This window comes from Aethalodelphis obliquidens, unplaced genomic scaffold, assembly GCF_003676395.1.
Source record: "Aethalodelphis obliquidens isolate GAN/ISIS:26980383/991018 unplaced genomic scaffold, ASM367639v1 scaffold7, whole genome shotgun sequence".
Classification (NCBI taxonomy): domain Eukaryota; kingdom Metazoa; phylum Chordata; class Mammalia; order Artiodactyla; family Delphinidae; genus Aethalodelphis; species Aethalodelphis obliquidens.
The window spans coordinates 24,231,436-24,303,524 of NW_020837951.1; the positions used below are offsets into that span (position 1 = coordinate 24,231,436).

At 40.9% G+C, this 72,089-nt stretch overlaps 1 long non-coding RNA gene and 1 pseudogene across 1 annotated transcript; one reads left to right on the top strand and one right to left on the bottom strand.

Moving 5' to 3' along the window:
• The first annotated feature begins 27,544 nt into the window (after positions 1-27,544).
• LOC113620224 (uncharacterized) lies at positions 27,545-43,440 on the top strand. Its single transcript, XR_003432695.1, has 3 exons — positions 27,545-27,653; positions 41,077-41,084; positions 43,431-43,440. It is a non-coding gene; the product is annotated as an uncharacterized LOC113620224 (long non-coding RNA).
• LOC113620223 (60S ribosomal protein L36a-like) lies at positions 37,051-37,790 on the bottom strand (annotated as a pseudogene).
• Positions 43,441-72,089: the final 28,649 nt, after the last annotated feature.

Below are 72,089 nucleotides of genomic sequence, written 5' to 3' on the forward strand. Positions count from 1 at the left end.
AAAAATTTCATGTTAAATTTTTCTTGCCCTGCCTCAAAAATAATTTTGCTTCCTCATGAAGACGCAGCTCTGTAAGGTCAGAACGCCTTTTACCACCTGTCCAAGCTCCACTCACCTCCAAGGCCCCTCCCAATGCCCCTTCCCACCACTGTGGCACACCAGCCTTGGCTTTATCACCTGCCCAACTCAGCAAAAAGGACAGACTGTGTCTTTTCCATCTCTGTGTCATGGCTCAGGGTAGGTGCCCTGGGGAAAGTATGCTCTATGTATTGCTCAGAGGCTCCTTAATTTGTATTTGCTTGTCCTGGACTTTTTGCTGTTTCCTCCCAGAACTCTGCAGAATTTCTAGCGTTCTCAGCCTTCAACCTGGCTGTCTGTCAGAATCATCTGGGGAGCTTTTAAGAAAGACCCATGCCCAACTTCAGTCCCAGTTAAATCAGAATGTGTGGGGTGGAGTGGAAGCACCAGTGTGATCTCACAGGCCGCCAGTGATTCTGATGTGGGAACCACTGCTCTAGGGAAGCCTCAGACCCCACCTAGTCTTTCATTTTCACAGGCAGAAATGCCAAACCTTTCAGGCAGCACTCGATCTAGAAAAATGTTCTTTTCCTGAGATGGAACCTGAGAATCTGCCAATTTTCTGAGCCTTTAACATTCCAGAGACCGCTGCATGGCTTCTGAAAGGAGTTTCACCCCTCCTGGCTTCTGCATTTGCATAAATATGTAGAATAATAATTAGGATCTAAATAAGTCATAGAAGAAGCAATAGGACTATGCTTAGTGAGTTCTGGGAAAGCCAGGCCAGAAAGCAGTGCTTTACGGATGACCCTTGAGCAATTGCAGAGAGCCACTTCCATGGTTTCAGGCAGGAAGCGTCCGGCAGAGAAAACCGTGAGGATGGGAACTGGATCAGCAAGACCTAGCATGAATGTAACCCCTCAACCACAACCTTGAGAAGCACCCCTCCCTCATTTTTATGGCCAAATAAATGGATATGGGGTTGAATTCTGCCAGGATCCCTTTCTCCCCCATCGCTAAAACAAAGGTAGCTTGGTACATTTCCATAGCTCTAAGCACTTTCTTCATCTTCTTGTGGCTTGAGAGGACCAGGCCTTTTCTCTACTTCTCACCCTGGTGTGTGCATGCATACCTGCATATACACAAACCAGTATGCGTACATGTACATGCATGTACACAGAGCCTGCAGTCTCCTTAGAGGAATTTATTTCTTTGCGAAGGGGGGCATTAAAATGGAGGGCAAAGTTCTCGTCTTGGTCTTGTGGTTCTCAAATTTTGTTGCTTATTAGAGTCACTTGAGGAGCTTTCAAAATTCCTGATGCCAAGGACTTCCGGCTCATGGAGTCACCTTATTCTCTCAGGTCCTCCCTCTTACAACTAAAGGTCCCTGGACAGTGAGAGAGATTCTCTCCTTGACCAAACTCTAGCCAGGGTCCCCTGAGCCCTTTCTTAACTAAGCCTCAAGCTTGGCCTATAAAGACTGGAAAAAACACTAAATAGTTTCTAACAGCTCAAGGCTGCATCCGCAGGATGACCCTATGCCTCCTTAGAATGTCTGAGAAAATTCGAGGATGCCCAAAGAACTTACTGTCTGTTCAAGCCAACCCCCGAAAGGAAGATAGACTCCCTGTCTCCCAGCCTCTGCAGGAGGGTAGGAGCCTAATTTCAGTAAGTGCCAGTTGGTTAACCCAGATGGGTTTCACAGAGACCAACCCTTGCTTCCTGCTTTATTGTATTTTTTCACTTCTCTGACTCTCTTAAGCCCCTGCTTGACTCCCTCCCTATGCCTTCATTCTCCCTTTAAAATGCAGTCATCTTGTGACTTCCCTGGTGGCGCAGTGGTTAAGAATCCGTCTCCCAATGCAGGTCTCCCAATGCAGGGGACGTGGGTTCGAGCCCTGGTCTGGGAAGATCCCACACGCCGCAGAGCAACTAAACCCGTGTACCACAACAACTGAGCCTGGGCTCTAGAGCCCTCGAGCCGAGCCACAACTACTGAGCCCACGTGCTGCAACTACTGAAGCCCGCATTCCTAGAGCCCATGCTCTGCAACAAGAGAAGCCACTGCAATGACAAGCCCGCGCACCGCAACGAAGAGTAGCCCCCGCTCGTTGCAACCAGAGAAAGCCAGCGCACAGTAACAAAACCCAATACAGCCAAATATAAATAAATAAATAAATTTATATATTAAAAAAAAGAGCAATAGGAGCATCTTTTTTTAAAAAAAAAATGCAGTCACCTCTGTATAAATCAAAGTGGAACTCTTTTCTCTCCTGTAACAGTATTTTACTGTTTAAAATCTGTTCTTACCACTTAAACTAATGTCTGGCTTTGTTTAACTTTGATAATATAACACACCAAATAAACATAGGAAGACTCCAAAAAGTGAAAGAAGTACTTGTAGGCAAGTTGTGATTATCTTTAGAAATTACTTATATTAACTATATTTTCTTATTTTTCATAAGACCCCCCAAATGCCAGAGCATCACAAATTTAAAAAATAAGAAAATACATTTAATATAATTGGCCCAGTGATGAATGGATACCAAATAGACAAACACAGAATCTAAGAAAGCACAGTTAGGACCTCCCTGGTGGTCCAGTGGTTAAGACTCCCTGCTCCAAGTGCAGGGGGCAAGGGTTCTACCCCTGGTCAAGGAACTCAGATCTTGTATGGCACATGGTGCAGCCAGAAACAAAAAAACCAACAACTCTCTTTGGGACTTCCCTGGCTGTCCAGTGGCTGAGACGTTGTGCTTCCACTGTAGGGGGTGTGGGTTCGATCCCTGGTCAGGGAACTAAGATCCCACATGCCAAGCAGTGTGGCCAAAAAATAGAAGAAAAGAAAAGAAAACACAGAGTGGGTTTCAGTGGGGCTGAATGGGGACTTGATCTCCCACTCCATCCTCCTGCGGCATGGAACGGGGTAACATGCAGTGGGGTATTGTCAGTGGGTCCAGCATTGCTGTACCTCCATCCTCATGCAGCAGCAATGAGGTGGAAAAAGGTGATGAGAGGTGGGGCTAGTTGGCACTTACCTCTCTCCTCTTCATTCTCTGGTGATGAGGGGGCCCAGTGGGGAGCTGATTTTACACGCCCACTTGGAGGCAAGTAATTTGTGGATATCGAGAAACTGATTGTAAAGTTATATGGAAAGGAAAACTGATTGTTAAGTTATATGGAAAGGAAAAAGACCCAGAATAGCCAATACCACACTGAGGAAGAAGAAAAAAGTTGGAAGACTGACACTATCTGACTTAAAAACTTACTTAAGTTACAATAATTAAGACAGTGTGGGATTGGTGAAAGAATAGACAAGTAGATCAATGAACAGTATAGAGAGTTCCAAGATAGACCCACACAAATATAATCAATTGATTGCTGACAATGGAGTAAAGACAATTCAATAGAGAAAAGATAATTTTTTAAATAGAGTTAGAACAATTGGAAATCCTTTTGCAAAAAAATAAACCTAGACACAAATTTTACACCCTTCACAAAAATTAACTCAAAATGGATCATAGACCTAAGCACAAACCTATAAAACTTCAAGAAGACAGCATAGAAAATCTAGATGACCTTGGGATTGGTGATGAAATTTCAGATGCAACACCAAAAGCACAATCCATGAATGAAAAAATTGAACTAATAAGTTGGACTCTATTAACAGGAAAAACTTCTGCTCTGTGAAAGACATTGTTCAGAGAATGAAAAAACAAGCCACAGAATGGTAGAAAATATTTGCAAAACAAATCATCTGATAAATGATATGTATCCAAAGAACTCTTAAAATGCAACAATAAGAAAATGAACAATCCAATTAAAAAATGGGCAAAAGATCTGAACAGACACTTCAACAAAGAAGATATACATATGCCAAATACACATATGAAAATATGCTTATCCTTTATAAAAGATGCAAAATCGTACATCCACTCTAAAAGGCAATTTTTTAAAAACCAAGCTAAATGTATTCTTACCATATGATCTAACAATCACACTCCTAGATATTTACTCAATTGAACTGAAAACTTATGTCCACATAAAAACCTACACATGAATGTTTGTATTATCTCTACTCTAGTTGCCAAAAACTGGAAGCAACGAAGATATCCTTAAATAGGTTAATGGATAAATGGTGGTACATCTGTACAATGAAACATTATTCAGGAATAAAAACTATGGACTTTGGTTAATAATATGTCAGTATTAGTTCATTGATTATTACAAATGTGCCACAGTACTGCAAGTGAAAATGTGTATGGGTGGGTGGGGGTGGTACATGGAAACTTTCTACGTTATCTGCTCAATTTTTCTCTAAATTTAAAACTGTTTAAAAATAAAATCTTTTAAACAAGCAAACAAAAGGCAATCTATAGCTTGGGAGAAAATATTTGCAAACCATGTATCCAACAAAGGACTAGTATTTAGAATATGTAAAGAATTCTCAAAACTTAACAGTTAAAAACAATCTAATTAAAAAATGGATGTAAGACGTAAACAGACATTTCACTAAAAAGAATATATATGTCTTCTTTGGAGAAATGTCTATTTAGATCTTCCACCCATTTTTTGATTGGGTTGTTTGTTTTTTTGATATTAATTTGCATGAGCTGTTTTTAAATTTTGGAGATTAATCCATTGTCAGTTACTTCATTTGCAAATATTTTCTCCCATTTTGAGGGTTGTCTTTTTGTTTTGTATATGGTTTCCTTTGTTATGCAAAAGCTTTTAAGTTTAATTAGGTTCCATTTGTTTATTTTTGTTTTTATTTTCATTAGGAGGTGGATTGAAAAAGATTTTGCCTCTATTTACGTCAAAGAGTGTTCTGCTTATGCTTTCCTCTAAGAGTTTTATAGTATCCGGCCTTATATCTAGGTCTTTAATCCATTTTGAGTTTATTTTTGTGTAGGGTGTTAGGGAGTGTTCCAATTTCCTTCATTTACATGCAGTTGTCCAGTTTTCCCAGCACCACATATTGAAGAGACTGTCTTTTCTCCATTGTATATTCTTGCCTCCTTTGTCATAGATTAGGTGACCACAGGCGCATGGGTTTATCTCTGGGTTTTCTATCCTGTTCCTTTGATCTATATTTCTTTTTTTGTGCCAGTACCACACTGTTTTGATTACTGTAGCTTTGTAGTATAGTCTGAAGCCAGGGAGCCTGGGTCCTCCAGCTCTGTTTTTCCTTCTCAAGATTGCTTTGGCTATTCGTGGTCTTTTGTGTTTCCATACAAACTGTAAAATTTTTTGTTTTAATTCTGTGAAAAAATGCCATTGATAATTTGATAGGGATGACATTGAATCATATAGATGCCTGAAAAGCACATAAAAAGATGCTCAGCATCACTAATTATTAGAGAAATGCAAATTAAAACTACAATGTGTTATCACCTCACACTGGTCAGAGTGGCCATCATCAAAACAATCTATAAACAATTAATGCTAAAGAGATGTGGAGAAAAGGAACCCTCCTACACTGTTGGTGGGAATGTAAATTGGTACAGCCACTATGGAGAACAGTACAGAGGTTCCTTAAAAAACTAAAAATAGAGCTACCATATGATCCAACAATCCCACTCCTGGGCATATATCCAGAGAAAACCATAATTCGAAAAGATACATGTACCCCAATGTTCAAAGAAGCACTATTTACAATAGCCAAGACATGGAAACAACTTAAATGTCCATCAACAGAGGATTGGATAAAGAAGATGTGGTACATACATACAATGGAATATTATTCAGCCATAAAAAGAACAAAATAATGCCATTTGCAGCAACATGAATGGACATAGAGATTGTCATACTGAGTGAAGTAAGTCAGACAAAGATAAATATCATATGATATCACTTATATGTGGAATCTACAAAAGGGGTACGAATGAACTTACCTACAAAACAGAAATAGAGTCACAGATGTAGAAAACAAAATTATGGTTACCGAGGGGTAAGGAGGGGGGGAAGGGATAAATTGGGAGATTGGGACTGACATATACACACTACTATATATAAAATAGATAACTAATAAGGACCTACTGTATAGCACAGGGAACTCAATACTCTGTAATGGTCTATATGGGAAAAGAATCTAAAAAAGAGTGGATATATGTATATATATAACTGATTCACTTTGCTGTACAACTGAAACTAACACAGTATTGTAAATCAACTACACTCCAATAAAAATTTTTAAAAAAGGATATATAGTTGGCAGATAAGCACATGAAGAAATATTCAACATCACTAGCCATTAGAGAAATAAATGCAGATTAAAACCATAATGAGAACTATCACACATCAGAATGGCTTTTAAGAAAAAATGATGACAACACCATAGCTGGTGAGGATGAGAAAGTAGATCACTCACACATTGCTCATGGGAAAATGATACAGTCACTCTAGAAATCAGTTTGGTAGTTTCTTACAAAACTAAACATGTAACTACCGTATCACCCAGCAAATGCACTCAGACATTTATCCCAGAGAAACTAAAAGTTCTTTTCACACAAAAACCTGTACACAAATATTCATAACAGCTTTATTCATAATAACCAGAAACTGGAGACAACTCAGATGTCCTTCAATGGTTAAGTCAGCTGGTACATCCATACCAGGAAATACTACCCAGCCATGAAAAGGAAGGAACTAATGAAACACCCAACAACTTGGATGAATCTCCAGGGAATTATGCTGAGTAAAAAAAGCCAATCCCAAAAGGTCACAGACTGCATGATTCCATTTATATAACATTCTTGAAATGACAAAAAATATAGAGATGGGACTTCCCTGGTGGCACAGTGGTTAAGAATCCACCTGCCAATGCAGGGGACATGGATTTGATCCCTGGTCCGGGGAGATTCCCACATACTGTGGAGCAACTAAGCCCGTGTGCCACAACTACTGAACCTGAGCCCTAGAGCCTGCGAGCTGCAACTACTGAAGCCCGCATGCCTAGAGCCTGTGCTCCGCAACAAGAGAAGCCACCGCAATGAGAAGCCCGCGCACCGCAACGAAGAGTAGCTCCTACTCGCCCCAACTAGAGAAAGCCCGCACACAGCAACAAAGACCCAATGCAGCCAAAAAAAAAAAAAAATATATATATATATATATATATATAAATGGAATACAGATTAATGGTTACCAGGGTTAGGGAAGGGGTATGTAGGGAGAGCTGGGTGTAGTTATAAAAGGAAAATTCAAGAGATCTTTGTGATGGTGAAACTGTTCTGCATCTTGATTGTATAAGTGTCAGTATCATGGTTATGAAATTATACTATAGCTTTGCAAGGTGTTACTTTTGGGGGAAAATGGGATCTTTGTATATTACTTCTTACAACCGCCCCATGAATCTACCATTATCTCACAATAAAAGTTTAAATGAAAATGAAGAGATAGACTGAGAAAAGAATCCTAATGCCCAGGCCACACTATAGAGTGGTTAAATTGAAATCTCTGGGGGTGGGACCAGGTATTAGTATTTATCTTTAAGTTTTCCATGTAGTTTCAGTGTGAAACCAAATTAAAGAACCACTTTTTTAGACACCTGTGTGGAGCATGTGGCATCAGTGTAGAGGTGGTGGAGAGCTTCAGGGGTTGTACAGATAAACTTACACCAGCCGTGTGGTCTTGGGAAAGCCATTTAATTTCATTTAACCTCAGCCTCTTCATTTGTAAAAATGGTGACGAACTGTCCTTACAGTTCCCAGCGCTTTTCTGAAGATCAAAGAGAGAATGTAGGTGAGTGGTTTATAAATTGTAAAGTGCAATATAAATGTTCTGGTCAATGTACAATGTGTGTTGTATATATGTGCAAGTGTGTTTTTAAATATGTACAGAATACCTACTGCATGCAGAAATCTTCATATTTATCTCGTTTAATTTCATCAACAACCTGGCAATTAGGAATTGTGATCCTGATTTTACAGAGAGGAGGAGCAAGAGGCTCATAGAGATAAATAGTTAACACCCCTGGTGTTAGGAGTATAAATAGATTATATTCCAGCAAAACTCCACTCACTGGCCATGGGTTTGCCTAACAGCAGTGGATATCAAGTCATTTACGTTTAAAGGTAAGCCCCTACTTTCACTTCTAAGACACACAAACAAATAAAATTCCTGTAAGGGCAATTTTTGTTGAATCATCTGAGTAATAGTCTGAATTCTTCACTTCATTTGCCAATATAGATGAAGCTAGGTGTAAGAGAGGAAAACAGAAAAACAATTGAGAATAAGAAAGCACCTGGTTTCCAAATGATTTATTCCCAGCATGAAGCCAGAAGAGAGGCCACCTGGGGTAAGAAGGGCTAGTGGTGTCCCATTAGCAAGTGTTAAATCCCTCTTAATGCCCTTGTTTGATTACAAAGGTATTTAAAAATGCATTAAGTATGGAAAAGGTGATTCTGGCTGGCATCAGACTTCCACAAAATAAGTGCCAATGTAGAGGAGAGAAAGAAGCTCTCACCTTTTCATGTGCTTCTGTCATAAATTAAATTAATTACTGGAACATTTGTAAAAATAGAGTCTCAGAGGGATCAGTTCCAAATCAGAGAACTGAGACAATTATATGTTAAAAAGTCCACATATGTAACTGAAAATATCTTGGTCACTGGTATGCTTTTTGGATTAAGAGAATTACTTTATTGACCGGCCATGTGTGTGCAAATAGAGACCAAGTAATTCAACGTCTTCTACCGCCCAGATGGAGTTGGAACAAGGGATCAGCCTCAATGCTGGCCACCTGGCAACGTTTTTCTAATGATCTTCCAAGAATTTGGAGCTTTGCACGAACTAGCCACCATCTTTCCACCTCTGAATGATGTTTTTCCATTCACTGTGATCTCTGTTTATGTGTGTAGATTCCCAAGTAAATTAGATGCTTAAAGTTTTAACTCAGTGAATTGGCAGCAACTCACGGGATGAATTTTAAAAGATGGGGGAAGAGAAAGGTAAAGACATGAGGAGTCATTTTGCAGCTTGTTCCTTTTCCTTTTTTCCTTTTGAAACCAAGAAGCAACCTTCCTACTGACCCAGGTCTTGGGGGAAGTGGCCGGATTCAGTCCTAACTTGAGGACATCTAAGACTTGAAGAAGTTGGACATGGAATTTTACCATTCTTGGTCTTATTTTCCTAAACTGGTGAAATGGTAATAAGAAACATGGTATGGGAAAACCATTTGGTAGTCTCGGGTGATCTTCTTGGCATTGGCCTGGGTCACTGGGCATTGGGGTCTCTGGTGGGGCACCTATCAGGACAGTATGTGCTTCTGTCTCCAATGGGTACTTCCCCTCTGCTCTTCTTTTTGCCCTCTTCCTAGCTATCAGGGAACACCTGGATTTTCTCACTGTCTCAATTCCTTTGCCATGCTGTTTCTTAGCAAGCAATTAGTAGCTTTCAATATTTAAAACTATTGAAAAATCAGATTAGATGTAGGCTGTATAGTTCCCTATTATTAAGTTAGAAATGCTAATATTGGTCATCGGAGTCATCTTTCACAAACTGCAGCTTTTCTCAGTTTCAAAGCACCATTGCACCTCCCCTGTGGCATTTGATCCTTATAAGCAGCCTAGAAGAAAGTGGGGGGGAGTGGGTGTTGAACAGTATTCTCATTTTATAGATGAGAAAAGTGAGGCTCCAAGATGCATTGAATTTAATTATTGCACACATAGCACTGTGTCTGCTGCACTGGGGGGACATAAGGGACGTATCATTCCGCATGCAAAGCATAGTAAAAGCTAACATGGCAGACAATCGCCGTTCGCTGAGCACCCAACTTTAATTCAATACGGTAAACTGAACTGAGCACCCACCTGGTCCGGGCTCTGTTCTAGCCCCTTAGGGTGGGTGGGTGGGACACGAGGATGGAGTAGCCTTGCTGTCAAGTTATTTATGGTTTTGTTGGGGTAGGGTTGTCAGATTTAGTAAATAATGATAAGGATACTCTGTTAAATTGGAATTTCAATAAATAAGAAGTAATTTTCAGTATAAACATGTCCCATCCAATTTTATCTGGCAGTATTTTACATGGAGGAAAGTAGACTAAAAGTCTGAAACTATTGTGACAATAGTGGGTACTCTGGGAGGATTTCCTGGAATAAGTAACAGTTGAGTTGGGTCTTGAAGGCAGTAGAGGCCATAGAAAATCTAGTCAAAGGAGGCACAATAGAGTCTAGGGAGCTTAGGGAATGGGGTTATTTATCATTTTGTTCTCAGTTTCCTCATCTGTAAAATGGGGATAATAATAGCATATCTGTTGTAGGATTGTTGTGAGGATAAAATGACTTTATATGTGTGAGGCACTTAGGACACTGCCTGGCACAGAGTAAGCGCTATTTATGTATCTGCTCCAGTGAGAGGTGACAATGAAATTAACTAAGGCAGGGAAAAGCTGAGGAAGAGGAAGGGATTTGCCAGAGGGTCACATTACTGGACTCAACTGACCGGAGGAGCAGAGCAGTGAGGCAGAAGGTGGAGGGGAAGAGAAGTGACATACATTCCTAACAGGGGTGAGTGGGAAAAGCTGGAGCCTAGCAAGAGGTGAAGAGGAGCTGGTTTGGGGGAAAGTGACCAATTCCATTGGCACCTGAGTTTGGGGTGCCCACTCCAGGTGGAGAAATGTGGCTGGAATCAGGAAAGAAAGCAGGGCCAGGGGTAGAGGCCTGGGAGACTTCAGATTGGAGGTGAGGAAAGCCAGGGCATGAATGAAATCACCCAAGGACTGAATGAGAAGCGAATAAGAATGCTAAAGTTGTACCTTGCCAATGTTCTACTTGAAACTCATAGCTATTCTTAGTATTTAATGTAGTTTACACTCACTAAGGCAGTTTCATAAAAACCAAGGCAACCATGGAGGTCCCCCAAAGTTACAGACTTGCATTTATGGATGTGTGGACATGGGCTATCTCTGAAAGGCAGGCTCTGATGAGAACTGAGAGACCTGGAAATGGTGGGAGGAAAACTTACTTTTTAATTTATATCCTTTTATGCCTTTTGATTTTTCCTCCAAGTAAAAGTGCTATTTGAATGAAATTTATTTATTTATTTATTTTGCGGTATGTGAGCCTCTACACTGTTGTGGCCTCTCCCGTTGCGGAGCACAGGCTCCGGACGCGCAGGCTCAGCGGCCATGGCTCACGGGCCCAGCCGCTCCACGGCATGTGGGATCTTCCCGGACCGGGGCACGAACCTGTGTCCCCTGCATCGGCAGGCGGACTCTCAACCACTGTGCCACCAGGGAAGCCCTGAATGAAATTTATTTTTAAGAATAGGAGAAAACACTAGAAATTTTGGTAACATAGTGTAAGAGCCTGAAAAATTGCTCTCATTTACATTTCATTCTTTCTTTAGTCATCCTGGAGTGGCTTTTGTGGAGATCTATGGTTTTGGTCATTTTCACCCTTAGGAACAAAGATTTATGCCTCAGGATGTGTCATGCCTTGCATGTGTCCATAGAGTCTTAGCTTAAGGAGAATATATTGTTCTAACCATTGCACACATTCTTTATTTCTTTCAGTGCCTGCTGTCTACATCAGTCTCTCTGTAGACTTGGATTGTGGGGACCAATAGTGAACACTGTATTAAAATTCATTTGACACCTGTTTGAGACCGGCCCAAAGTACCAGCCCAAGGTCCTGGTCCCCAGGAGGTGCACAGGGGTGAGTCACTTTGGGGACCTTGGATTTTCCCACATCTGGTAATGGACATAGGAGAAACAGATGAGGAAGAAAAATTTGTCTTTCTCCTGTAGTTACTACTGAAGTGTTCCAAACAAGAAATAGATAAGAAAAGGTCATGGACAACTGGGGAACTGAAACAGAAATGATCTGGTCAGATTCTTTTTAGATGAAAAAACAGGCTCTGGGTTGGGAAGCAGCTTGCCCAAGGACACATAAGTGGCGAATGGAGGAGCTGGGACCATTGTGAGATTCCCCAGGATCTGGTCCTGCACTCTCTCTACAGCGTTGGAGATTCTGGTGCAGCTACATGCAGCTTGGCACATCCAAAGCCTTTGCACTGCTTTTTAATCCTTTAAGAATCACTTAAGGAAGAACAGACTTGTCTGCAAGTGCAAGTGACCTGGCAGGAGTGCACTCTTTGCAGGAACAATGTGATTGTGCTCCCTCTGCGGAGAGGAATGAGTCACCTCCAGTAACAGCCAAACCAGTTTCTCTCATAATACTGGGGGAAAAGACTCCACACATCAAAACCATATCTTCAGAAGACAGTGGGGTGGTGCTCTGGCCTGAGTTCCCAGGCACCCTCTTTGGGCCCCAGCTTTTCCATCAGTGTTAAGGAGCTCACATGGCCAATTGTATCTCACCAGGAGGTGCGATGGCATTAAAGACACTTCCCACAAATGGCAAAGGCTCACAGCTAGATCAAGAACAAGCCAAGCCTTATTGGTGAAGATGGGTACAGCAGGAAGAAGGTCATGGCAGAGAATAATAGGTTGCATTTACCAGCCTGCTTTGCAGCTAAGTGTGGTGTGGCCATGGGACTAAATTCAGGCCAATGAGGTGTGAATGGAAATGCTGTGTGCAACTTCTGGGTCATCGTCAGTTTAAAAGAAGATGTTCTGGAATAGCTTTCCCTTTCCTCTTTCCTTGAGCTGGAACATGAATGTGCTGTGACCTAGCTTTGACCATGCAGACAAGAATAATGCCCTTGATGATGGCAGAGCAATAGGATGGAAGGAACCATTGGGTTCCTCAATGGTTCCATGGAGGAAAACCACTCACTAATCTAGACCTCAGGGCCATTAGTGACAGAAAAACAAATCTCCATCTCCTTTCAACTACAATATTTTGGGTGTCTTTTGTATATAGAAGCTTATCCTTTACGTTGACTTCAATGGACAGAGCACAATAGGAAGTGAGTGATATTTTGAGCAAAACTCCTTTTGGAAAATTACTGGATTGGGCACAGAGTTTCTCTGTAGAACTATTCCCCATCCCTTTTCCTTTCTGACAGTTTCCTAATTGAGCAAATCAGCTTTCTCATATGACCCTTATAATAATCCTGTGAACAGCGTTTTCTTTCATTTTATAGTTGAGAAAATGGAGACTCAGAATGGGGAGGTAATTTCCCCAAGATCACACAGTTAATAAATGATAGGACTACGATATAAACTCAGGTCTTTGTGATTCCAGAGTCCAGGCTCTCTGCTCTGTGGGATGCTGCCCCTCCCAATAAGCCAGAATCTGTTTCTGAATATAGTTGCACACTATGTCTTGGTGGTTTTAAAGCCTTAAGATCATAAGTAGAAAGGGCTTGGTTGTTTCATAAAGGTAGAGGCTGGCAGGAAGCTGTAATTTCGGAAAGTACCCAAATTGTAAATTACCAGTGCTCTGACAGTTTATTTACATTCCTGTTGTATGGAAACCAGACCATGTTTTTCCATAGAATCAATGTGATTCATGGTGACACACACCCAGGCTAGCTCCCAGATACCTGTATCACTCATAGCCTAGGTCTAGGTCTAGGGAGCAAGGAAAGAGAGTCATGGTAGAGATTATGATTCTCCAATGACCAGATGCCTCAGGCCCATTGTGCCCTACGCTTCTGGCCTGCTTTGCCTCCACCTGCCACTTCCCCTACATTTCAACTGAACCTCCCAACTCCTTAGTCTGGCTCATTTCATGTAGGAATAAATAAGAAAGCAATGTGGTTGATCAAATTTACACTAAAGTGATTGTTATCTAGGAAAATCTATGTCATTCAGTATGGTAGACTTAGAAAAATTTGCTTTCTATTTAGTGTATTTAATTACAGCGTTATTGTGGTCTACAAACATACCTGGACCAGGCCAGGGAATTATGTTATTTTATTGAACACGTTTAATTCTTGCAAACAGACTAAGCTTCATATGGAAGGTTATAGGTAGTATCTTAAAGCAGAGTGAGGTGGGGAATCAATTTCAGAGGGCAATCAGATATATAGCTACCTGGTACAATTGCCAGAAGACTGGATGGCATTTATAGAGTTTGGAAAGCAAATGAATTATCTGGGAACACAAGAGCTCTGTGGTAAGTCTGCTTTGTTCTATATCAGTCAGAATTTAGTTCAGGAGACAGAGTTCATCCTGAATATACTTTTTTAGCAGGAAGAGATTTTAATGCATAAAATCTTACCAACTTTTGCTTACCAAAATGGTGATGAGTGTTGGGGCAGCTGGCTCTGGTTCTGGGCCTCTGGGTATGCAGAACATTACAGAAATGACCCACTAGGAAACACCCACCGCTTAGGCCACCTGAGACTATTGAGTTCAAGAACCCATCACTGTAGCTTTGACCTTGGATAAGGAAGTGGGAATCATGAAGCTGCGGCCACTGTAGCAAGGCCAGTGCCAGTGCCACACCTACCTTTGACACACAGGAAGCTGAGCAGATGCTGGTGTCTGCTGCAGAAAAGTCTGCCATCCTCATGGTCATGCTTATCTTATTTTTACCTCACCAAACTCAGACAAGCATATCTAATGGCATCCAAATAAAATTTGCATCCAGAACCTGCAGAGGAGTGCGGGAGGTGTAGTTTTAGCTTTCTAACCTCTGCCATACAGCAAGGCCCTCTAGATGTACCCTATACAATAGAACTCTCTGTGATGAGGGAAATGTTCTCTCTGCATGGCCCAGTACAGTAGTCTCTACCCAGATATGGCAACTGAATACTTGAAATGTGGCTAGTACAACTGAGGGACTAACTTTTTAAATTTTATTGGAATTTTATTAATGATTTAATTTTGAATCGTCACATATGGCTAGTAGCTAGGGTATTGATTAGTGTAGCTCCAAAAGGAGGGCGGAAGGGAGGCTGAATGAGCCAACCCACAGTATCCATAACACTGATTATAATCCTTGCAAATCACTGTGGAGGATAACCCTCATGGTCTCTATTTCTGCACCTGTAAGATGAGGATAACTACTTCCGAGGGTAATGTTACAATAAAGTAGCTGGGAAACAGCTTATGATTAGCAATACATTCAGGACCATGAACACCAGAGGGCTGGGATTAGGATGTAGTAGGAAAGATGATCCCAGAGGATAATTCACTTTACCCCAGATAAATTCACTTGAACCTAGGGTCTGGCACAGTTCCCTTAACAACTCAAGGGCTTTACAAAGTGTACTTTTCCAGAAGGATGCTGATATGTGCTTGGCTGAACTTGGCTTCTCCAGTCCAGACCTCTCTCCTGAACTCCATATCCACGTATCTATTTACTGAATGGCTTCACGTGGATGCCCAACAGTCACCACAAATGAAACACATTTATCCATCCACCCATCTGTTTGTCCATTTGTCTGTCCATTCATCCATATATCCATCCATTCATCCAAACATTCATCTAAACACACAAACATGTATTATATGCTATCATATGCCAGGTAATGAGCTAGTCACTTGGGGTGTAGTATTGAACAAAACATAATACTTCCTCTCTTCAAGCTTACAGCTTAACAGGAAATATAGAGAAGTAACAGAGAGTGGGGTAAGTAGAAGTACAGGGTGCAATGGGAGGACCTTGGAGGAGCATCAGCCCTATACCTGCAGGGCCCAGGCTGGGTCAGAGAAGGCTTCCTGGAGGATCAGAAGAGTTGTAGTTAGTCAAAATAGACAGAGGGGAACAACAAAAGCAGAGGCTCAGAGGCAAGAGAGAATGCAATACTTGCTAAGAACCAAAGATGTTCAGTATGAGTGGAGTATGTGAGGGAGTGGTGTAAGATGGGGTAGGAGAGGTAGATAGAGACAGATGATGCAGGATCTTGCAAGTCAAACTAATTGGACTTTATTTTAAAAGAACAGGGGAACCATAGAAAGATTTTAAGCAAGATATTTGCTTTGGGAAAAAGCTGTGCTGTAGACTAAATTATGTCCCTCCCTCAAATTCACATATTAAAGCCCTAACCCCCAGTTTGGAGATGGGTCCTTTGTGAGGTAGATAGGTTTAGATGAGGTAATGAGAATGGGCCTTCATGATAGGATTAGTACCCTTACAAGAAGAGACACCAGAGAGCTTGTTCTTACACTATCTCCCTGTCATGTGGGAACACAGCAAGAAGGTGGCCTTCTATAAGCCAGGAAGAGATGCCTCACCAGAGACTGACCTTGCTGGCCCCTCAAACTTCTACTTCCTTTTTCGACAACTCTGAGAAATTTCTGTTGTTTCAGCCACCCAGTCTATGATATTTTGTTATAGCAGCCTGAGCTAAGTAATACAAACCCTCTGGTTGTAATGTGAATGAATTCTAGGAAAAGAAGTCTGGTGACAGGGAGATCATTGGAAGCAGGAGGCTGTCAAAGTAATTCTTTTAAGAGATGACTACCTGCATGAGGGTAGTAGCAGTGGGAGAGGAGAAAAGAGTGCAGGATATGGGGATACATAGAGATTTCTGATCTGGGCAATGGCTGTTTATTGGTGCTAAGGTAAGGAACACTAAAAGAAAAGTTGGTTTTGAGATGGGGAGCTGTGTTCAATTTTGGGTGTGATAATACATTCAATCTGTTGATCCCTTATTCTACTATGTCTAATAACTTCACTTGATCAACAAGTTTTTGTAGTGGTCTTTTAGGGAGATGAGTCAGTGATTGAAAAGATTAATAATAGTAGTCTTTTTGAAGGTTTTGGGAGACAGAATAATGTTGCACCAAAGATGTACACACCCTGACTCCAGGAATCTGTGAATGTTATCTTACATGGCAAAAAAGGGATTTATATATGTGACTAGACATGGGGAGATTATCCTGGACTATCTGTGTGGGCCCTATCTAATCACAGAGTCATTAAAATGGAGAACATTTCCCTGTTGGGTCAGAGAGATAGGATGGAGGAAGAAAGAAAAGAGAGGGCTCCAGGACCACATGGCTTCACAGGTGAATTCTATCAAACATTTAGAGAAGAGCTAACATCTATCCTTCTCAAACTCTTCCAAAATATAGCAGAGGGAGGAACACTTCCAAACTCATTCTACAAGGCCACCATCACCCTGATACCAAAACCAGACAAAGATGGCACAAAAAAAGAAAACTAGAGGCCAATATTGCTGATAAACATAGATGCAAAAATCCTCAACAAAATACTAGCAAACAGAATCCAAGAGCACATTAAAAGGATCATACACCATGATCAAATGGGGTTTATCCCAGGAATTCAAGGATTCTTCAACATATGCAAACCAATCAATGTGATAAACCATATTAACAAACTGAAGGCGAAAAACCATATGATCATCTCAATAGATGGAGAAAAAGTTTTCAACAAAATTCAACACCGATTTATGATAAAAACCCTCCAGAAAGTAGGCATAGAGGGAACTTAACTCAACATAATAAAGGCCATATATGACAAACCCACAGGCAACATCATTCTCAATGGTGAAAAACTGAAAGCATTTCCACTAAGATCAGGAACAAGACAAGGTTGTCCACTCTTGCCACTCTTATTCAACATAGTTTTGGAAGTTTTATCCACAGCAATCAGAGAAGAAAAAGAAATAAAAGGAATACAAATCGGAAAAGAAGAAGTAAAACTGTCATTGTTTGTAGATGACATGATACTATACACAGAGAATCCTAAAGACGCTACCAGAGAACTACTAGAGCTAGTCAATGAACTTGGTAAAGTAGTAGGATACAAAATTAATGCACAGAAATCTCTTGCATTCCTACACACTAATGATGAAAAATCTGAAAGAGAAATTAAGGAAACACTTCCATTTACCATAGCAACAAAAAGAATAAAATACCTAGGAATAAACCTACCTAAGGAGATAAAAGACCTGTATGCAGAAAACTGTAAGACACTGATGAAAGAAATTAAAGATGATACAAATAGATGGAGAGATATACCATGTTCTTGGATTGGAAGAACCAACATTGTGAAAATGACTATACTACCCAAAGCAATCTACAGATTCAATGCAATCCCTATCAAACTATCAATGGCATTTTTCAGAGAACTAGAACAAAAAATTGCACATTTGTATGGAAACACAAAAGACCCCGAATAGCCAAAACAATCTTGAGAAAGAAAAACGGAGCCGGAGGAATCAGGCTCCCGGGCTTCAGACTATACTACAAAGCTACAGTAATCAAGACGGTGTGGTACTGGCACAAAAACAGAAAAAGGAACAGGATAGAAAACCCATAGATAAACCCACACACATACAGTCACCTTACATTTGATAAAGGAGGCAAGAATATACAATGTAGAAAAGACAGCCTCTGCAATAAGTGGTGCTGGGAAAACTGGACAGCTACATGTAAAAGAAAGAAATTAGAACACTACCTAACACCATACACAAAAATAAACTCAAAATGGATTAAAAACCTAAATGTAAGACCAGACACTATACAAACTTTAGAGGAAAACAGGCAGAACACTCTATGACATAAATCACAGCAAGATCCTTTTTGACCCACCTCTTAGAGAAACGTAAATAAAAACAAAAATAAACAAATGGGACCTAAATGAAACTTAACAGCTTTTGCACAGCAAAGGAAACCATAAACCAAACAAAAAGAAAACCCTCAGAATGGGAGAAAATATTTGTAAATGAAGCAACTGACAAAGGATTAATCTCCAAAATATACAAGCAACTCATGCAGCTTGTATCAAAAAAACAAACAACCCAATCCAAAAATGGGCAGAAGACCTAAATAGACATTTCTCCGAAGAAGATATACAGATTGCCAACAAACACATGAAAGGATGCTCAACGTTACTAATCATTAGAGAAATACAAATCAAAACTGCAATGAGGTATCACTTCACACTGGTCAGAATGGCCATCATCAAAAAATCTACAAACAATAAATGCTGGAGAGGTTGTGGAGAAAAGGGAACCCTCTTGCACTGTTGGTGGGAATGTAAATTGATACAGCCACTATGGAGAACAGTATGGAGGTTCCTCAAAAAACTATAAAAATAGAACTACCATACAACCCAGCAATCCCACTACTGGGCATATACCCTGAGAAAACCATAATTCAAAAAGAGTCATGTACCACAATGTTCATTGCAGCGCTATTTACAATAGTCAGGACATGGAAGCAATCTAAGTGTCCATCGACAGATGAATGGATAAAGAAGATGTGGCACATATATACAATGGAATATTACTCAGCCATAAAAAGAAATTGAGTTATTTATAGTTAGGTGGATGGACCTAGAGTCTGGCATACAGAGTAAAGTTAAGTCAGAAAGAGAAAAAGAAATACCGTATGCTAACACATATATATGGAATCTAAAAAAAAAAAAAAAAGTTCTGAAGAATCTAGGGGCAGGACAGGAATAAAGACTCAGACATAGGGAATGGACTTGAGGACACAGGGAGGGGAAAGGGTAAGCTGGGATGAAGTGAGAGAGTGGCATGGACGTATATACACTACCAAACGTAAAATAGATAGCTAGTGGGAAGCAGCCGCATAGCACAGGGAGATCAGCTTGGTGCTATGTGTCCACCTAGAGGGGTGGGATAGGGAGGGTGACAGGGAGACGCAAGAGGGAGGGGATATGGGGACGTATGTATATGTATAGCTGATTCACTTTGTTATACAGCAGAAAGTAACACACCATTGTAAAGCAATTATACTCCAATAAAGATGCTAAAAAAAAAAAAGGGAAGGGCTCAGTTTTTCATTGCTGGCTTTGAAGATGTAGGAAGGGGGCCACAAGTCAGGGAATGTAGTAGACTCTAGAAGCTGGGAATGGTTCTCAGCACTTGGGCAATGGGTGAATATTGGTTCACAGAACCTGTAAGATAATACATTTGTTTTGTTTTGTTACTACATTGTGGGTAATTTGTTGGGGCAACATAACAACTGAATACAGGCCTTCACATGCATGGTTGGTAGGTATGTCAGTCAGGGTACAGTCAGGAGCTTAAATCACACTAGCAATTTGAACAAATTTATTATAAAGAATTATCAACTAGTAAAAGGTGATTAACAAATAAAAAGAGTAAGAGAACTCTAAGGAATATCAGAATAGAAACTGTAGGGTGCAGCTACTACCTCTAAGGCTGAGAGAAAGTATCAAGGAAGGAGTAAACTTGGCCAGATGATTTTAAAGAGGTCTTGCAAGGAAGGTAATTGATTGGGATGGTTTAGAGTTTATGGCATAATAGGTTTGGATTAGTGCATGAAACAAAGCAAAGATCTTGAAGCAAGCCTTGATAAGCAAAGATCCCAAAGCAAGTACTGGTAAGCAATTATTAATCCTGATGAGTAAATAATTTTAGTTGTTTTGCATTTTAATCTTCCAGGAGTAAAGCACTTCCTGGAACAAAAAGCTGAATTACTTTTGCTTGTTCTCAGTGTTGTTTAGCATAACGATGGAAAAATATTCAGGTTTCAGCATTATTTAATACAGATAGAGAAAAATATGTTGGTTTAAATTCTCATTACTTTGCAATTCTAATAGGGGGAAAAGATACCTTCACTGTTGTTTAAATTTTTGTTTCATAAATGAGTGGAATAGCTTTTCATGTATAGTTATGTGCGAACTCCTGTCAATTAATCATCTTTTTCTGATTCATCTGTAGGAATGTTGCATAAAAAGGGCATTAATTCCTTATCAATTGAGTTATAATTTTTCCCAGTTTGTCATTTGCTTTTGACTTTGTTTTTACCTTTTTTTTTTTTTTGCTGTACGTGGGCCTCTCACTGCTGTGGCCTCTCCCGTTGCAGAGCACAGGCTCCGGACGCGCAGGCTCAGCGGCCATGGCTCACTGGCCTAGCCGCTCCGCAGTATGTGGGACGTTCCCAGACCGGGGCACGAACCCATGTCCCCTGCATCGGCAGGCGGACTCTCAACCACTGTGCCACCAGGGAAGCCCTTACCTTTTATTTTAATACAGAAATGTCTATATTGTCCTACTAATTAGTCAATTCCCTTTAAGATTTGTAGGTTTCAGATAATGCTTTAAAATGCCTTTTCATACACATCAAATTGTTAACTGTGCTTACCTTACCACTTCAGGCAGTGGGAGTATAGAGGGATGGAAAGAGTGTTTACATTTTGTGATTTATACATTTATGTGTTGTTTAAATTATTAAAAGCACGCTCTACTATTATACTTCTAAAATAATTTTAAAGTATAGAAATGCTTTTCCTACTCCAAGATGATAATCTTCTAGAGCTTTTTATGGTGATTTTCAAAAGACATGCTTATTTATGGAGTTATATCCAGTTTTTCCTCCCAAATGCCTAGGCAATTGCCCTTTGTTAAAACTGCAGTGATTTATAGATTTAGAGAAAACTGACATCTTTATTATTATGTATCTTTCAATCCTAAAAAAGGGTATCTTACTCTCCTAAAACAAATTTTCTCTCCAGTCTTAAGTCCCTAGGTAGAATTTTAGAAACTTGTGATTTCTGTGTACTTACTTTTTTACTTAGCTACTTTATTTTATTACCTTATCAGTTAATTCTCTTGGCCTTTCTAATTTTCTTAACTCTCTGTCTTAGGCATGTAGTTTTATAGATAACATAGTATGTGGTTTCATTTTTGAACTCAATTTGAGTTTTTCATTTGCTATTTCTTTTTAACATCTTTATTGGAGTATAACTGCTTTACAATGGTGTGTTAGTTTCTGCTTTATAACAAAGTGAATCAGCTATACATATACATATATCCCCATATCCCCTCCCTCTTGTGTCTCTCTCCCACCCTCCCTATCCCACCCCTCTAGGTGGTCACAAAGCACTGAGCTGATCTCCCTGTGGTATGCGGCTGCTTCCCACTAGCTATCTATTTTACATTTGGTAGTGTATATATGTCCATGCCACTCTCTCACTTAGTCCCAGCTTACCCTTCCCCTTCCTCATGTCCTCAAGTCCATTCTCTACGTCTGCATCTTTATTCCTGTCCTGCCCCTAGGTTCTTCAGAACCATTTTTTTTTTTTTTAGATTCCATACATATGTTAGCATATGGTATTTTTCTTTCTGACTTACTTCACTCTGTATGACAGACTCTAGGTCCATCCACCTCACTACAAATAACTCAATTTCATTTCTTTTTATGGCTGAGTGATATTCCATTGTATATATGTGCCACATCTTCTTTATCCATTCATCTGTCGATGGACACTTAGGTTGCTTCCATGTCCTGACTATTGTAAATAGAGCTCATTTGCTAAGGATTTTATCCCACTTTCATTTAGTTCTATAGCAGATGTTTGTTCTGCTTCTATATACTTATTTCAAACAGACTGTCTTAGTCTGTTTGGGCTGCTATAACAAAAATACCATAGACTGGGTGGTTTAAACAACAGACATTTATTTCTCACAGTTCTAGAGGCTATGAAGTCGAAGATCAAGGTGCCAGCAGATTTGGTGTCTGGTGAGAACCTGTTTCCTGGTTCATAGATAGCCATCTTCTCGCTGTGTCTTCACGTGACAGACAAGAGAGACAGGAAGCAAGCTTTCTAGTGACTCTTACGCGGGCCCTAATGCCATTCACAAGGGTGCCACCCTATGACCTCGTCTAATCCTAATCACCTCCTAAAGGTTCCACCTCCTAGCACTATCACATTGTGGGATAGAGTTTCAACACAGGAATTTTGGGGAGACACAAACATTCAGTCCATAACATAGTCTCTTTTGAGTTTCCTTCCTTTTTATATCTTTCTTGGTAATCTACCTTACTACTGCCAACAAAACAAATCTGGTATTTTGGGTTCTACTAAATAACAGTTACTTTTATATCTCTTCAGATATAGGTTTTTGTTTAGATCTTCTGAGTTCTGTCCCAAAGTATTATCATATATTATTATTATTTCTACATTATGTAAAAAGATTTTTAAAAGGGCACCAAAATTGGGTGACAAGGTGGTCTAAGATTTCTAAGTTCCATTAAGCTCTTCAGATAAAATATACTAAACAGCTGTCATATTTTGAGTACTTATTATGGACTGGGCAATTCACACATGTTATCTAATTTAATCTGTAGGATATTTCTAGAGATGGCTATTATTATTCTCATTTTCACCTGAAGAAATCAAGTCTCAATAAGTAGGAAATGCCCAACTTCAAACAGGAAGTGGATTTAAACCATAGTCTCTTTCTACCAAGTTCCTATTCTTCCTTGCTCCTCACATGCCTTCTACATCTTGAGAGAATAAGTAAAAGCTAGTTATGCATCAAATGAAAGGGTTGGGAGTGAGACTTCTCTGAGTATAATTTATTTATTTTTGACTTTGACCTATGTAAATGTTTTACAGTTTTTGGAAAACAATACAGGGAAAATAAAGCTAATCCTAAAATTGAGAATGAATTGAAACAACCTTAAATCTTTATAATATTGGTTATATAACGACATAGAGATAAGAATTATTTCAAGTGACTTTGGAACATGCTCTTCTGGTATATCTTCTTGGTGGATTATATTCTAAGGAAAAAAGAACTGCAAATACTTTGAAACTTGACTCAGTAGTTTTATTATTAGAAATAATATTTGTATTATAATTTTAAAATTATATTATATATATATTAGGATAGAATGGATACGAACATTAATGTTACTAAGATCCAAAACTTTCATTGCTAGAGAAATGAGATACAAAGTAAAAACGCAGTGTTAAATGGAATATTACTCAGCCATAAAAAGAAATGAAATTGAGTTATTTGTAGTGAGGTGGATGGACCTAGTGTCTGTCATACAGAGTGAAGTCAGAAAGAGAAAAACAAATACCGTACGCTAACACTTATATATGGAATCTAAAAAAAAAAAAGGTTCTGAAGAACCTAGGGGCAGGATAGGAATAAAGATGCAGACGTAGAGAATGGACTTGAGGATACAGGGAGGAGGAAGGGTAAGCTGAGATGAACTGAGAGAGTGGCATGGACATATATACACTACCAAATGTAAAATAGATAGCTAGTGGGAAGCAGCCACATAGCACAGGGAGATCAGCTCGGTGCTATGTGTCCACCTAGAGGGGTGGGATAGGGAGGGTGGGAGGGAGACGCAAGACGGAGGGGATATGGGGATGTATGTATAAGTATAGCTGATTCACTTTGTTACACAGCAGCAACCAACACAACAATGTACGCAATTATACTCCAGTAAAGATGTTAAAAAAAAAACCCAAAATACCTGGTGTTAAATTTGAATTGTACATACTAATATGAAATCATGGTTAATTTTTTTTTTAACTTTTTCTGTTCACTGAAAGGACCTAAAAGCAATGATATCCCAGTAGCAATGTTAACTGAGACTCTATCCCTCATTCTTGGAAGATAGTTGTGCTGCCAGTTCCAGCAAAGCCTCATCATCTGGGTGGGAAAGGATTGAGTGCCCTAGGCTAGGACTGTTTCATGGAAGGAAACAGTTCAGCGCTTAACTCAGCAGTTAGAAATTTTAAAGTTGTTTGCCAGGAGTGAGGTCTGCCTGTAGCACTCTTCATCACCCTCACAATGTCTTTTGTAAAGACTACATTGCTCACTAATGCTTTTATGTGAAAGTGGACTCTCATGGGTGAACGTGAAGGTGGAGTCGTGTCCTGTGTCTGGGTTGGTGTGAGGTGGGAAGCTGGAGATGAGAGCACAGGAAACCCTGAGAATGCAAATCTTTGGGAGTTAGCAAAAATTCCTGGAAGAACTCCAGATTTTCAAAGGCTATATAATTGGTAGGATCGAAGCTCAGGTGACCAAGGGGGTAATGGACAACCCAACTGCTATCTGTGTTATAGGAGGAATAAATAGGAAATAACACTACAGTGTATCTATGATATGATAAAAGAATGGAACTGGAAAAATACTATGGCTCAGAGAAGGATGGAGGGATATAGAAGGCCCAGGAAAGGTTGGAGGGATCTACCAGGCTGGATGCTGTGAAGAGGAATTGTGAGTTCACCTTCCCCTTTAAGGGCCCTCTCCCACCCTCAAGAACACTGTCACTGTACCATTGCTCCATGATGGGGTCATATTCTCAATGCTCAGTCGTCTGAGCCTGAGGTGCACTTCAAATAAACTCTGCTTTCAGATGCATCTCAGTGAGTCTTGGGGCACTAGTTGCATTTCACACTTTCTGTGTAGTATGGGGTACATTTTTCCATTCCTGGAATACTTACAGAGAAATCAAAAACTTACTTTTAGGAAAAATAGACATATCAATTTGGCAAAGGAACCCTAAGGTAAGCCAGCAGCAGAGACTAACCTTTTTCTCCTCCTCTTCCTACTTTTCTAAATCAATTATGTTGTTACAGAGAGCCACATAAGACGGAAACTCTCAGGGAGGATTAGAATGCGGGGAACAGGGGAGGGCTTGAAGCTCACAGACCCTTTATCCGCGTATGACAGAGGTCTCCATGGTAAAATCCTGATCACAGTGCGTCACTGGCCAGGGCTGGATTATTAATAGAGTTCAGGATTCTTATAGGAGGACAGAGTCCCTCAACTCTTATTCACCAGTCATGGTTCCACCTCAGGTATCTCTGGGCCAAGGCTTCCCTTTGTGTTAGGGATGATTTGGAGAACAATGCCCTAAGCCTTTGAAAGCCTTGAATCAGATGCTGAGCCCGAGCTCTGTGAGCAGGGGAAAGTCCTATGTGAAGGTATACACATGTGCCTGCAGTTCTGGAAATGAGTGCCCTTCATCTGCAGAGGATAAGGACTGAAAATATCAATTGAGCATAACATACAGAAAATACTTCTTGAAATTTGCAAAGAAGGAAAAATAGAAAATATTTTTTATCTACTTTAAAGTGACTAACAGGGATGATCACAGAGCTCTATTAATATGGAAAATCAGATTATCTATGAATAAATGAATGTCTATTGCTTGTCCAGAGAGAAAAAAGTGAAAATTCAGTCCTAGCCTCTCACTCTAGTCTCTCAAGATCAGTGCAGAGTCAAAAAGAGCAACAAAGGTGTAGAATTAAAAGGTAAGGTTTTGTCTAGTCAACCCTGGGCTACTCAAGTTCAACCTTAATCTCACCTTTCCATGAGGGCCCAGTCTACACTCTGAGGATGTCAGTTCCTAGAGGACTTCTCTATTAGGAAATAGAGCTCTCAGAGAGGAGGCTCAGAAGAAGGGTTCATATTCCCTGTTCTGCCCATCCACCCACTCAAAGAATGATGGAGCTGGGCCATGGTTCTTGGTCACTGGTGGTGGTGTGAGATATACTGGAACCACTGTTGGTTTTGGAGGCAGAACTCCTGGATCCTGATTTTGGACAAGCTATTTCACTTCCCCAAGGTTCAAGTTCCTCCTCAGAGGTAATACCTGGCCTCCATACCTCACAGGGTTGTTGTGAGGATCACATGAGATAATGTCTGTGAAAGGCCTTAGTATTATTGGCATGGATAATTCTGTATGGTAAATTTGGTGCTTTCAGAGTCCTAGTCTCCCAAACATATCCCCCAAAGGATCATCCCACTCAGCCTCCTAAAATAACACTTTGCTCCTCTCTTCACCACAAGTAACCCAGGCTTTTGGATTCTCACTTTGGAGAGGCTGACTGAAAAGAATTCACTGTAGCACAAAACAAGCTTTCCTAATGAACAGGAGATTAATCTCTCCCTCTCTCTCCTGTATCCCTCTTCCCAGTATGGCTTATGCAGTTCCAGGGCCCAGTACAGCCTGGGGTTAATATTGAAGGGGAAACCAGTAGGGAAGGGAATGTGAAAGAAAGCCTTGGCGTGAGGAATAAGAGAAGCATTGTGAAGTCTGGGATGTGGGGGAATGTAGTGTGTTTCCGGCTCTGTGAGGCCCCCATCCTAGCCCTCTTGATTTTAGCTTATTCCTCTTGTCTTCTGCAGAAACTTGGACAAGCTCCCTGTTACAGGAAGTTTGTGGCCACCATTTCATCAAGATCCCCACTGTGAGTGGGGAGTAGTGGCCATGGAAGCTGACATTCTGCTGTTTGGGGAGCCTATGGAAGATGCTGCTGCCTCAGAGTCCCATGCCTCCTACCATTCCTCTGAGGGGGGTCAGCTCAGTCTCTGCCTTCAACCTCTCAGTGACCCTCAGAGGACCCATAACCAGGCCCTCTCTTAGCCCTTGTACCTCTAGTTTCTACCTTCTCACTGGATTCCACAGAGGCCTATGTTCCAGACCATGTACAGACTCCATAACACTGGCTTCCATCTTCTCTGGGGACTCTCCAGAGGCATATTTACCTCTGTTGTCTTTTTGCCCGAGTACCCTTTGGGGCCCATCTTCCCTCACTGAACTCTTAACTGTCTCCTTTCCTCTCATTGTGTTCTGTTTTCTTTTCTTTCTTTCTTTTTTTTTTTTTGGCTGCACCACGCAGGTCTTCTTCTACCCCGACCTGGGATTGAATCTGGGCCCTTGGCAGTGAAAGTGTGGAGTCCTAACCACTGAACTGCCAGGGAATTCCCTGTGTTCTGTTTTCTCAAAGCAGCCCCTTGTCACTCCTTTCATCCTCATCACTGGCTTTAGTGAAAATGTGTTTGGAATAGCTAAATTTTCACAACAGGTTTCTGAGCATTATTTTGTTTAGGACTAAAACCTTCCTTTCTATGTATCATGTGATAGGGGATTTTAGAATTCTGGTTGTTTGGCCTATTACACTATTTTTCATCCCCAGATCACTTTTTGGTTGAGTCTTATCAACCAAAGAAGGAAATCAGCTGATTAATTCCATGAAATTGACAGCAAAGGAAGTTGGGTGGTACACACCCAACAGAAGGGGTAATTGCATGCAGTCTCATACTGGACTCACATCGAGGAGTGACTAAGGTGAGAAAAAAAAATAGTATTAAGGATAAAGACCTTCAAGTTATCATAGTTCATAGATAAGGAGCGTCAATAATTTAAACCTTAACTTGGCAGAGAGCAAAGAATAAAGAAAAAGAGCAAAAGCACATGCAGATTAAAGCATAGCAATTTGTGGCTCTGGTGGTCTTGTCTGGTGGGTCTTGGGGGAAGGTGACACTTCTTTCAGTTATCTCCTTTGGAATGATTCCTCCGATTCCTCTGTTTGAGGTTGCAGGACAGCCTTCCAGTGACTTCGTGTCATGTATGTCTGTTGACTTTGGAGGCCTGGAATTACTGCTGTGTTAGTTGTTTACAGTACCTGGTAAGGTCCTTCCCACTGAAGTTCGACCACAGTCTTCCTCTGATATCTGACCTAGTAACTTAAAAAATGAAGAAATTTATGTTATTCAAGAGAAGAACAGAGAGTTAACAGGATATTTTGGTAATTCAAAAGAAAACTCTTGGGACTTCCCTGGTGGTCCAGTGGTAAAGAATCTGCCTTACAATGCAAGGGACGTGGGTTTGACCCCTGGGCAGGGAACTAAGATCCCACATGCCATGGGGCAACTAAGCCTGCGTGCTACAACTACTGAGCTTGTGCACCTCAACTAGAGAGCCTGCATGTCGCAAACTACAGAGCCCACACGCTCTGGAGCCCACAAGTCACAACTAGAGAAGAGAAAACCCGCACGCCACAACTAGAGAGACGCCTGCGTGCCGCAACGAAAGATCTGGCGTGCCGCAACTAAAAGATCCCGCATGCCTCAACGAAGATCCTGAGTGCTGCAACTAAGACCGGATTCAGCCAAAAATAAATAAAATAAATAATAATAATAAAAAGAACACTTATCTAGGCACAAAATGTGTATGTTACAATTTGCAGTAAAAGATTTATAAGCCTTTTTCTGTGAATAAATCTATTAACATGGAATATACCTTTGAATTTTCCTTTTTGTCATTTATAGAATTAAATTAATATGCCTTTGTATGTATATGTAGACATACAGAAATACATAATGCATATATAATGAAATTTTAGTTTTTAAGATATACTTTATCTCAGCATATTAAAACAAGTACTGAATTATCATTTAATAACCTAATATTTCCTTAACAAACCATATTCATTATCTTACATACATATTCACATTTTCTGTGATTATTATATAAGTATAGTCTTTATAATTTTTATTGATTACCACATTTAGCCAAGGTAACCAATTTTTGTTTCCTCCAGAAACAGGGAAAACTAAAAGGCAAGAAACCAAGAACTGCTTAACTAAGTTTTTATGGGTACATGTTTTAGATCACCTTTTACATTTTCAGGAAACAGAATAAACACATCAGCCAAAGGTGCTTACACACTCTGTTAATTTATAGTCCTTACATAATGTATATGAATATGGGTAGCAGGCTCAGTAGTTGTGGCTCACGGGCCCAGTTGCTCCACAGTATGTGGGCTCCTCCCAGACCAGGGCTCGAACCCGTGTTCCCTACATTAGCAGGCAGATTCTCAACCACTGCGCCACCAGGGAAGCCCACAGTGTTCTTTTTTAGACAGACCAGTTATCCAATCTCCTCTTGAGAGTTTCTTTTCCCTTTATGCCTCAGGCATTTCTCAAATGAACATCCTCCTTCATGTCAAAGTTCCCCAAGTGGCCACTATAATTTTAATTTCTCCTCAGTTAAGTTATGCCAGGAGGTAGCACAAACTTGTTAGCAGACAAGCCCATGAGAGGCTGCTTGACTGTTGATCAAAGGTAAAACATCACTTGTGTTGTGAGTCCTCAACCCTAAGGTTAAGCTGCCTCTACTTGCTGACCTGAGAAATCAGCAGCCACCTGGCTCTCAGAAAGTGTGGACAGCTCTTTGCCAAAGCCAAGTTCTCATACCTAGAGAAGACTGGGGAAAGTTCTCATAGACAAATAGAAGACAATAGATAAATAGAAGGCAGGACAGGGTGTTAAAAGCCAAATTTCACCAGGGGAGACGAGTCTGATGGGAAACCAAAAATTCCAGGAGACGAATAAACTAATATTGAAGGACCAAAGAAGACAACCAGAATCTAAATTCAATGTAAAACCACACAATCAGACAGACAAATCTTGAATGTCTTGAGACTCAAGGAATCTCAGATATGCACATTAGTACTATCATAGAGGCCAATCCTTCGTAGGGAGGGATTTGACCAAGTATCAAGAGAATCTCCAAATGTCCTAATCAGGACACCGAGAGCAAATTTGTAGTCTGACAAAGTCAGGGTTATTGGCTCATTGCAACGAAGGAGGTCACACATTGGAGGAATCATGGGGTGTGTCACCAAGACAGGGAAAAGTTATGATACGATTTTGGGGAAGGGTGGCATTAGGTGAAATTTATATGAAATAGTATTTTGATATGTTAAAGCAAAGCAGGGCTGTGTGTAAAGGGGCAACATCATGTCTGGATGGCAAAGCGGAAACTAGGTTTCCTTTCCTTAGAAACTACAAATTAAGATAGATGCAAAAATGTTAATGTCCCAAACTCCCTTATCTGAATCTGCACCGAGGTTGAAAATTAAGGCAGGTGCTCTGTGTCAATGTCAGTTAGATCCTGCAGGCAAGAGTGGGATGTTTTGTTCTTACTTCAAAAGCAAAGTTTCTGGAAAACAAGATTTCTCAGTAACAAAGTAATAGTTATGCTACTGAGTGTCATTCAGACGCTTCACAGCTGTAGTGTTTCCTTGGGAGAACTATAATTTTCTGCTAACTTTGCACCTGGCTTTATCTGTGATCGGTGTCTGTTTTCCCATTTTGATGAATGGCATGGCAGATTTTCATTTTTTCAGGTCAAACTAATTTTCACTTTTCCTCTTGTTTTAGTGGCTTGTTGAACTTGCCGGAAAGAAGCTGTGGTGGCAGGGGCCTTTCCTGGAAATTATTAATTTCTTTCTTTCTTTCCTGTTTCCCATTTCCTAGCATGGGCTATCTAATTTTAGGGCCCCAGTGCAGACTGGGGTTGCCACAGAGACCAGAATGAGAAAGCAAGCCTTGGGGTGAGGTATAAAGGAGTATAATGAAGTCTCAGATATGGGGCATGGGAAGGGGCAGCATGCTTCAGGTGCCCTTACTCTTGTCAGACCCTCTTGTTCCTACTCTGTTCCTGGCGGCAGCTTGCAGCCTCTTGCGGTTTTAGTAACTGCTGGGTCAAGATCGGTGCAGGGAGGGTTGGGAAAGCATCACTGTGGTGGTTGACCTTCTGCTCTGGGGAATCCTGTGAAAGATGTTGCTCCCTCTGTGTTCCCTTCTGTTCCCACAGCTCCTCTGCTTGAGCCTTCTTTAACTCTGGCCTCCACCCTTTTACCAGACCTTCCAGAAGATGAATAACTAGCCCCTCTGTCTGAGCCCTTTCACTTCTGGCCTATTTATCAGCCTTTCTTCCCAGGACCCTACAGAGTCTCATCTTCCCCTGCTGCTCTCAATTTTGTGTCTGACTCTGCTCCTGCATAATCTGTTTTCTTCTCTGCCCTGCTCTTCATAATTGGTCCCACTCCCTCATCACTCCTTTCACCTCCATACTGGCCTCTCTGCCACCAGAGGCTCTGTCACTGGCTCCCACATTCTCGCTCATCTTTTTTTCCACTCCCATGATGGCCTTCTCCCCTCTGCCTGGGAGTCCTCCTTGCCTTGATCTCTCCTAACATTTCATTTATCCTTATTTCGCCCCATTACCAGCTTTCTCATCTTTTCCATGAAGGTCCTATCTGCCTCCACTCTGCCCCCCAGGTCCCCTTATTCAATCTCAACACTGCAGATCCCTTTCTGCCTCCAGAGCTACAATCTTAAGGGACCATCTTCTACTCCCATCATCTACCCTTCCTCCTTTCCCCTAGAACACACTCAGATACTAGACTCTCTTCCCCAACCAGATCCCTCCTCTTGCATGATCGTACCCTTTTGGTCAGGAATTCAACCTCTTATCTCTCACAACATCCCATTCACTCCATGAATCCCACTGATTCATTTGCCTGTCACCCATCATCACCAACAGTCTCTACCCCACCATTGCCAGACTCTACTTTAATACTGACTCAGTTTGGCTTGATTTAAATCCTACTGAATGCTGTCCCAGAGAGCTTATCTTCAGAAAACCCCCTTTGTCTGACTTCTACTGCAAAAGACTTAGGCATTGACTGCTCAAAAACCTTGTCCATTTCAACCTCCTCCCGGGGGGCAGCTGTCTGTTAAGGACTTGTTTTTCCCTACCTTCTCATACTGTGATTTCCAGCAGGAGGAGCTTTTTCCTTTCACCCATCAAGTTCTGTCTCTGGGGAGACCCTGCAATCAGGCATGTGGAAGCAAGCAGACACTCTTTCCTTAGCTCTGCTGTCCAGAAGCTCCTGAAGATATGTCACAAAGAGTGTGGATTTCCAGATTTGGGAGGACAAAGAAGAAGGAATCATTCTAAAACAACGGAGGGCATACTACCAGCTCATCTTCTTTAGCATCACTTGCTGTTGAGCACTACTCCACAGCCCTCCAACTCTTCTAGAGATGTGAAGGCCAACCACAGTAACTGCATAGTCCACAGGAGCCTCCAAATTCCAAAATCTTGCGAGACTCTGCAGCACAAATGTAGCTAGCTCTTCAGAGGTCCCCCTCTCTGCACAGTGAGTCCCTCCTGGCTATCTTTCTGGTCTTTGATAACAGTCCCACACTAGTCTCCCTTTCTCTTATTCAATCTCTAATGTCCTCCTCCCCCAGTCCAAATGCACTTAACCAATCCCCCATTGCTTCCTCAGCCCCAGACTTTGCCCACACCTTAAAGCCTAGCCCCAGTCCTTGGGGGAAAATTCTAGAGGGAAGGAGCTCACCAAAGAAGGACAGTATCTTCTCTGAGTTGAGTTTCCACTTTAGGAATATGATGATGCAAGTGAATTTAGGTATTCTTTCAAAGATTAAACAGTCCAGGGAGATAGTCAAGGCCAAGGAATTCCCCAGCTCCGGAGCAGCCTAGGTCAGCAGAAGCCCTGTGTTCCTAAGCTTCAGGCCCTAAGGAAAAGCCAAAAAAAGAATTTAGCCCCAAAGGATGAGAGGACCTTAAGGAGATCCAAAGATTAAATACATCAAGGAGGGGAGGTAGGATTAGGGATCTTCCAAGCCAGTCACCCTTCCGGATTTAGCTGACACTCTAGTGAACAAGACCCCTCCCCAGTTTTTGCCCCAGATGTAAAAGAGACTTCAACAAACAGTCACCTGGAGAAAAAGGATGAGTTGTTTGTTCAGTGGCTTTGTCCCAGGACACAAGGCTAAGGGCAAAAAGGTCACTTACAAAAAACTACAACTGTGCACGGTCCACATTCAGTTGAAACCAGAGGAGTCTTTGCGTGAAGGATCCAAGTTATTGTTTGAAGCACTTGGGACACATGAGTAAGAAAAACAAAGCTCCCTCCCCTTGTGGAGTTACAGCGTTGGTCCTTGAGTCAGCTCCTTCTCTGCATACTCAAAAACGATATCAAACCTCCTTCACTTTCCTCAAGCTCCTGCCCCTCCCTCCTCCTCAACAGATTTGCTATTTGGCCCACATTTTTTTTTGCGGTACGCGGGCCTCTACACTGTTGTGGCCTCCCCCGTTGCGGAGCACAGACTCCGGACGCGCAGGCTCAGCGGCCATGTCTCACGGGCCCAGCCGCTCCGCGGCATGTGGGATCTTCGCGGACCGGGGCATGAACCCGTGTCCCCTGCATCGGCAGGCGGACTCTCAACCACTGCGCCACCAGGGAAGCCCTTGGCCCACTTCTGAAGGGATCATAAGCCTTCAGATGGGAACTTTTCATCACCAAATCTTCAAAAATGGTTGCAAAGCACCCTCCTTTCCCTCTTCCTTACTGCTATGTAAAGTGCGGGGGTCTTTCTGGGAGGCCTTCCTTGACCCTCCCAAGACCGGATTGGTGCCCTCACTTTCACCATCACAACTCTATTTGTAATTTTGGATTACTCTCTAGGTCCCCAAAGTACCAGGACCTTCTCTATCACCCTCACTACTGGCCTGGTGTATCGCACCTAGTTAACGGTAAGTCAATAACCGTTTAGACGAACTAACTAGCAAGCGTTGCGCAGAACCTCCGCAGGCACAGCCCCACCCAGCGTGCTTCGCGCGCCCGGCCGAGGCCTGGAGGGGGACTACATCCGGTGGGACTACCCCTGGGGGTGGGGCCATACCGGGGGCGGGGCCACATCCGGGACAGGGGCCAAGGGCTGGGGGCGGGGCCCGCGTTGGGCTCCCGGCCGCTTTTAGAGGCGGCGGCAATTTCTCCTCGGAATCCTGAACCCGGAAGTCACAGCTCCGGATTCCCCTCACGGATGAGGTTGTAACGGGGCTTTCCGGCAGACTTAGGGGCGCTTCCACCTCTACTGCCTGCGTTGTTCCACTGGCTATCGCTTCACCTCAGCCCACTGGGGCCACACCATCCAGGCTGCGGCCTCCCAAGGCCCTGAAAGGCCCCGGAAGCCTTGAGCACGGGACCTGCCCTCTCTGCCTGAACTTAAAGAGGACATCTTCGTCACCATCACTGTAACGCCGACTGCTGTCTAGTGGGCTCTGGGCAAGTCCTTGGGCTCCCAGCCCAGATGTCGCCCTCCCACAGGCCTGGAACAGGACCGTACACCGACCTAGTGAGGTGGCCGAGAGGAGTGGAAGGAACCGCGCACCTTTGGTCAGCGCCAGGGCCCAAGGCTGGCCCAGAGGCTCTGCTGCGGTTGCCACCTGGGCTGGTAAGGTCGCAGCTGGCACGTTCCCGGCAGGACCAGTATCCACATTGTGCGGGGTGCTTGCTGCCCGCTGGGAGTTGTTTTCTGAGGAGCTGCCGCAAAGGCCCTGCCAGCCAGGCCCTGCCAGCCAGGCCAGGAGGCAGGCCTGGTGAGGCCCCGAGGGAAAGGCCCGTGATGGGAAAGGGCAGCGTTACTGCGGAGATGAGACCACGCCTGAGGGGCAGACGCAGGACCCTGTGCAGACGGATGCAGGGATCTCACCTCCCTGGGCTGGGCTGAGGCCTCCAGCCGACGTGGTGGGGCCGAGGGCACAGAAGCTTGCAGCTGCCTTCACAACAGGTACCGATACAGCCATGCTTCCGTTGCGGGCCCTCAGCGCCAGGTCCTGTGTTACCCAGGAACTCTGGCGTGATGTGGGCGTGGTCACTAGAGATGGAAGGAAATACCATGGTTCTTCATTTTGGGGGAACAGGTTGTCTTACTCTTGCCTAAGTGTTTTATAGCGAATTTGCAAGATAGAGAATAGTAGATGGCAGTACCCCATGGACCGCTAAACTCAAAACACGTAATACTAACATTTTGATGTATTTTTTCCCAGCTTTGCTGTGCGTGTTTTCAGTGTTTAAATAATATAAATACATATATTTTTTAAAAGGTGGGAAAACACCTTTTAAAGCACCTTTTAAGCAATGTCTGTATCATTGTACACTCTTCCTAAATATCATTTTTAGTGTCTTCCATATTAACCATTCTGTTTTTCTATGATATGTAGGTTTGTTCCAAGTTTTTGATATTGTAAGACGTTACTTAACATGTTTGTGCATGATTGCACTTGCTTAGAACTGCCTTATTCCAAAATCATAAAGCTTTTCTTGAACTTTATTTTCTCATCCAGGGTTCTACCCTTGAGCCACCTCTCTTCTCTTTCTGTAAGTCTCTTAGGCAAGATATCTACCCATGTGGTAGTTATTTCATTACTGACTTCTCCCATTTGCTTCACATTTATACATCTGGATGCTCGCTGAACATTCCCAACCTTGATTTCCCACAGGTACCCCATACCTAAAATCTGTAAATGTAGACAATGATCTTCCTCTGCCATCAGCCACCCTTGCTTGGCTAGTCCCAGTATCTATTAGTAGCACCTGGTCCCCAAGCCCAATGCATAAGAGCCCTTCTGTGCGCCTCCTCCTCCTTCATCCTTCCCATAATCAGTCAGTCACCAAGTTCTGCTGATTTTACTGGTTACCTATTTCTCAAATTTTAATCTTCTCTTCATTCTTACTACTACCTTGGGAGTTCAGACCTTCATTGTTGTTCACCAAATTATGCGGTGGATTCTTAACTAATCTCTGATTTTAACTAATCCTCTACTTCCTGATTTCTACTTCTTTAGCTTCTACTACTTTCAACTCTGCAGTTTTTCTACTCCAGTAAACACACCTGTTTTGTTCAGTGCTTCGGCATCCTATTGTTTTTTAATTGAAGTATAGTTGATTTACATAATTAGTTTCAGGTGTACAGCAAAATGATTCAGATTTTGCGTATATTATATGCACACACATTCTTTTTCAGATTCTTTTCCACTGTAGGTTATCACAAGATATTGAATGTAGTTCCCATGCTGTACAGTAGGTCCTTGTTGTTTATCTATCAATATTTTATATATAGTAGTGTGTATCTGTTAATCCCAAACTCCTAATTTATCCTCCCCTCCTTTCCCCTTTATTAACCATAAGTTTGTTTTCTGCATGAGTCTATTTCTGTTTTGTAAGTTCATTTGTATCATTTTTTTATTCCACATATAAGTGATATCATATAATATTTGTCTTCCTCTGTCTGACTTCACTTAGTATGATAATCTCTAGGTCCATCCATGTTGCTGCAAGTGGCATTATTTCATTCTTTTTTATGGCTGAGTAATATTCCTATATATATTTATATATATATATTTTTATATACACCCCTCCGCTCCCCACATCTTCTTTATTCATTCATCTGTCAGTGGACATTTAGGCTGCTTCAAGGTCTTGGCTATTGTAAATAGTGCTGCTATGAAAATTGGGGTGCATGTATCATTTCCAGTTAGAGTTTTCTCTGGATATATGCCCAGGAATGGGATTGCTGGATCACATGGTAACTCTATTTTTAGTTTTTTTTTTTTTGCGGTACGCGGGCCTCTCACTGTTGTGGCCTCTCCCGTTGCGGAGCTCCAGACGCGCAGGCTCAGTGGCCATGGCTCATGGGCCCAGCCGCTCTGCGGCATGTGGGATCTCCCCGGACCGGGGCATGAACCCATGTCCCCTGCATCGGCAGGCGGACTCTCAACCACTGCGCCACCAGGGAAGCCCTATTTTTAGTTTTTTAAGGAACCTCCATACTGTTTTCCATAGTGCCTGCACCAATTTACATTCCTGACAACAATGTAGGAGGGTTCTTTTTTCTCCTTACTCATTTTGATTTCTCTACCTGGAGTTCCTTAGGCAGATAAACACTAGAGTTCTCACAGTCTACTACAGTAGGTCAGGGCTGTGTTTTTTTTTTCAGGGAATTTGTCCATTTCATCCAAGTTGGTAAATTTATTAGCATAGTTCATAATATTTTCTTATTCTTCTAATGTTAGTAGATCTGGTGATTTCCCCTCTTTCATTCTTGATGTTGGTAATTTGTGCCTTCACTTTCTTGATCAGTCTGAGTAGAGGTTTATCAGTTGTCTTTTTTTTTTTTCTCAAAGAAACAGCTTTTGGTTTCATTGATTTCTTCTTTGTTTTTCTGGTTTTATTTTGTAGATTTCTGCTCATATTTTTATGTCCTTCTGTTTGCTCTGACTTTATATTGCCTTTGTTTTTCTAGTTTCTTAAGGTGAATTCTCGTTAGAGCATTGATTTGAAACTATTCTACTCTTCTTAATATAAACTTTTTTTTTTTTGAAGTTAACGTAGCCTCAAGATTTTATTTCCTTTGTAATAAAACAAAAGGTGAAGCCCAGAACAGGATGATTTGGCCTTTTCTCTTGTTGTCTCTTCCCAGTTCATAATGCATGCATCTATTAATAGCTGGCATTCTTTTAGTTGTATAATAGGGCTTAAGCGTTCAAGCCTTAGCACAGTTTTCTTTGTAGTTTTAGCCTTTGCTGGAAAATCTGCCTAGCTTGCTCACCATAGCCACTCTACTTCCTGTGGTAACACTGCTTTCCCGGGACAGGCCTGAATCCTTGCCCTTCTTGTACTGTGTCATTTTGTGGGCTTGTGCTAGTCACACTTCTTATAGAAAGTCTAGTGGGTCTTAGGAATATTTACCATGTTTACTGGGGTACTAACTCTATAAATTTTAAATGCTTTGAATTTCCCTGTAAACACTGATTTATCTATATCCCACAACTTTTCATGTGTTTTCATTTTCAATTCAAGTTTTTATAATTTATCATTTGACTTTGAGTGATTTAGAAGTGTGGGAAATTTTCCAAATATCTTTCTATTCTTGATTTCTAATTTAATTATATGGTGAATTCAAAGCATTAATTCAAAGTATTGAGAACATACTTTGTACAATTTCAGTTTTTTAAACTTTGTCGAGATTTGACTTATGACCCAGTATATTCTTGGTGACTATTTCATATTTACATATGACTAACTTATAGCCAACTCTTCGTATCCACGGTTCTTCTGTATCCAAGGTTCCACATCCATGGATTCAACCAATCAGGGATTGTGTAGTACTCTAGTATTTACTTTTGAAAAAAAATCCGCATATGAGTGGATCTGCGCAGTTCAAACCCGTGTTTTTCAGTGGTCAACTGTACGTGAAAAGAATGTGTATTCTGCTGTTTGTTGACTAGAATACTCTATAAATATCAATTAGGTCAAGTTGGTTTATAGTGTTGTTCAGGTCTTCTATGTCCTTACTAATTTCTTTCGGCTTCTTCTATTACTAAGAGGGTCGTTGATGTTTCTGACTATAATCATGGAATTGTCTGTTTCTTTTCTGAGTTCTAGCAATTTTTGCTTCATGCCGTTTTGAAGCTCCAATCTTAGGTGTATATACATTTAGGATTCTTATATCTTGTTGTTGTTGAATTGTCCCCTTTATCATTATGTAATGACTCTCTTTATCTCTGGTAATATTCCTGTTCTGAAGTCTGCTTTGTCTAGTATTCATAAGGGCACTCAGCTCTCTGATTAGTGTTTGCATGGTCTGTCTTTTTGCATCATTTTAACCTTTTACTTATTTATGTCTTTATATTGAAAGTGAGTTTCCTGTAGACAGCATAATGTGTTGTCTTGCTTTTTTATCCAATCTGACAGTCTCTGCCTTCTAATTGGGGTGTGTAGATTACTTACATTTTTACTATTGATATGGTTACATTTAAATCTACCATCTGGCTAGTCATTTTCTATTTGTTCCATCTGTTCTTTCTTCCTTTCCCTTCTTTTTGCTAACCTGCTTGTGGATTATTTTTTTATGATTCTGTTTTCTCTTCACTCTTGTTTTATTTGTTAAACCTCTTTTTTCTAATAAAAATTTCTTTATGTTATTTAATTTTCATCTTTATCACATTTTTGAATAGTCATCTTCAAATTATATTATACCAGTTCATGTATAGAGTAAGAACTTTTCTTTCCCCCCATTTTTTGTGCTATTGTCATACACTTAGGGGCTGTATTATTTCAAAATAATTTAAATTTCTTAAGTAATTTATGATTATATCCTTTGAGTAAAAATATTAAAATATTTCACATAAAGTCCCCTTGACCATCCCTTCCTTGGAGGTAAACAACGTCACCAGTTTGTTACACATCCTCCCAGACCTCTGCTATGTATTTATATATGTATGTGTGTGTGTGTGTATATGTGTGTGTGTATATATATATATATATATATATATATATACTTAGAATATGTACAGTTTACTTTTTTTGCATAAGAGATATACTATGCATACCATTCTGTAGCATGCTTCTTTTACTCAACAATATGTCTTGTCGGTCTACCCATATTAGTATTTTTGGATCTGCCTCATTCTTTTGAAGTGCTGCACAGTATTCTATTAAATGGATTTCTCAGAGTTTTATTATTATTATTTTTTTAGTTGATGGACATTTTTTTCTGATTATTCATTATGGTAAATAAGGCCCCAGTGAATATCCTTCTGTATGCCTTATTGTGGACATTTGAAAATGCTTTTCTAGAGTACATACCTAGAAGTGGAATGACATTTCTCATAGAACCCTCCAGCAAGACATAAAGGGGAGAGGAGAGGCAGAAATTAACCCTAGAAGGTTTTAAGGTTGCACTGGGGCTAGTGGGGGTGGTGGGTGTGTCGGGGATGTCACAGAGGATTTAAAGCCTTGGAAACCCTTTGGAGGATTTAGTACAGTAATGGTCTTGTCTTTGGAACTCAGGGACTTCTGAGGGAACATGGATTGGTTACTATTTTCATGCCTTGGGTATAAGGAAGCAACTTTTTTTATTCATCAGAGTTAGAAAAGAGAAGGGTGTGACTCATTTTGGTGGTCTATCAGATGGGTTAAATAAGTTGCCCCAAGTCACATGGCTGTCACAGAGGAATGAGCGACAGTCCAGTGGGCTTATGAAAGTTACTAAATTTAGAGATTGTTTGGTTGTATACCTTCACTGTTCACATGAGAAGCAAGGCCTGGACAGGGAAAGAGACCCACTCAAGGTTTCATAGTAAGTCAGTGATACTGCTGACATATTTCAGCCCGGCTGTAAGAGGCAGAAAAGCAGAAATAGGAGGGTGATAGCTTAGTCCAGCTGGGGGGGAGTGGTGGGGGGCGGCAGAGGAGACAGAGAAGCAAACAACACTTCCACCTACTCTGCCCCCTGCAGCCCACTCTCTTCCTTTCTCCAGATTTTTGTGGACTTCTTTCTTCAGCAGCATCAAAGAAGTCCAAAAAGGAAAACTAAACAATCCAAATTATAAGATAGAGAAAAAACCCATGTCCATGTAAATGTTACTATTCTGCAGCAAAACAAACATGGTAGAAATAATGAGGCTTTGGTTTGGGTCTGCGATGTGGAAGATGGGCATAAATAGTCACTAAACCAACTGGTGGAGCCGCAGTAATTCTGTCCTGGAGGGTAGAGCGAGGGGTACATTACCCAAATGCAGCTATTAAAAAGGGGTCTAGATTCCCTTGCAATAATCCTTAATTTCAGGCAACAAAACAAAATAAAATAAAGAAAACCACAAAAGGAGGGGTGGGTCATTAAAACAAAAAAGATGGGCACTCAAAAGACTTCTCACAGCTGGAAAGTTGTGGAGGATGGATTTCAAACTGTCACCAGGTGCTTGCCTACTCTTACAGTAGAGGTCCTCAAACTGACCTGCCCTTAAGCTGACTAAGGATGCCCTTTGAGAAGTGCAGCATCTTGAGATTCTGTCTTTAGAGTTATTGGGGACAGAATATTCTTCAGGTTTGGAAATGCTTGAGGGGAAGTCCCCTAGAGTAGTCTTTCTGTCTTGGGATACTTGGGATGCCTTTGAAAAAGCCAGATTCCTGAACTTCCCCGCTCCAGATCCAGTACTGGATCTGTGGGTGGGTCCAGAATCTGCATATTAAACAGTCACCCAAGTGATTCTTATGCCTGCCTGCTGACATTTGGCCCAGGATGGGCTTGCCCGATCATTCTGCAGTGATAATGGTACTGTCTTTTTGAAGACCTGCATTAATTATGTCGAACCCCTTTGGTAATTTCACATGGTTGGATCTATCTAGTATCTTTGTTTCCTTTAAATTTCAACTGAGCTCTAGACAATGAGTTTTCTGGATCTTTGTTTGGACACACAGGGTGAAGAGCATTTTTCAGGATGTGAATGTTAACTGATAAGTGACCTAGGACAGTGGTTTCCATATCGATAAGTTTGGAAACATTTCAGGGGACAGCTTAGAATTCTCATTTCTATTTGGAGCCATGAAGTTCAAAGATATATTTTATGAGGTAGCAGGTCTTCAGGTTTTAAAGGTAGTTACATTGTTATTTGTGTTCCAGACCTAATCCCTTTTTTCAGAATCTCTACAAACACACTGGGAGGGAGTTTCTCCCCATATTGCAGATAAGGATTTAAGATGTAAACCTTTTCTGGAATGAGGCAGGAAAATCAACTCTTTAATCAGTCAACACAAAACTCCCAGTAGTGAATTGAGAGGGCCAGGATCACAGACATAATAATTGGGAGAATTAAGCTTTGAATGTATGTCTTTTTTTTTTTTTTTTTTTTTTTTTTTGCGGTACGCGGGCCTCTCACTGTTGTGGCCTTTCCCGTTGCGGAGCACAGGCTCCGGACGCGCAAGCCCAGCGGCCATGGCTCACGGGCCCAGCTGCTCTGCGGCATGTGGGATCTTCCCGGACTGGGGCACAAACCCATGTCCCCTGCATCGGCAGGGGGACTCTCAACCACTGCGCCACCAGGGAAGCCCTGAATGTATGTCTTTTGGAAGCATCCTGGTGCTGTAAAAAAGAGTATTAATTAAATTCAACTTTGATCCTAAATTAGGATTGCTAGTTACTAGTTAGTTATGTGACCCTGGTCCAATCAGGTAATCTCCTAGAGCTATCTGCATCTCTGAAACAAAGAGAATTACATTTTGCTGAGCTGGTGGGGTTGGGGCTTCTGCTGTTTTCGGAGAAGGTGTGTGAGACCCTCAGTGCAGTGCAGTACATGCCCATAGGTGGTGCTAAGTAATGGTTATGATTAGTGAATTCCAGGCTGAAGTTTTTTTTCCACAGATGCACAGCAGCTTCTCAGGTCTCCCAGCCTTTTAGACCAGCTGCAACTCTTCCCCTCCTCCTCACACCATCCCCTTCACATGTACAACTGCCCTGGGGCATTTATCCTCCAGGGGATAATTCTCCATGAAGCTGGCACATCTGTCATGGGCACCAGTAGGTGCCAGCAAAGGCTAAGCTTTCAGAAGGGCTGCTTCATTTGATTTTTATCATTCTTGCATCCCCCCAGTGTGACTCATGAAAGCCCAGATGTCCTTTCCTTTCATCCGGAGTGATCTCTGTCTCTCACAGCCTTTCTTGCTTGCTATTCTGAGCCTGGGAGAAAATGCTCAGGGTTACCCTGTCAAATATCAATGAAGAGGGCTTCCCTGGTGGCACAGTGGTTGAGAGTCCGCCTGCCGATGCAGGGGACACGGGTTCGTGCCTCGATCCGGGAAGATCCCACATGCTGCAGAGTGGCTGGGCCCGTGAGCCATGGCCGCTGAGCCTGCACTCCGCAATGGGAGAGGCCACAACAGTGAGAGGCCCGCATACCGCAAAAAAAAAAAAAAAAAATCAATGAAGAAAGACCTCCTATTTGGGGGATCCTTGTAACAAAACTAATAAACACCAGTGTAGGGACTTCCCTGGTGTCTCAGTGGTTAAGAATCCACCTGCCAGTGCAGGGGACACGGGTTCGAGCCCTGGTCCGGGAAGATCCCACATGCCGCGGAGCAACTAAGCCCGTGTGCCACAACTACTGAGCCTGCGCTCTAGAGCTGTGAGCCACAACTACTGAGCCCATGTGCCACAACGACTGAAGCCTGTGCACCGAGAGCCCATGCTCCGCGACAAGAGAAGCCACCGCAATGAGAAGCCCGCACACCGCAAGGAAAAGTAGCCCCTGCTCGCCGCAGCTAGAGGAAGCCTGCGTGCAGCAAAGAAGACCCAACGCAGCCAAAAATAAATAAATTAATTAATAAAAAAATAAATAAACACCAGTGCTACATTTAGGCAGCACTTTACAGTCTACAATGTACTTTCATATCCATTAGCTCATTTAATAGTTGAGAACTTCTGGCAAGGTAGTGTGATGGTTAAGGGTTAGGCTCTGGAGTCTGCAGATTGCCTTTAAATTCCCATCTTCACCTCTTCTCAGCTGAATCATCTTGGGCAAGTAACTTAGCATCTCTGAACGCTGTAGATTTAAGTGGAAAGTACCCAGAACATGGTAATGAGTGCCCAATAATTGTTAACTATTACTTCTATCATGCCCATTTTACCACATGACCTCAAGGTTTTTTGTAACCTCACCACTGGTCTGTAATCTAATGGGTCAAACCTCACTTTCTTCACTTTTCCTCTTATCCCCCTGCCTCCACACCCTCCTCAGCTTTGCTCCCCCCTCACACATAGCCTACAGTGAACGTTCCTTTTTCTTTTTTATAAATTTATTTAATTAATTTATTTTTGGCTGCGTTGGGTCTTCGTTGCTACGTGTGGGCTTTCTCTAGTTGCGTCGAGCAGAGGCTGCTCTTCGTTCTGGTGTGTGGGCTTCTCACTGCAGTGGCTTCTCTTGTTGCGGAGCATGGGCTCTAGGCGCGGGCTTCAGTAGTTGTGGCTCATGGGGTCTAGAGCGCAGGCTCAGTAGTTGTGGCTTGCGGGCTCTAGAGCGCAGGCTCAGTAGTTGTGGCGCATGGGCTTTGTTGTCCACGGCATGTGGGATCTTCCTGGACCAGGGCTTAAACCCATGTCCCCTGCATTGGGAGGAGGATTCTTAACTACTGCGCCACCAGGGAAGCCCAATTTTCCTTTTTCTGTTCAGCACAGGCTATTTCAGGCCTTTGCATGGGCTATCCTCTCTGTCCTGAGCCCACATCCTGAATCCTGGTAAATACCTACTCATCCTTCAGGTAGACTGACTCCCTTTTATCCCCAGGCTCCCAGGTTGCTTTCCGTACACCTTGATTATAACAAGACTGAGATTGTCTCTTTTCCTAACTTATCTATTCATTAGACTGAGTGCTCCCTGGGGAAAGGGATCATATCTTCTCACTTGTGTAACTCCTGTCCCTCATATCTGTGATATGCCAAATAGATGTCGGTTTGAATGAACAAGTGTTATAGAATTCATCAATCCACCTAAAATTATCTTAGATAAGCATTCAAGTTATTGAGCCCAGAGGCTGTGGAGCCAGTCCTGAAACCTAGGCTCCAGCTGCTAGTCCCCAGGCTCTCTGGGCACCCCCCAGGCTGCCTCTCATTGTGGTCTCCTGACCTTGCTGTGTAATTTTTCCAACCAAGCTGGACACAGAAAGAAAAAAAAAAACCTAATCATCTGAAAGCACTAGACTTCATATTTACAGGCCCAGTAGAGGTTTCCAGTTGACAGCAAGCAGCCCGTGTGCAAAGGCCTGCTTTTAATGTATCAGAAAAGACAAAATTATAGTGTGCCCGCCTTTCATGTGCTGTCTGTTTTGTCTTGCTGAATAAAAGGGAAACTCTGGCTCCAGGCTGATTTTCATTTACAAAAATAGACTAAATTCTAACCCTTAAATTATCAGAAGTGCCATATACTTGACAAGCAGCTAAGCGGAGAGCAGAAACTACTAGGTTAGTAATTAAATAGAGGTTAAGTCAAATTAACAGAGACAGACATTCTTGTCTGGTGGTCAGAACAGAGGCCTGGAGAGCCCTGGATCTGGCCCTGGTACCTGCATGTGTCAGAGTGAAGTCTTGATGGCAACCATGGTTGCCAAGGAGAGACCCCATGGGCACCCCCCCGCCCCCGCCCCGCCCCGCCCCAACTTCCTGGCAAGTCTTCTAGTGTGAGAACCGGGGATGTGTTCCTGTTGAGAGATGGGATCGGGGGAGGGTAGGCCTGAAAGGAGTCAGGAGGAGGCTGAGGGGACCCAGCTCTCCTCCATTTTCAGAATTTGTTTCCAAGTAACATAAGGGACCATGGAAGAGTTTTTTAAATATAAAATTATTGTAGCTTAAGATCTCTTATAAGTACTTCAATATAAATTATTCATTTACTCAAAAAATATTGAGTGCTCACAACCATGGACCAAGCTAAATCCTAGCCTTGGGGTGCTGACATGCTGGTAGAGGAAGGCAGAAAATAAACAAGCAAATAAATGCATAGCATTTCAGGTGGCTCTAAGTGACATGGGCATAACTATAGTAAAAGAGGAGGATAGGGAGATCAGGAGTAGGAGAGAAGGGAGTGGGGGAGAAGGGGAAGATGGAGTTGCTATTTATATTAGGCAGTCAGGAGAGGCTTTTCTGATAAGGTGATACTTGAGCAGAAATCTACAAGGGGAAGAGAATTTCTGGCAGAAAGAACAGCAAGTGTAAAGGTCTTGAGTTGGATGAGTGCTTAGCAAGTTTGAGGAAAAGCAAGGATCCCAGTGTGGCCAGATCATGGCAAGCAATGAGGGGGTGGTAGGAGATGAGGTTTGAAAAAGATTAAGGGCTAGATCATGTAGGCATTCTAAGAACACTGGCTTTTATTCCAAGTTAAAAATGAAAGCTTTGAAGGCTTTTGAGCACATCTTACATGATTTACAAGGGTCACTTTGGGCTGCTGTGTTGAGAGTAGAATGTAGGGAGATGAGAATAAACAGGAAAGGGAGACACAATTGTGGTTTAGGTCCGGTGGTGGTAAAAAGTGGTTGGATTCAGAATAACTTCTCAAAGTAGATCTTGTAGGATTTGCTGATAGTTTGGATCTAGGATGTTAAAGGAAGAAAGGATTCAAGGATAACTTCAAGGATTTTGGCCTGATCAAGAGGAATGATGGAGTTCTTTTTTAACGAGATGGAAAGACTGTAGGAAGAATAGGTCTGGGAGATGGAGTACAAATCAAGAATTTGTATTTGGGTATGATAATTCTGAGATGCACATTATACCACTGTAACAAGTATTGTGAAGAAGCACAGCTCTGGGAATCAATTGGAATGCAATTTTAATTTTGTTTCCTAATGTCCCTTTAACATGTATTCAGTGGAGGAACAGGTTTCCCTGCCATTGGGTGAAAACTCTGGCAGGCACCATGATTTTTCTGGTCACTCTAAGTCCCATGGTTCTCTTTAAGTAGGAAACCAGACAGTTGATTCAGAAACAAGAATGTCCAGTTCAGTTTGTTACTTAATACTTACATCTTCATTAAAAGGTCATGTTTCTTTTGCTTCCAACTTCCTCTACCTTAGCAGGTCAGTTACCCCCACTGGGGAAGAAGTTATGGCTGGCTTATTTCCCTTTCTTGTTTATCATCTCATTAGCTATGGTTTCAGCTACTCCAGAGTTGGTGTCAACACTCCACTAGGAGGGTAGAGGGGAAAGAGATCAGAAAGTTCTTACTTGTCTGGGACCATCTTAACATGATTTTACTTTCTCTGGGGCTGGCTAATATTTAAGGCTGTGTCTTCCTTGGTTCTTTTGCAGATTCTGTGGAGGCTCCACTGCTGTAGCTCCTCTTTTGTCAACTCCACTGGTGTGGGTGATGCATCCTATTCCTCCAGCTGCCGTGGGGTTCCCCGCAGCTCATTCCACACAGACTTTCTCATTTACAGTCCCATCATCCCACCAAGCAGAACACTTGAGCTAGGATGATAAGGCTCTTGCTGACTCTCCTGTGTGGCTCGCCTCCTGTCCACAGGAAATATACACCTTGTGCCTTGGCTATCCCCAAGGGAATCTCTTCTCTGCTGTCACCCACTGCTTTAGCAACCTCTCACCTTTAGATTCCCCAATGGTGGTGGGGGGTCAGACTCCAGTTAATTAAGCAGCTCTCCCCACCCCCTTTCTTCAAACTCCAGGGAATGCATATCAGCTCTCTGAGTCATCCCCTATCACTAGGTCTGAGCTGAGGGGGCTTCCCCCGTCCTTTCTCCAGGGAGAGGAGCTATTCACATCACAGCTTTCTTCAAAGAAAGCCTTTTACATATTCTCCCTCCCTTCAATCTCTGGTAGCTGGACCATTTTATGACATTGCTTATAGTGAGGGGTGCAAATTAAACTGTTTTTAGATAACCACTTTGAAAATATTGATTTACATCAGCCCCTTACTTTAGTATTTGATATCTATTGTGTTGAGGCCTTGGTCTAAACTCCCTTTTTAACATCTTGTTACACTTTTAAAATTTGAGAGTCAACAGCATATGAATTGTGCTTAAGAGCCACGCGATTAGAGGAAGTTACCTATGGTGCAAACAGCAAAAATATCTGACGACTGAGCCCTTTCATAAGTTAGAAATGAAGAACCAGCAAAGGATACTGAGAAGGAGCACTCAGAATTTGCCCTGTTTCTGGATTAGCTTAAAAACAAAAAAACCCTTTAGGCCCTTAGAACTCATCCTCTATTCTGAATTATAATCAATACTGTAGCAATGGCTTTTCCAATAGTAAATTTTCCATTTTTCGTGATGCCACTGTTCATATGTAAATGTCTTTGGCATTTACAAAGTGTTCATTATTTCATTTCAACTACTTTATACCCCTGTGAGGAAGGTTTCATTACAGATGGGGAAACTGAGGGCCAAAGAACTTTGAGAGACTTTCCCAAGGTTCAAGGAGTAAGAGGCAGAGGTTGGATTTGAGTTCAGGTCTTTGGCTCCAGGTTTTGAGCTCTTTTTTCATAGCCACCTCAAAGACACTCATGACAATCATAGTTTTTTAAGGTTCTGCTAAAGTAGACTATTTAATAAATGTGTGGCAATGGTTTAATCTCACATGCCAGTTCCCATGCGTTAATCAAAGTTACCTGGAGAGCTGTGTTTGCAGGATTCTGAGGTATAATGAGGTTTGGCAGGAAAGAGTACCTTGATCAATTAGTGATGACTGTCATTGGTTGGTAGGGGTTCTGGTGGCATATGTGCCATGCATTTGACATCACTGATTTAATTATTTCGTGTGTGTGTGTGTGTGTGTGTGAGAGAGAGAGAGAGAGAGAGAGAGAGAGATATGGATGTTCTCTGGAACAGTTGTAGTTTCTCAAAACACATTAAAAGAATGGGAAAAGAAAGAAAGAGCAGCCTAAAGCCATATTGGGTTACTGGAGATGACAACATTGTATACATGCATTCTGAGAGCGCACATTTTTAAGGATGTGGTGCTGGCAAAGGAAACAGCCTGAACTCAGAACAGCCTTGCAAATAGATAAAACTAGCCACTGTTCCCCAGCATTTTTCTCTCCCAATTCTTATTTTGAGAAATTTTTAACTAGCAGAAAAGTTAAAGGAGTAGTACAATGAATGCCCATATATCACTTTCCTAGATTTCCATCATTCATCATTTCCTAGTTAACATTCTCTCTCTGCTTTTATTCCGAATTGTTTGAAAGTAATTAAAAAAATTCACAACACTAAAGCATTCATTTCTTAAGAACAGACATTCTCTGACATAATCACAGTACCATTATCATACCTGCAAAAATAATACATAGGCCATATTTAAATTTCCCTAGTTGTCCCTAAAAGTGGGATCAGATTGAATGTACAGCTTTTTGTTCAGACTTTATTTTGGTTAGTGACATATTGTAAGATTTTTCACTTCATTGATAAAATGTCCTCCAAAAATGACCATGTGGGACTTCCCTCGTGGCGCAGTGGTTAAGCCTCCGTGCTCCCAATGCAGGGGACCTGGGTTCGATCCCTGGTCAGGGAACTAGATCCCACATGCATACCACAACTAAGGAGCCCGCCTGCCGCAACTAAGACCTGGCAGAACCAAATAAATAAACAAAATGAATATTTAAAACAAAAACAAAAATGACCATGTTATTTCATTACCTGGATAGAGTACGTTTTATTTTACTAGCCCTTTACTTTTGTGCATTTAGTCTGTTTTCTATTTAGTGATTGTTGTTGTAAATGCTGTTGCAGTGAACATCATGGGGACATGGTGCATTGGCCTCAATATGTATTCCAACCTCTTTTTTAGGGTCTTCCTATACCAAGAAGACTAAAATTTCCCCAGCCTGCCTTGCAGTTCAAGTTCTAGATGTAATTTCACCAATCACTTGCACTTACATAAGATCTGGAAGGCAAAAGCATGATATAGAGGTCATGCATTTGTTGCCCCTGTGCTTTTCCTGGAAAGTAAGGCCATTTTTTTTTTTTTTTTTCCTGCAGTGCTAGGAACGAATACTCATTTCAGTTACTGGGAAACTTTTAAGTATATTAGAAACAATTTGTGTATGTGAATCAGTTTTTTAAGCTATAAATTTTATGATCTAAATACAGATAAGTATTTGCAGTGAAAATTTAGCATTCATATTCAAATGTGCTGTAAATGTAAAAAGTACACTGGATTTTGAAGACTTCGTATGATAAATGTAATATAAGATATGTCACTAATTTTATATTGATTACATTTTGAAATGATAATACTTGAGATATATTGGGTTAAGGGAAATTTGTTATTAAAATTAATTTCATTTAGATTTAACTGTGGCTAGAAAACTTAAAATGACAAATGTGGCTTGCATGATATTTCTCTTGGACAACACTGCTCTAGAATTAGCCATGAAAAAAATTTGTGTTTTCCTAACTAGGGATTTCTAGATCAGAGCAGTCTAAATCGTAGTTCAAATTTCTCAATTTTTTCAAATAAGGAATTTCTGGAGCAACCTATTCTGTATACTAGGCACTGACTTATTTCTGCTTCTTTAAATTAGTGGAGACTCTTGTGGTTGCTCATGGAGGTTTGTTCAGATATTTTGTGAGGAGGCGTCTTCCCTCTATTCTCAGTCCCAGCAGCCGGTCTGGCAGGAGTGACCTCCTAACTCTTCTTCCCACCCTCAAGGCTTCCTGGGCTTGTGGACTTGGGCCCCATTTTGACCTGACTTCCGGGATGATTCTATTTGACTCCACACATGCTTGGTTTTGCCACTTGCTGGTGAGACTCCACCTGGGTCTGTGCTGCCTTGGCTAAATCCCACTGTGTAGGACACGACTGGACATGGCTATGGAAGAAGCTGGATTGTGGGTAATCCACACAGACATTCCTTAAAGCTTGTGTGAAAGTTTAGCACACCCCCAAATAGACATATCTGCTATAAGGTGAGGACTATAAACCCAACAGCTGAAATATATTATAGTCTCAAATAATACCTTGTCGTTTAGCCACAATCTCTGATGTTATCTTCCCAACATTTCCTATATGCCCTTTAATTTTGTAGTTGTATTCACAGTTGGAAATACAGTTAACTAGCTAAACATACCACTAAGACTAAAGATTTGCCACTTTTAACACCCCTAATAAGTGCCTTTGTTTTTCTCAAATATATTAAATTTATAAATGTAATAAATATTTAATATAAATATATTAAATTTATAAATCCCACACTTCTTGTCAATAGTATTAATTTTTTGCACTGTCTAGGTGGTGCCATGATTTTTTTTTTTAAATTTATTTGTCTAATTTATTTATTTGGCTGTGTTGGGTCTTCGTTGCTGCGCCTGGGCTTTCTCTAGTTGTGGCGAGTGGGGGCTACCCTTCTTTGCGGTGCACAGGCTTCTCGTTATGGTGGCTTCTCTTGTTGTGGAACACGGGCTCTAGGCATGCAGGCTTCAGTAGTTGTGGCACACGGGCTCAGTAGTTGTGGCTTGTGGGCTCCAGAATGCAGGCTCAGTAGTTGTGGCGCACGGGCTTAGTTGCTTCGTGGCATGTGGGATCTTCCCAGACCAGGGATCAAACTCATATCCCCTGTGTTGGCAGGCAGATTCTTAACCACTGCACCACCAGGGAGGTCCCCATGATGATGTTTTTGATCTGATATATAAGAGCCTGAAATTGGCAGTTGAAAGTTGGTTTAGGTTGGTTACAGTGTTATGTATAAAAATGGGTTGCTGTTCACTTGAGGCCTGATTGGTCCCTGCTGGATTCTTGAATCCCATCCTGGGCAGTCCTGGAGGAAGGCCCTGTGTATTTTTTTTCTAGGAGATCATGCCTATAATTTGGAGGTGGAGGAGGAGAACTACAGATAAAGACACCTTACCCCACGCTGAACAATTTGTTTTTATTCCCTTATCATCCAGTTTCCTGGAGGCCATGGGTGATTTTCCTGGCCAAGTTTGCCTCATAAACCAAGGCAATAAAGTGTGTGGGACACTTGCCAAACACGTAAAAACAGACTAAAAAGCTCTTGAATGCCCTTCTTCCTAGCTCCCCACTGGGTGTGGTTGGCATGGTGGTGGGGAGGGAACATCTCCAGTATCTCAGTGGGCATGAGCAACATCATATTAATAAATGAGCATTCTATTAATGGTTAAGAAATTCCCAGTTTTCCAACTAAGATCTGGTTTCAGTCAGAGGGCAGAAACTAAGATCCCTGTGCAAGTGAATGGTTTATCAAATTGTTCTGGGAGTGAAAGCACTTAAACAGTTTATCAGACCCCGTACTTCTCAGCATCAGTCTCTTTGACTCTGCACCACGGGCTTTAGTTCTCTAAGAGAAACAGCTGGAAAGGGGGATGCCAGATTTGGATTATTTACCATATGATTGGCTCCCTGCTGTTTGCTTTAAACAGGTTACCTCACTGAATCCCCACAGTAGTTCTGCGAGGTGGGATTTATTTTTCCATTAAAATATGAGAAAACCCAGGCTCAGAGAGGTGGTGTATTTGCTGAAAGTCACACAGCTGGTCACTAGGCATTGCTCTGAAATCCATTTGCTTATGTAACATTAGGAAAACACCTTCAACATTAGAGTGAATAATTCCCACTTTGTATCCCTATAGCCTTTTGTACACAATAGAATATAGCACACACCATGACTTGTGTTATGCACCCATCTCTCACTGTGTGTATGTTCCTTGAAACTAGTGAAGGGGGCAGATACTTTTGGTTCTCCCATCAGCCACTCCTTTCTTCTTCTCTGCCAGTAAGTCTTATTGCCCAGAATATAGTTAGATGACCATACTTAGTTGCAAGGAAGGCTGGGAAGTAGTCTTCCAGCCTAAGTGGGCCAGTTCTGCACTTAATAAAAATTGGGTTCTATTGCTAAGGAAGGGAGTTTGGATATGGGCTAGAAAACTAGTAGTTTCTGCATAGTGTATGTCAACTGAAAAAAACCCACACAACCTAAAAGTTGAGAAAGGTGTGTTTTATTTGGTGGTCTTTCTGAGGACTTCAAGCCTGGAAGACAGCCTCTCAGATAGCTCTGAGGGACTGTTCCGAAGAGGTAAGGGAGGAGCCAGGATATATAGGGAGTTTTGCAACAAATACCAGATAATCAAAAGATTACCATTAATTGAAGAAAACCAGATATCTCAAGTTAATGAATTTAGCACTTTTCTATGTATGGGAAGATGCAACAGTCTGGGCTCATTGAAACCATTCCTTTGATGTGTACCTTAGCTCTTTAGGGCCAGTATCCAGTTCTTTCCCATCCAGAGTTCCCTAACCGTTGGGTGCACCGTTGAGGGTGGCTGCAGTGGCTGAGCGCCTGGCAGTGGGCAGCCCTGTTTGTCTCCATCCTGAGTTCCCTCAGGGCTCACCATTAGGGGCAGTGGCTGTAGTGGCTTGATGGCTGCAACATCCTTTGTTTACTGTTATGGGAGGCAAATTTTTCATTCACAGGTACTTTTAAAAATACATATTTTTAAACACCTGTAAAAAGGTACATTTTCCACACCTCTTTCTACTCCTTTTTCCCTTTAACCTGGCCAAATTCACACATTTGTGTTACTTCTAGGCATTGAATTTAGAACCTGGCAGAAACCTCTGTGTAGGCAGCAACCTCCTTTCTTCTCTGGACATTTCTTCTCTGAGGTCATTCTGCATCTGAAGGGGGCTCCCAACCACTGCCCAAATTCTGGAGATTAAGCTGTAACTTCCTGGGAAGTGGTTCCCTTGAATCTGTGCTTGCCCCATTCTTACTTTCTAAAGCATTTCTCCTGTCTTATCAAGTTCCGCTCACGTATTTAAAACACAGTTCAATGTGATTTTCACCTTATTTGCAGGAAAATGTCCATTGAGAAAGGCGGGGTGGAGGCACTTGCCACAGCTATTGCATTTGCCTGGAAACTATAGGTGACATAATGTTATAGTTCTTCAAGTAGAAATGCATAAAATCACCGTGAGTGTGGTTCCTGCTCTCTTATCTAGCTGCTAGTGCTAGAGCAAATACAGATGCAAGCAAACTGTTGTCTCCACTCCCTTAGGAATGAACTATCTTGGGTCTTTGTTTTAGGTGTTGTGGTTATTGGTATTTGTGTTAGGATTAGCCCATTTAGAGAAGAGACCCATGGAATCTGAGTGAGTGGTTAGAATGAAACTATTTGCCGCTTAAAAAAAATTATTTGTTTGTGTTTATTTTTCCCAGCAGTTTCTTTGATTCTTGGGAAGGCTTTTAGGGAATTGGTGAAATTTGGGCTATTTCCAAAGACTTCTCCAGTTGTTTTTAACAGGAAATATAAAAGCACACATTTAATTTTAGTTCACTTGGAAGTACTTCAGGAGACAGATCTACTGTGGATATAGAGAAGAATGTATAAACAAACAAACAAACAAACACTTAAAAAACAAACCAAGGAATGATCCATGCGCCCTTGAAAAGAATGTGTATTCTACTGCTTTTGGATGGAATGCTCTAAAAATATCAATTTAGTCCATTTAGTTTAATGTGTTATTTAAGGCTTGTGTTTCCTTATTGATTTTCTGCCTGGATGATCTGTCCATTGATGTAAGTGGGGTGTTAAAGTCCCCTGCTATTACTGTGTTACTGTCGATTTTTCCTTTTATATCTTTTTTTTTCTTTTTTTTTTTTTTTTTTTGCGGTACGCGAGCCTCTCACTGTTGTGGCCTCTCCCGTTGCGGAGCACAGGCTCTGGACGTGCAGGCTCAGCGGCTATGGCTCACAGGCTTAGCTGCTCCGTGGCATGTGGGATCTTCCCGGACCGGGGCACGAACCCGTGTCCCCAGCATCGGCAGGCGGACTCTCAACCACTGTGCCACCAGGGAAGCCCCCTTTTATGTCTTTTAATATTTGTCTTATATATTGAGGTGCTTCTATGTTGGGTACACATATATTTATAATTTTTATACCTTCTTCTTGGATTGATCCCTCAATCATTATGTACTGTCCTTCTTTGTCTCTTGTAACAGTCTGTATTTTAAACTCTGTTTTGTTGGATACGAGTATTCCTACTCCAGCTTTCTTTTGATTTCCATTTGCATGGAACACCTTTTTCCCATCCCCTCACTTTCAGTCTGTATGTGTCTATAGATCTGAAGTGAGCCTCTTGTAGGTAGCAGATATACAAGTCTTGTTTATATATCCATTCAACCAGTCTGTGTCCTTTGGCTGGAGCATTTAGTTCATTTACATTTAAGGTAATTATTGATATTTATGGTCTTATTGACATTTTGTTAATTCTTTTGGATTTGTTTTCGTAGGGCTTTTGTTGCCCTTTCTTCTTTTGTTGTCTTCTCTTGTGATTTGATGACTATCTTTACTGTTATGTTTGGATTCCTTTTTCTTTTTTGTGTGTATATCTATTATAGATTTTTGGTTTATAGTTACCATGAAGTTTTGGTATAGCAGAATATATATATATATATATATATATATATATATATATATGTATATGAGATTTATTTTTAACATCTTTATTGGAGTTTAATTATTTTACAATGTTGTATTAGTTTCTGCTGTATAAGAAAGTGAATCAGCTATACGTACACATATATACCCATATCCTGTCCCTCTTGAATCTCCCTTCCACCTCCCTATCCCACCCCTCTAGGTGGACACAAAGCACCGAGCTGATCTTCCTGTGCTATGTGGCTGCTTCCCACTAGCTATCTATTTTACATTTGGTAGTGTATATATGTCCATGCCACTCTCTTACTTTGTCCCAGCTTGCCCTTCCCCCTCCCCTTGTCCTCAAGTCCATTCCCTATGTCTGAGTCTTTATTCCTGTCCTGCCCCTAGGTTCTTCAGAACCTTTTTTTTGAAGATTCCATATATACGTGTTAGCATATGGTATTTGTTTTTCTCTTTCTGACGTACTTCACCCTGTATGACAGATTCTATGTCCATCCACCTCACTACAAATAACTCAATTTCATTTCTTTTTATGGCTGAGTAATATTCCATTGTATATATGTGCCACATCTTCTTTATCCATTCATCTGTCGAGGGACACATAGGTTGCTTCCATGCCCTGGCTATTGTAAATAGTTCTGCAATGAACATTGTGGTACATGACTCTCTTTGAACTATGGTTTTCTCAGGGTATATGCCCAGTAGTGGGATTGCTGGGTCATATGGTAACTCTATTTTTAGTTTTTTAAGGAACCTCCATACTGTTCTCCATAGTGGCTCTATCAATTTACATTCCCACCAAAAGTGCAAGAGGGTTCCCTTTTCTCCACACTGTCTCCAGCATTATTCTTTGTAGATTTTTGGATGATGGCCATTCTGACTGGTGTGAGGTGATACTTCATTGTGGTTTCGATTTGCATTTCTCTAGTGATTATTGATGTTGAGCATCCTTTCATGTGTTTGTTGGCAATCTGTATATCTTCTTTGGAGAAATGTCTATTTAGGTCTTCTGCCCATTTTTGGATTGGCTTGTTTGTTTTTTTTGATATTGAGCTGCATGAGCTGCTTGTATATTTTGGAGATTAATCCTTTGTCAGTTGCTTCGTTTGCAAATATTTTCTCCTATTCTGAGGGTTTTCTTCTTGTTTGGTTTATGGTTTCATTTGCTGTGCAAAAGCTTTTAAGTTTCATTAGGTCCCATTTGTTTATTTTTGTTTTTATTTACGTTTCTCTAAGAGGTGGGTCAAAAAGGATCTTGCTGTGATTTATGTCATAGAGTGTTCTGCCTGTTTTCCTCTAAAGTTTGTATAGTGTCTGGTCTTACATTTAGGCTTTTAATCCATTTTGAGTTTATTTTTGTGTATGGTGTTAGGGAGTGTTCTAATTTCTTTCTTTTACATGTAGCTGTCCAGTTTTCCCAGCACCACTCATTGAAGAGGCTGTCTTACCTTCACTGTATGTTCTTGCCTCCTTTATCAAAGATAAGGTGACCGGGCTTCCCTGGTGGCGCAGTGGTTGAGAGTCTGCCTGCCGATGCAGGGGACATGGGTTCGTGCCCCGGTCCGGGAGGCTCCCACATGCTGCGGAGAGGCTGGGCCCGTGAGCCATGGCCGCTGAGCCTGTGGGTCTGTAGCCTGTGCTCCACAGCGGGAGAGGCCACAGCAGTGGGAGGCCTGTGTACCGCAAAAAAAAAAAAAAAAAAGTTAAGGTGACCATATGTGTGTGGGTTATCTCTGGTAGGTTATTTCTATCCTGTTCCATTGATCTATATTTCTGTTTTTGTGCTAGTACCATACTGTCTTGATTACTGTAGCTTTGTAGTATAGTCTGAAGACAGGGAGCCTGATTCCTCCAGCTGTGTTTTTTCTTTCTCAAGATTGCTTTGGCTATTCTGGGTCTTTTGTGTTTCCATACAAATTGTGCAATGTTTTGTTCCAGTTTTGTGAAAAATGCCAGTGGTAGTTTGATAGGGATTGCATTGAATATGTAGATTACTTTGGGTAGTATAGTCATTTTCACAATGTTGATTCTTCCAATCCAAAAACATGGTACATCTCTCCATCTGTTTGTATCATCTTGAATTTCCTTCATTGGTGTCTTTTAGGTTTCTGCATACAGGTCTTTTGTCTCCTTAGGTAGGTTTATTCCTAGATATTTTATTCTTTTTGTTGCAATGGTAAATGGGAGTGTTTCCTTAATTTCTCTTTCAGATTTTTCATCACTAGTGTGTAGGAATGTAAGAGATTTCTGTGCATTAATTTTGTATCCTGCTAGTTTACCAAATTAATTGATTAGCTCTAGTAGTTTTCTGATAGCATCTTTAGGATTCTCTATGTATAGTATCATGTCATCTGCAAACAGTGACAATTTTACTTCCTCTTTTCTGATTTGGATTACTTTTATTTCTTTTTCTTCTTTGATTGCTGTGGCTAAAACTTCCAAAACTATGTTGAATAATAGTGGTGAGATTGGACAACCTTGTCTTGTTGCTGATCTTAGTGGAAATGGTTTTAGTTTTTCACCGTTGAGAATGATGTTGGCTGTGGGTTTGTCATATATGGCCTTTATTATGTTGAGGTAAGTTCCCTCTGTGCCTACTTTCTGGAGGGTGTTTATCATAAATGGGTGTTGAATTTTGTCTAAAACTTTTTCTGCATCTGTTGAGATGATCATATGGTTTTTCTCCTTCAATCTGTTAATATCGTTTATCACATTGACTTACTTGCATATATTGAAGAATCCTTGCATTCCTGGGATAAACCACACTTGATCATGGTGTATGAGCCTTTTCATGTGTTGTTGGATTCTGTTTGCTAGTATTTTGTTGAGGATTTTTGCATCTATGTTCATCAGTGATATTGGCCTATAGCGTACTTTTTTTTGTGACATCTTTTCTGGTTTTGGTATCAGGGTGATGGTGGCCTCATAGAATGAGTTTGGGAATTTTCCTCCCTCTGCTATATTTTGGAAGAGTTTGAGAAGGATAGGTGTTAGCTCTTCTCTAAATGTTTGGTAGAATTTGCCTGTGAAGCCATCTGGTCCTGGGCTTTTGTTTGTTGGAAGATTTTAAATCACAGTTTTAATTTCAGTGCTTGTGATTAGTCATTTTATATTTTCTGTTTCTTCCTGGTTCAGTCTCAGAAGGTTGTGCTTTTCTAAGAATTTGTCCATTTCTTCCAGGTTGTCTATTTTATTGGCATATGGTTGCTTGTAGTAATCTCTCATGATCCTTTGTATTTCTGCAGTGTCAGTTGTTACTTCTCCTTTTTCATTTCTAATTCTGCTGATTTTAGTCTTCTCCCTTGTTTTCTTGGATGAGTCTGGCTAATGGTTTATCAATTTTGTTTATCTTCTCAAAGAACCAGCTTTTAGTTTTATTGATCTTTGCTATCATTTCCTTAATTCCTTTTTCATTTATTTCTGATCTGATCTTTATGATTTCTTTCCTTCTGCTAACTTTGGGGTTTTTTTGTTCTTCTTTCTCTAATTGCTTTAGGTGTAAGGTTAGGTTGTTTAATTGAACTTTTTAATTTTTCTTCAGGTAGGAGTGTATTGCTGTAGACTTCCTTCTTAGAACTGCTTTTGCTGCATCCCATAGGTTTTGCGTCATCATGCTTTCATTGTCATGTGTTTCTAGGTTTTTTTTTATTTCCTCTTTGATTTCTTCAGTGATGTCTTGGTTATTTAGTAGTGTATTGTTTAGCCTCCATGTGTTTGTATTTCTAACAGATTTTTTCCTGTAATTGATATCTAGTCTCATAGCGTTCTGGTTGGAAAAGATACTTGATATGATTTCGATTTTCTTAAATTTACCATGGCTTGATTTGTGACCCAAGTTATGATCTATCCTGGAGAATGTTCCATGAGCACTTGAGAAGTAAGTGTATTTTGTTGTTTTTGGATGGAATGTCCTATAAATATCAAGTAAGTCCATCTTGTTTAATGTATCATTTAAAGGTTGTGTTTCCTTATTTATTTTCATTTTGGATGATCTGTCCATTGGGGAAAGTGCGCTGTTAACGTCCCCTACTATTGTTGTGTTACAGTCAGTTTCCCCTTTTATGGCTGTTAGCATTTGCCTTATGTGTTGAGATGCTCCTATGTTGGGTGCATAAATATTTACAATTGTTATATCTTCTTCTTTTATTTATCCTTTGATCATTATGTCATGTCATTCTTTGCCTCTTGTAATAGTCTTTATTTTAAAGTGTATTTTGTCTGATATGAGAATTGCTATTCCAGGTTTCTTTTGATTTCCATTTGCATGGAATATCTTTTTCCATCCCCTCACTTTCAAATTGTATGTGTCTCTAGGTCTGAAGTGGGTCTTTGGTAGACAGCATATATACAGGTCTTCTTTTTGTATCCATTCAGCCAGTCTGTGTCTTTTGGTTGGAGCATTTAATCCATTTACATTTAAGGTAATTATCAATATGTATTTTCCTATTCCCATTTTCTTAATTGTTTTCGGTTTGTTATTGTAAGTCTTATCCTTCTCTTTTGTTTCCTGCCTAGAGAAGTTCCTTTAACATTTGCTGTAAAACTGGTTTGGTGTTGTTGAATTCTCTTAGCTTTTGCTTGTCGAATCTGAATGAAATCCTTGCTGGGAAGAGTGATCTTGGTTGTAGGTTTTTCCCTTTCATCACTTTAAATATGTCCTGCCACTCCCTTCTGGCTTGCAGAGTTTCTGCTGAAAGATCAGCTGTTAACCTTATAGGGATTCCCTTGTGTGTTATTTGTTGCTTTTCCCTTGCTGCTTTTAATATTTTTTGTGTGTGTTTAATTTTTGATAGTTTGATTAATATGTGTCTTGGCATGTTTCTCCTTGGATTTATCCTGTATGGGACACTCTGTGCTTCCTGGACTTGATTGACTATTTCCTTTCCCATATTAGGGAAGTTTTCAACTATAATCTCTTCAATTATTTTCTCAGTCCCTTTCTTTTTCTCTTCTTCTTCTGGGACCCCTATAATTCAAATGTTGGTGCATTTAATGTTGTCCCAGAGGTCTCTAAGACTGTCCTCAGTTCTTTTCATTCTTTTTTCTTTATCCTGCTCTGTGGTAGTTATTTCCAGTATTTTATCTTCCAGGTCACTTATCTGTTCATTCGCCTCAGTTATTCTACTGTTGATTCCTTCTAGAGAATTTTTAATTCCATTTATTGTGTTGTTCATCATTGTTTGCTCTTTAGTTTTTCTAGGTCCTTGTTAAACGTGTCTTTTATTTTCTCCATTGTATTTCCACGATTTTGGATCATGTTTACTATCATTACTCTGAATTCTTTTTCAGGTAGATTGACTATTTCCTCTTCATTTGTTTGGTCTGGTGGGTTTTTATCTTGCTCCTTCACCTGCTGCGTATTTCTCTGTCTTCTCATTTTGCTTAACTTACTGTGTTTGGGGTCTCCTTTTCACAGGCTGCAGGTTCATAGTTCCCATTGTTTTTGGTGTCTGCCCCAGTGGGTAAGGTTGGTTCAGTTGGTTGTGTAGGCTTCCTGGTGGAGGGGACTGATGCCTATTCTGGTGGATGAGGCTGCATCTTGTCTTTCCGTTGGGCAGGACTGCGTCTGGTGGTGTGTTTTGGGGTGTTTGTGAACTTACTATGATTTTAGGCAGCCTCTCTGCTAATGGGTGGGGTTGTGTTCCTGTGTTGCTAGTTGTTTGGCATGGTGTGTCCAGCACTGGAGTTTACTGGTCGTTGAGTGGAGCTGGGTCTTAACATTGAGACGGAGATCTCTGGGAGAACTCTCGCCAATTGATATTACATGTGGCCGGGAGGTCTCTGGTGGACCAATGTCCTGAACTTGGCTCTCCCACCTCAGAGGCTCAGGCCTGACACCTGGCTGGAGAACCAAGGCCCTGTCAGACACATGGCTATATTCAGACACTGCCAGTTATTCCAGTGATGATTATTTGGTTGGTGGATACTCCATGGCCTCTCTGCATCTACTGCTTTCCTTTTGGCTTGTTCCCTGCTCTGTTAGCACCTTCAAATCCTTATTCTTATTCAGAAAGTTCTGAACATATATGATGGAAATTTTCAAGAATATATGCGGTGGATTCTCTGTTTAATTTTCAAGTGTTTCAGGGCTGGCCAAGGAGACTCCTGAGGTGGACATCAGAAACACCATTGAGAAGGGAATACATGAGTGCTGAAGCCTCTGGGTACCTGATTACCTTAACATCACCGGCGGTGGCATGGGCAGGAGCCCAGGGTGCGGGGGCCAGCGGCGGGTTACGCTGGGCCACAGGGTGTCTCCTGCAGTCCCGGTAGCAGTTGGTGCAGTAGTTTCAGACGTCTGGGCTTGGGCTCCACGGAGAGCAAGGCTGCTTGAATGCGAGTGAACCAGTGGGGCCGTGCGTGCGCGCGTGAGAGTAAGACGCGGGTGAGCCCTACAGGCAGGTGGCCAGTGGTGGTGGCAGCAGCCTGTGTGATTGTTTTAAGTTGCTCATCTCTTAATTTCAAATGCATTTAAAAAACCCTGCATTTGTACTCTCCTCCCATAACAATTACAGTTTTTGATATCATATTTTACCTCTGATTGTTTTGTGTATCCCTTAACTGCTTATTATGGATATAGATGATTTTACTACTTTTGTCTTTTAACCTCCCTGCTAGCTTTGTGTGTGGATGATTTCCTACATTTACTGTATGCTTGCCTTTTATTGGTGAGCTTTTTCATTTTGTAATTTTCTTGTTTCTAGTTGTGGCCTTTTCTTTTTTGCCCAGAGAAGTTCCTTTAGCATTTGTTGTACAGCTTGTTTGGTGGTGCTGAATTCTTTTAGCTTTTGCTTGTCTGTGATTTCTGTATCAAATCTGAACAAGAGCCTTGCTGGGCATAGTATTCTTGGTTGTAGATTTTTCCCTTTTATCACTTTAAATATATCATGCCACTCCCTTCTGGCCTGCAGAGTTTCTGCTGAAAAATCAGCTGATAGCCTTATGGGAGTTCCCTTGTATGTTATTTGTTGGTTTTCCCTTACTGCTTTTAATATTCTCTTTACCTTTAATTTTTGTCATTTTGATTACAATGTATCTTGGTGTGTTCCTCTTTGGGTTAATGCTGTATGAGACTCTCTGTGCTTCCTGGCTTTGGGTGACTGTTTCTCCAGGATAGATCACATGCTAAGCCACAAAACAGGCTTTGGTAAATTTAAGAAAATTGAAATCATATCAAGCATCTTTTCTGACCACAATGCTATTAGACTGGAAATCAACTACAAGGAAAAAACAGCAAAAAAGACACAGCACATGGAGGCTAAACAACATGCTACTAAACAACTGATCACTGAAGAAATCAAAGATGAAATAAAAAATATTTAGAGACAAATGAAGATGAAAACATGATGATCCAAGACCTGTGGAACACAGCAAGAGCAGTTCTAATAAGGAATTTTATAGTAATAGAAGCTTACTTCAGGAAATAAGAAAAATCTCGAATAAACAACCCAACCTTACACCTAAAGCAACTAGAGAAAGAAGAACAAATGAAACCCAAAGGTATAGAAGGAAAGAAATCATAAAGATCAGAGCAGAAATAAATGAAATAGAGAGTTAAAAACAATAGGAAAGATTAATGAATCTAAAAGCTGTTTCTTTGAAAAGATAAAGAAAGTTGATACATTTTTAGCCAGACTCATCAAGAAAAAAAAGGGAGAGGGCCCAGATCAATAAAATCACAAATGAAACAGAAGTTACAACTGACACCACAGAAATACAAAGAATCATAAGAGACTACCACGAGTAACTATATGCCAATAAAATGGACAACCTAGAAGAAATGGACAAATTCTTAGAAAGGTTCAATCTTCCAAGACTGAACCAGGAAGAAACAGAAAATATGAACAGACCAGTTACCAGTACTGAAATTGAATCAGCAATTTAAAAACTCCCAGCAGGGAATTCCCATTAGGTCCAGTGGTTAGGGCTTGGTGCTTGGGTTCAATTGCTGGTTGGGGAACAAAGATCCCACAAACTGTGCAGCCTGGGGAAAAAAAAAGAAAAGAAAAAAGAAAAAACCAAAAAAAAAAAAAAAAACCCCAAAACCCCACCAAAATAAGATGAAAGCATAAAAACCAAAAACCAAAAAAAAAAAAAAACACAAAACAACCAAAACCAAAAAAACCCCAGAACCAAAAACTCCCATCAAAAAAAGTCCAGGACTAGATGGCTTCACAGGTGAATTCTACCAAGCATTTAGAGTAGAGTTAACACCTATCCTTCTGAAACTTTTCCAAAAAACTGGAGAGGAAGGAATACTTCCAAATTCATTCTATGAGGCCACCATCATCCTGATACCAAAACCAGACAAAGATATCACAAAAATGAGAATTATAGGCCAATATCACTGATGAACATAGATGCAAAAATCCTCAACAAACTACTAGCAAACCAAACAATACATTAAAAGAATCATATACCATGATCAAGTGGGATTTATTACAGGGATGCAAGGATTTTTCAATATCTGCAAATCAATCAATGTGATACACAACATTAACAAATTGAAGAACAAAAACTGTATGATCATATCAATAGATGCAGAAAAAGCTTTTGATGAAATTCAACACTGATTTATGATTAAAAAAATCTCTCCAGAAAGTGGTCATAGAGGGAACATACCTCAACATAATAAAGGCCATATATGACAAATCCACAACTTACATCATACTCAGTGGTGAAAAGCTGAAAGCATTCCCTCTAAGATCAGGGATAGGACAAGGATGCCCACTCTCACCACTTTTATTCAGTATAGTTTTGGAAGTTCTAGACACAGCAAGAAAAGAAAATGAAATAGAAAAAAAAAAGAAAAGAGAAGAAGAAGAAATAAAAGGAATTCAAATTGGAAAGAAGTAAAATTGTCACTGTTTGCAGATGACATGATACTATACATAGAAAATCCTAAAGACACCACCAGAAAACTATCAGAGCTCATCAATGAATTTGGTACAGTTGCAGGATATAAAATTAATATACAGAAATCTGTTGCATTTCTATACACTAACAATGAAATATCAGAAAGAGAAATTAAGGAAACAGTCCCATTTACCATTGCATCAAAAAGAATAAGATTCCTAGGAATAAACCTACCTAAGGAGGCAAAAGACCTATACTCTGAAAACTATAAGACGGTGATGAAAGAAATTGTAGATGACACAAACAGATGGAAAGATATACTGTGTGCTTTGATTGGAAGAATCAGTATTGTTAAAATGACCGTATTACCCAAGGGAATCTACAGATTCAATGCAATTCCTATAAAATTACCAATAGCATTTTTCACAGAATTCAAGTAAAAGATATAAAAATTTGTATGGAAACACAAAAGACTTCAAATAGCCAAAACAATCTTGAATAAGAAGAATGGAGTCGGAGGAATCATGCTCCCTTGACTTCAGACTTTACTACAAAGCTACAGTAATCAAAACAGTATGATACCGGCACAAAAAGAGACATATAGATCAATGGAATAGGATCGAAAGCCCAGAAATAAACCCACACACTCACGGCCAATTAATCTGTGACAAAGGAGGCAAGACTATACAACGGAGAAAAGACAGTCTCTTCAGTAACTGGTGCTGGGAAAACTGGACAGCTACATGTAAAAAAATGAAATTAAAACATTCTGTAACACTATACACAAGAATAAGCTCAAATGGATTAAAGACCTAAATATGAGACTGGATACTATAAAACTTCTTGAGGAGAATATAGGCTGAACACTCTTTGACATAAATTGCAGCTATAATTTTTTGGATCTGTCTCCTAGAGTAATGGGAACAAAAGCAAAAATAAACAAATGGGACCTAATTAAACTTTAAAGCTCTTGCACACCAAAGGAAACCAGAAACAAAACAAAAAGACAACCTATGGAATGGGAGATATATTTGCAAACGATGCAACTGACAAGGGATTAATTTCCAAAATATACAGACAGCTCATAGAGCTCAATATTAAAAAAACAAACAACTCAATCAGAAAATGGACAGAAGACCTAAATAGACATTTCTCCAAAGAAGACATACAGATGGCCAACAGGCACATGAAAAGATGCTCAACATCACTGATTATTATAGAAATGCAGATCAAAACTACAATAAGGTTGTATCACTTCATACCAGTGAGAATGGCCGTTAAAGTCTACAAATAATAACTGCTGGATAGAGTGTGGAGAAAAGGGAACCTTCCTACACTGTTGGCAGGAATGTGAATTGGTACAGCTGCTATGGAGAACCGTATGGATGTTCCTTAAAAAACTAAAAATGGAGTTACCATATGATCTAGCAATCCCACTCCTGGGCATATATCTGGAAAAAATGAAAACTCTGATTCGAAAAGATACATGCACCCCAGTGTTCACAGCAGCACTATTTACAATAGCCAAGACATGAGAGCAGCCTAAATGTCCATTGATAGATGAATGGATAAAGAAGATGTGGTATATATATACAGTTGAATTTTACTCAGCCACAAAAAAAGAATAATGCCATTTGCAGCAACATTGATGGACCTAGAGATTATCATACTAAGTGAAGTAAGTCAGGTAGAGAAAGACATATTATGTGATATCACCTATATGTGGAATCTGAAAAAATGATACAAATGAACTTATTTACAAAACAGAAATAGACTCACAGACATAGAAAACAAACCTATGTTTACCAAAGGGGAAGGAGAGGGAGGGATAAATTAGGAGTTTGGGATTAACAGATACACACTACTATATATAAATAGAGAAAAAACAATGACCTACTCTATAGTACAGGGAACTATATTCAGTATCTTTTAATAACCTATAATGGAAAAGAATCTGAGAAAGAATATGTATATAATATATATAATACACTTAATATATATAACTGAATCTCTATGCTGTACACCTGAAACTAACACAACATTGTAAATCAACTATACTTCAATATAAAGATTTTTGTTTTGGGGAAAAAACATGATAAAATGTGCAATAAAAACATGTACTTTGAATTAAAACAAAGCAGGGAATGAGTAGTTTCATGTTGTTTTACTGAAACCCAGTTGATACTAATCATGCCTACCATTATTTGAAGTTCTACTGTTTTTTGGCAGGCAGGATTTCTTGGTAGGCTGGCTCTGTAGAGGTGTGATGTTGGATTCATCTTGATCCTTTTAGTGACCAGCACAACTAGGGCCCCAGGACATGTGTGTTGAATTGAATGGGCACTAACAGTAGAAAGTTTCATTAATAAACCTAATTGTCTTAAAACTTTGAGGATAATATTATAGACTTCTGGCCATTCTGTGGGGGAATCAGTTTGCAATTAGCCTCACATGTATTATTGATTTCAGTTCTAATTGTTTATGAGCTTTAAGCAAATGGTTTGGCTCTGAATGAGAGAGTCATTGGCCATAGATGAATGAAAATGTTTGACTTTTCTGCACTGTGTTTATGTCTCTATCATATATATATTATAGCAGGACCCAAGGTTAATCAATTATTTTGACCCAGAGAATTGTAATCAGCAACTTTCTACCTAAGTAGGGACATAAGTGATTCTACACAGTGGTAGAATAAATAGAAATTTGAATGTTAATTGGCAAAATGGGCCCTGTCCTTCATGTCAGTCTTATAACCAACTGGGCAACCTTCTGACTATCCAGTTAAAAATATCAATAATTAGGGACACTTTGTAGCAGTCCATCTCATATTTTTATATTATTAGCTGAGAAATAATAGAAAAACTATATAGATATTAGTCTCTTCCCCTGGTTCCTGCCACAGAGCTCCTAAAGTCCTTGCAATTTCCTAAGTGAAAAGAGGACTAGGAACATCTTTTGTTTTACTGTTTGGCCTTTGACCCCGGTTCCTGACACAGAGCTTCTAAATCTCTTGGAATTTACTGGGTGAGAGCAGTATCTTTTGTTTTCATTAGGTGACTCATGGTGGGCTGCTGGATGGGGGCTGGTTACCAGAAAGACTAAGCCATGATTAGAAGCTTGGAATTTTCAGCCTAGCCCCCATTCTCCAGAGAGGGGAGAGAGGCTGGAAATGGACTTAATTATCAATCATGCTTACATAATGAGTCCTCCATAAAAATCCCCAAGTATGGAGTTTGGAGAGCTTCCAGGTTGGTGAACACATCCATGTACTGCTAGGGTGATGCACCCCAGCTCCACAGGGACAGAAGCTCCTGGGCTTGGGATCTCCCAGACCAGGCCCTGTGTGTCTCTTCATTTGGTTGCTCATCTGTGTCCTTTATCATATGCTTTAATATAATAACCTGGTACGAAGGAGCTTATTTGCAAAACAGAAATAGAGTCGCACATGTGGAAACCAAACTTGTGGTTGTCGGGGGTTGGGGGGGTGAAGCGGGGGGCGGGTGGCAGTGGGGATGGAGGGGTGGATTGGGAGATTGGGATTGACATGTGCACACTACTGTATATAAGATGGATAACTAATAGGGTCCTGCCGTGTAGCACAGGGAACTCTGCTTGATACTCTGCTGTGACCTATATGGGGGGGAATCTAAAAAAGAGTAGATATATGTATATGTGTAGTTGATTCACTTTGCTGTGCAGCAGAAACTAGCGCAACATTGTGGATCAACTATACTCCAATAAAAAATAAAATAACATACACACACACAATATAATAACCTGGTAAGTAAGTGTTTCCCTGAGTTCTGTGAGCTGTTCTAGCAAATAATTGACATCTGAAATTGGGTGGGGGTCCATCTTGTGGGACTGAGCCCTTAACATGTGGGATCTGATGCTATCTCCAGGTGGATGGCGTCAGAATTGAGTTAAATTGTAGGGCACCCAGCTACTGTCACAGAATTGGTTGATGTGGGAAAAACTCTCACACATCTGGTGTCAGAAGAGTTGTGAATGTGATAGTATTGAGAGAATAAAAGAAAAACACAGTGTAGGTTTTCTTCAGTAGCCTATGGCGATATAACCAAATTTGTCAGATATTTGAAAAACTTATTTATTAAAGATAATTATATTTAGGAAAAACATAGAAATTATATATGTATAGCTCGAATTTTCACAGATGGAACCCAGTCTTGTAGTCAGCACTCAGATTAAGAAACAGAACATCACCAGTACCCTGGAAAATTCCCTCCTCCTCCCTCGAAGTCTGCCACTGTTTTTTTGTTTTTGATAGGCATACAAGTGTACCTTTTTCTTAAACACAGAGGGAAGGAAATCCTTCTTTGTTGTCATCTATTCTTAATACTATCCAAAAGTAAATGAGTTCTATCAAAGGCAAAGCCATTCCTTGAATTATTCTTAATAATAACAGTAATAATGATGATGATGATAGTAGTTTAAAAGTAGCTTTATATTTCCACTTACATTACTTTAAAAGCAGCTTTACCTTTATTTTCTCATTTTGTTTTCACAACTGCCACTGAGGTAGGGATTATTTTCACCACTTTATACATAAGCAGGGGGACTAGGAAGGTCACACAGCCTGCAAGGGGTCCCAGGGCTGAGGGACCCCAGGGCAAGGTCCTTGCTGCTACACTGGGAGAAGACATGTCTGATCCTTCACTGACCAGAGTATACTGTGGCCTCAAATATTTTGAGAATCCCTGAAACCACTAAAGGAGATGTCTTCATCCTTAATTCAGAGACATTCTAAATATGTAGATAATTCAGAACAGGCTGGGGGAGAGTTGTTACCCATTTATCCATTTATTCATTCTTTTTTTTTAATTGAAGTATAGTTAATTTACAGTGTTATGTTAGTTTCACGTGTACAGCAAAGTGATTCAGTTATATATATATTTACCTATATATATATTCTTTTTCAGATTCTTTTCCATGATAGGTTATTATAAGATACTGAATATAGTTCCCTGTGCTATACAGTAGGTCCTTGTTGTTTATCTATTTTATATATAGTAGTGTGTATCTGTTAATCCCAAACTCCTAATTTCTCTCTCCCCTCCCCTATTTATTATTTCTTGATCACTTTTTCCAGGCACTGTTGTAGACACTAGGGATACGGCATGCAACAAGATGGATATTGTCATTGTTCTCTCATGGTCTTACATTCTAGAAAAGGAGACAGAAAATAAAAAGTAAACACAAACCTAGACAAGTTAATTTGAGACAGTTTTAGTGCCATGAAGACAATAAATAAGGCTAAGATGGGAGTGAGAGGATAGGGAGCATGGGGTGGTCAGGGAAGGCTTCCTTGAGGTGACTTATTTTGCAATGTAAACTTTTTTGTTGAAGTATAACATACGTACAAAAAAGTGCACAAGTCATAAGTGCGCAGCTTGATGAATTTCTGCAAAGTGAACACACTCCTGTAACTATCACCTAGGCCAAGCAGTAGAACATTGCCAACTGACCTGAGGCAGTGACATTTGAGTTGAGACCCTCATGCTAAGTAGGTGCTTGTGCAAAGGTCTGGGTTTAGAGTATTTCAGTAAAGAGGATAACAGTTGAGAAGGCAAGGGGAAAAACGTGGCATGTTTGAGGAGCAGAAAGAAGACCAGTATGTACCAGTCTGTTGATTTAGCACTGCAATATTTGGGTTATGTGTTTGTGACATGATTCTTAGCTTAGGATTGGAGAGGATGATTATAATTGCTCTACAAGCCCCATCCATCAGTAAATTGGGCTCTTAGGATCTCAGAGTAACTTGGAGCAGAGGGTCTTAGCAGGAAAGTCTTCGGAGATTTTATCTCACAGTGTCTCCCTCATCCAAGGAGAGCAATATCCCAACTCAGATATAATTATTGTAATGTGAGAGACTATAAAATCTGTAGAATTATTACAGTAATTCTACTAGATTTCTTTCAATTCCATCTACCTTCCCTCACCATGGTAACCTATTAAACAGAAGAGTTCCTCCTGCTATCTTGTCCAGGGCCCTGGTCCTGACATTTGATATTCCAAGATTTCATCATGACCACGTGCTTAAAAGTCCCATGCTACCTAAATGTTTGCATACAGGTCGGTTGGTTCTTAAGATGGGATATAGGGAAATAACAGAGGTATTGAGAGGCACTTACATAACTGGGGACAATAGGAACACTGGGTAAGTCATTACACAAATATCTGTATCACTCAAAGTGATTAAGCTTAAATGAGATAATGTCACATTGTGGCAGGGGGGCAGTCTTAAAAGTTTTCTGCCTGCCCTAGTTAAATTCTAATTCTTCTTTCACATTAGACTGTCCCACAATTATTAATATTTCCTTGTATGAACAACACTTATTCAGAACTTGACAAGTGAGAACTTCTGGTGAGGCAGTCCTGCCTTCACAGTGGGACACAAATTAACCTACTTTGGCCCCTGACTGCCTATGCAGAGGCTCCACCTGGGCCCCTAGCAACTCTTTAGGGTGTGTTTCCTGTGAGCTCACAGCATATCTACTGTTATTGTGTTCATGCTGTGTCACATGGAGGACTCTGCAGGTGTGCCCATTCATGTGGTGGGCATAGCTGCTGTTAAGGTAGGCATGGTTGGGGATACTGTTCTGTATCAGTCTGTAAATGGCTGTGACTTATGTAGTTCTTCACTGGCTGCCACTCCAAGCCCTTAGAGGTGCCAGAGGTGTATAGAGGAGGACTGTCACCTCTACCTTTGCTACATTCTATTAGAAGGGCCCCAAAGCAGGGATGCCTGAGTTCCAAGGTGTTTCCATCTTTGTTTATAGCCTTTTACTCAACAGAGGTCTCTGACACGAACCCAATAAGACTGGGTCAGGAGACAAATTGGAGAGGTAGATACTTGGCTGAACTCAGCATTTTCCCACCCTTAGGACTTTTTTACAGCCTAACCAGATCTTTCTTCCCTTAGGATATGTTCCATCCCAGGAGGCTCCTTAGCCCCCCACCAAGACATCTGTGAGGCCACTTCCCATTTGCCAGGTGTGCCCAGACATCCTGAATCCCCAGTCTGGACACAGCGCTAGATCTTTCTCAAGGCTGCTCTGCAGCCCCTTGATGGTCTACCATACAAGCTCAGAAAGGCCTGAATCCTGCAGCTTTGAGCTGGGAGCCCCCACCCCTTTGTAAGCAGTGCTCAATGCTTTTTTCTTTTTTCAGTCAGCAAAAGCCTGATGCTTGTTTTGACAAGTCCTGTCCCAACAAGAGAAACCGTCTTAATATGTAAATCTCCTGGGAAGTGGGATCATTTCCTCGGCTGATTCTTAGTGAAGAGGATGAGAGAAAGCGGCGGGCTCCTAACTATGTCTCTGACTAGAGTTTCACCCGCTGTAATTTATCTTACTTGCCTGGTGCCACTTGAGTAGTCTTTCTAAAATAACCGAGTCTCACCCCTGCTTTCAAAACTGTTAATGCTTGCCTGTTGCTTAAAGACCAAGTTCTTTATCATGAGAGATGAGGCTCTTCCTGATCTGTTGGCCACCTTACTTCTCCTGCCTCATTTTCCCCTATTTCCCTCGGCACATCACACTCTCCAGTCACACCAGTCTACTCCAGGCCTGTACCTTTCCTCATGCTTTCCCCTTCATCTGGGATACTGTTCTCCACTCTCCTTTACTACGTGGCAAACTACTGATTCTTTAAGCCCAGCTCACATGTTGCCTCTAAGAAGCCCTTCCCTCCTGATTTCACAGGTAGTCTTTTTACTGTAGAAACTGTCCCCAGCAGGACGCACAGTGCCTGGCTCACAGCGTCAAAGGAGAGTCAAAGGTTTGCTTAGGGGTTGGTTGTTCCTAAAGGCCTGGTGTGCCTCTCACAGGGCATAGATTTTCTTCCTGGTTGTGTTGGTGAAATGCACTTTCTCTCCTTATTTGGCTTCTGGTGCCCAGTCTGCCATCCATTAGTATATCAGGGAGTTGCCTGTTCCCGCGAGATCATCAGCCCCCTTATTCCTCCTTTGTAACTGGATTATGTCAGACTTTACTGTGTGCCTGGAGGCTTCCTATGGGTCTAATTTCAAAATAACCGAGAAATGTCATACTAACCACCAACTTCCCCTCCGCCCCTGTAAAAACAGATTTGTTTTTGAAACAGTTTAATAGAATAACATCCAGGGAAGAAACAGGAGGAGCAAGAGGGGGGAAAAAACTCTCCCAAACCCATAAGACAGCTAATGCACTAAGTATGTCAATGGGCTCTCAGCTTCTCTAGGAGGTCTGCAGGAGAACAAAAAGGATTCTCAGAGCAGAGGGGGAGCACCCTTTCCAACTGGACACATGATACTATGTCGGGTTGCCAGTGGTGAGAGCCCATTATTAACAAGACCCTTTAATAAAAGCCCAAGCCATTGCTAATTCACTAGGTATTAAAGCAGCAAGAGACAGCTGCTGAGGGTGGCAGTGGCATGGGGGTAGGGGTGGTATGGATG